This window comes from Salmo salar, chromosome ssa04 (genome assembly GCF_905237065.1).
Source record: "Salmo salar chromosome ssa04, Ssal_v3.1, whole genome shotgun sequence".
Taxonomy (NCBI): Eukaryota; Metazoa; Chordata; class Actinopteri; order Salmoniformes; family Salmonidae; genus Salmo; species Salmo salar.
In genome coordinates, this window is record NC_059445.1 from 80669701 (window position 1) to 80725524 (window position 55824).

The window sequence follows — 55824 nt, forward strand, 5'->3', positions numbered from 1 at the left end:
CTCTCTCTCTCTCTCTCTCTCTCTCATTCCCTGCCCACAGTATCTCTCTCTCTCTCTCTCTCTCTCTCTCTCTCTCTCTCTCTCTCTCTCTTTCTCATTCCCTGCCCACAGTATCTCTCTCTCTCTCTCTCTCTCTCTCTCTCTCTCTCTCTCTCTCTCTCTCTCTCTCTCTTTCTCTCTCCCTGCCCACAGTATCTCTCTCTCTCTCTCTCTCTCTCTCTCTCTCTCTCTCTCTCTCTCTCTCGCTCTCTCTCTCTCTCATTCCCTGCACACAGTATCTCTCTCTCTCTCTCTCTCTCTCTCTCTCTCTCTCTCTCTCTCTCTCTCTCTCTCTTTCTCATTCCCTGCACACAGTATCTCTTTCTCTCTCTCTCTTTCTCATTCCCTGCCCACAGTCTCTCTCTCTCTCTCTCTCTCTCTCTCTCTCTCTCTCTCTCTCTCTCTCTCTCTCTCTCTCTCTCTCTCCGCTCTCTCTCTCTCTCATCAGAAAACAAACGTCTCTGGTTAATGCTATCTTCCATTTAAATAGACTACTTTGAAAAAGCACCTAACCCTTACTACACCGAACAAAAATATAAACGGGAACATGTAAAGTGTTGGTCCCATGTTTCATGAGCTGAAATAAAATATACTAGAAATGTTCCATATGCACAGAAAAGCTTATTTCTCTCAAATGTTGAGCACAGATAGCGAGAATTTATCTTATGCCAAGATAATCCATCCACCTGACAGGTGTGGAATATCAAGAAGCTGATTCAACAGCATGATCATTACACAGTTTTGTCACACAACACAATGCCACAGATGTCTCAAGTTTTGAGGGAGCGTGTAATTGGCATGCTGACTGCTGGAATGTCCACTAGAGATGTTGGCCATAAGTTGCCTCCAACGTAGTTTTAGAGAATTTGGCAGTGCATCCAACCGGCCTTACAACCACATACCATGTGTATGGCGTCGTGTGGGCGAGCGGTTTGTTGTTGTCAACGTTGTGAACAGAGCGCCCCATGCTGAAGGTGGGTTTATGGTATGGGCAGGCATAAGCTACGGACAACAAACACAATTGCATTTTATCGATTGCAATTTGAGTGCACAGAGATACCGTGACGAGATCCTGAGGCACATTGTCGTGCCATTTATCCGCCACCATCACCTCATGTTTTAGTATGATAATGCACAGCCCCAAGTTGCAAGGATCTGTACACAATTCCTGGAAGCTGAAAATGTCCCAGTTCCCGCCAATATGCAGAACCTTCTCACAGCCATTGAAGAGGAGTGGGACAACGTTCCACAGGCCACAATCAACAGCCTGATCAACTCTATGTGAAGGAGATGTGTCGCGCTGCATGAGGCAAATGGTGGTCACACCAGACACTGACTGGTTTTCTGATCCACACCCCTACTGTTTTTAAGATATCTGTGACCAACAGATGAATTTCTGTGTTCCCTGTCATGTGAAATCCATAGATTAGGACCTAATGAATTTATTTCAATTGATTGATTTCCTTATATTAATCTTTGAAATAGTTGCATGGTGCATTAATATTTTTGTTAATTATACATCATGTGACTCAGAGATATAAGGCAGTTCAGGACAACAACAATGAAATCTATTTCTCTCATGCCTACATGATAAACCTAATGTCACCCATTCGGAAGCTCTGAAAGCCATGAATTATCATTCATTTTCACCCTTAATTCCGAGTATCGCAGAGTGTCTGGATACAGCCCTTAGCCGTGGTATATTGGCCATATAACATAAACCTCAGAGGTGCCTTATTGCTATTAATAAACAGGTTACCAAAGTAAATAGAAGTGTAAACAAGTAATTTTGCGTCATACACCTGGTACGTTGTCTGATATACAACGGCTTTCAGCCAATCAGCAACCAGGAGCCAAACTAGCAGGTTTATAATATGTCTACCAGCTGTAAACAGCCCTCCTCTCAACAGGTATATTAAAGCTGACCTTTACCCCTCTTTTTCACCAAGTCCTCTACAGAGACATTGAAACTGCTTTCTTGACCCAGTTTTCATTGTTTATGTCCTGTACTTCTGAACTAAGTAAATTCTCACATCATTTATTTTTCTCTAATTTACAACTGTCCCCTGTCGCCAACTGTTGATGATGCCTCTCATTCCATCCCCATGAATCCAGGAGCAGGGAGCTTAGCCACATGATGTACGCTAAGTGGAACCATTCCATCTAGGAAAGCCTCTCCTCGCCACACAGAATAGACCTTCATGCTGAGATGGCTTTAATGACTTTTTAATGGGTCTATTATGCTTTGGCTTTTAACGATGTACTTACAACGGCTCTAATCATTTTATTGGAATGATGAATGATTGAGAAAAGGGTAACATTAATTTAATTTACAGTTCAGTCTTCCGTTGTCTTTAGAGGCCTGCCTAGAGAAGAGGAGTGACAGAAGAGAGGAGAACAGGCAACAGCGGACAGAGTTACACACTGGAAAGTAGACTTGCGTAATTTATGATGACTGCATTGTTGTTTTCCCTCATCACTAATTAGACCCTTTTGTGTAGTCTACTGATTTCTGTGTCCAAGAGACAACGCTGGATTAACAAGACAAGACACTGTCTGCATCCACTCCATATCATTCATCTCTCACAAAATGATTACTTGTGGGAACTGGCTGCTCTCAGGCAAGGGAGGGATGGATGCTACAGCTCCACTGCAGTAGTTCTGCTGTTGACCCATACACATATACATAAATGCATACAACACACCCATACATAACTATTTGGTGTCATTTTGAATGATGGCAGTCAGTTTTATTATTTGCACTAAGTACACACACACACACACACTTACACTGAGTGTACAAAACATTAGGAACACCTTCCTAATATTGAGTTGCATCCCTCTTTTGCCCTCAGAACAGCCTCAATTCATCGGGGCATGGACTCTACAAGGTGTCGAAAGTGTTCCACAGGGATGCTGGTCCATGTTGACTCCAATGTTTCCCACAGTTGTGTCAAATTGGCTGGATGTCCTTTGGGTGGTGGACCATTCTTGATACACACAGGAAACTGTTGAGCGTGAAAAACCCAGCGGCGTTGTAGTTCTCGATACACTCTAACTGGTACATCTGGCACCTACTACCATACCCCGTTCAAAGGCACTTAAATCTTTAGTCTTGCCCATTCACCCTCTGAATGGCACACATACACAATCCATGTCTCAATCGTCTCAAGGCTTAAAAATCCTTCTTTAACCTGTCTCCTCCCCTTCATCTACACTGATTGAAGTGGATTTAACAAGTGACATCAATAAGGGATCATAGCTTTCACCTGGATTCACCTGGTCAGTCTACGTCATGGAAAGAGCAGCTGTTCCTAATGTTCTGTATACTCAGTGTGCTCACATGCAGATGCTCTCTGCAACAGCAAATTAGGTTGTTGTCTCATCATTAATGCAAAATGTATGACTTCTGCATTTGTAAAGATCATAGTTGAATACAAATAATATTTGATGTGGTCATAAGAAGTATGAGGTACGCCTACATTGACGAGTGTTTGTTTATGTACACAGACACCTGCTGTAAAGATAAAACGTGGCTATTGCCTTGGTGGTGTTTGCGAATGTTCAGTATAAATCAGTTATTAACCAGTCTGTCCTCTTCATGCTGCTCCATCCCATTCCTTCGCCTCAGGACAGCTGAACTAGCAAATCTCTTTAAATTGTACATGTTCTCATTTTCAGAGTTTCTGCTACTGTTTGTTTTCATGAACTACTATCCAATATCAAAGTATTTTTTCTATGCTGTCCACACAGAAAGAAAATACATTCCTGTGAGCTGATGAGCAAGGTAAGATAGGCACTGCATGAACAGTATAGCCTGTATGGGGGGGACGGAGGAAAGGGGAAGGAGGGAGGAAGGGAGGGAGTAAGGGAGAGGGGGGAGGGAGGGACGGAGGGGGAAAGGGGGAGAGGGGGAGGGATGGAGGAAAGGGGAAGGAGGGAGGGAGTAAGGGAGATGGGGAGGGAGGGAGGGATGGAGCGGGGAGAGGGGAGAGGGACGGAGGAAAGGGGAAGGAGGGAGGGAGGGAGAGAGAAAGGGGAGGAAGGGGGAGGGAGGAAGGAAGGGGGGAGGATGTTAATCTCAGAGGAACAGCATGATGCTGCAGTACCTAATTGCCCGACAGAAAAAGCAACCCTGTCTATTATGGAAGGGGCTGAAATAATGCAAATAGGTAGAAAGGCTAGGAGATAAGACAAACGCCAGCTGTTCCCACCCTGCCTGCAGCACAGAGATATCTCTGAGAGGAGCATGGGAGGCCTGTTAACGCCTGGCTGCTGGACCTTCGTGGAGAAGCAGTCATCTTCTGCCCACTGCTTGGCTCTGGGAATCACTAGGTTATTACCCTCCAGGCGTTCAGCACTATGGGGGAATTGGTCCAGTGTTATAGTTATAACCGCATTAAGGTAATATTTATCAGCACATTAAAGAGAAGGTATGTCATGAGTAATCGGAGATTGACAGCCAATGAGGGTTTGGGATGATTTAGCAGGCAAGGGTATTAAATGAATGTCACGCCACCATCTACCACAGAGACGGTCTTTGCCAAGTTAGATATAGATTTCTGTAGAGTGCACCAGACTCTCAGCAAGTCCCTCAGGCAATGGACATGGACAGGCAGAGCTACAGTAGTAGCAGCTTACTTCAGCACTTACAACACAAGCTGTGAAATTATATATATAATGTTGAAGATGTAACAGCATCGAGGAGTCCAGTCAATATCTAACCTATGGAAACAATACAACGGTTTTCGTAGAGAATTCACCTCAAGTGCCTCTGTAAAAAAAGACACAGACACAGACACAGACACAGACACAGACACAGACACAGAAACAGACACAGAAACAGACACAGACACAGACACAGAAACAGACACAGACACAGAAACAGACACAGACACAGACACAGGAACAGACACTTGCTCGTTGCCCTCTGGTGGAGAAAGGCTTCTGTTGTGTTAACACAGTCAGAATACAAGTAGTGTCAGAGCACACAAGTCTGGTGTGTACCGGGTCTGTTTCATGTGGCCAAGGTCACAGTGTCTAAACTGCAAGGACAATAGACTGACCTTTTCCAGTGGTATAAGCGTTGCAGTGTAGGTAAACTGTTTAGAATTTAAAAATTATAATCTAGGACCAAATACCTGATTGTGACTAACATTTTAAATGTTCCAAATTATTTTGTGGCAAGTATTACTTTGTAGACTAACTGCATGTGACTGCCAACTCACAATGTAAACTAGAAATCCTTTAGAAAACACTTGTCATGCAAACGGACAGATTTCCTGCCATTCTTGGTGCGAATAAAACGTAGAGAGTTGACCTTTTTTGGAAGGTAACACTGTCACAAACCTTCCAAGTTGTGAAATTGGACAGTTGGTAAACATCAGTCAATCAAATGTATTCTTTTTTATTTTTTTATTTTTTACATCAGCCGATGTCACAATCTGATGTACAGAAACCAAGCCTAAAACCCCCAAAACAGCAAGCAATGCTTTTTGCCCTTTCTATTGGATCCATGTTGGAACAGAGATGTTGAACGCAAAGCACCTAGACACTTTCCAAAGTCTTTTACCTGTACAGTAACGCTTACATCAACGTAATGTTCTTCTAATGCTCTCCTGTCTGGGTTCTGACCTCTACGTATCACAGACTGGGTTCTGACTTCAGTGAGAGATCCACAAGACGTCTAACCCAGAGGACCACTCTTGTTCTCTATATTGACAAAGTCTGCAGTGACGGACCTGGATTGAAGCACAACTTGTTCTCAATGTCGCTTCATTTTAAAATTAAATGTATGTTAAGAGACTGATTAAAGTAGTCAAGCTACACAACATCGATCTCCAGAGATGGGGAGATGGGAAAGAAGAGATGCAAATGAAAAGGACAGAGAGAAGAGGAGGAGACCGAGAGGTAAGGAAGAGAGTGAAAGAAGAGGAAGAGAGCGGGAGAAGAGGAAAAGAGACGGAGAAGATGAAGAGAGCTGTAGGAAAGGAGGAGAGCAAGAGAAGAGGAGAGCGAGAGAAGACGAAGAGAGACGGAGAAGCGGAAGAGAGTGAGAGAAGAGGAGGAGAGCAAGAGAAGAGGAGGAGAGCGAGAGAAGAGGAAGAGAGACGGAGAAGAGGAAGAGAGCTGTAGGAAAGGAGGAGAGCAAGAGAAGAGGAGGAGAGCGAGAGAAGAGGAGGAAAGCGAGAGAAGAGGAAGAGAGTGAGAGAAGAGGAAGAGAGTGAGAGAAGAGGAAGAGAGCGAGAGAAGAGGAAGAGAGTGAGAGAAGAGGAAGAGAGACGGAGAGGGTGGGTGTGTGTAAAAATTATCATTTGATGTGCTGAAAATCATTGATGACAGGCCCCTTGAAGTCTACTCAATTCCCTGACACTTAAGAGAGATGGCCAACAGCAGAATGCCAAGTGAGAGCGAAGATCATCATGAAAAGCTGAATCGCACTGATGGCCTCATTTGCATTGCCAGTTTATATATACAGTGAGGGAAAAAAGTATTTGATCCCCTGCTGATTTTGTACGTTTGCCCACTGACAAAGAAATGATCAGTCTATAATATTAATGGTAGGTTTATTTGAACAGTGAGAGACAGAATAACAACAAAAAAATTCAGAAAAACACATGTCAAAAATGTTATAAAATGGTTTGCATTTTAATGAGGGAAATAAGTATTTGACCCCTCTGCAAAACATGACTTAGTACTTGGTGGCAAAACCCTTGTTGGCAATCACAGAGGTCAGACGTTTCTTGTAGTTGGCCACCAGGTTTGCACACATCTCAGGAGGGATTTTGTCCCACTCCTCTTTGCAGATCTTCTCCAAGTCATTAAGGTTTCGAGGCTGACGTTTGGCAACTCAAACCTTCAGCTCCCTCCACAGATTTTCTATGGGATTAAGGTCTGGAGATTGGCTAGGCCACTCCAGGACCTTAATGTGCTTCTTCTTGAGCCACTCCTTTGTTACCTTGGCCGTGTGTTTTGAGTCATTGTCATGGTGGAATACCGATCCACGACCCATTTTCAATGCCCTGGCTGAGGGAAGGAGGTTCTCACCCAAGATTTGATGGTACATGGCCCCGTCCATCGTCCCTTTGATGCGGTGAAGTTGTCCTGTCCCCTTAGCAGAAAAACACCCCCAAAGCATAATGTTTCCACCTCCATGTTTGACGGTGGGGATGGTGTTCTTGGGGTCATAGGCAGCATTCCTCCTCCTCCAAACACGGCGAGTTGAGTTGATGCCAAATAGCTCCATTTTGGTCTCATCTGACCACAACACCTTCACCCAGTTGTCCTCTGAGTCATTCAGATGTTCATTGGCAAACTTCAGACGGGCATGTACATGTGCTTTCTTGAGCAGGGGGACCTTGCGGGCGCTGCAGGAATTCAGTCCTTCACGACGTAGTGTGTTACCAATTGTTTTCTTGGTGACTATGGTCCCAGCTGCCTTGAGATCATTGACAAGATCCTCCCATGTAGTTCTGGGCTGATTCCTCACCGTTCTCATGATTATTGCAACTCCACGAGGTGAGATCTTGCATGGAGCCCCAGGCCGAGAGAGATTGACAGTTCTTTTGTGTTTCTTCCATTTGCGAATAATCCCACCAACTGTTGTCACCTTCTCACCAAGCTGCTTGGCGATGGTCTTGTAGCTCATTCCAGCCTTGTGTAGGTCTACAATCTTGTCCCTGACATCCTTGGAGAGCTCTTTGGTCTTGGCCATGGTGGAGAGTTTGGAATCTGATTGATTGATTGCTTCTGTGGACAGGTGTCTTTTATACAGGTAACAAACTGAGATTAGGAGCACTCCCTTTAAGAGTGTGCTCCTAAATCTCAGCTCGTTGCCTGTATAAAAGACACCTGGGAGCCAGAAATCTTACTTATTTCACTCATTAAAATGCAAATCAATTCATAACATTTTTGACATGCGTTTTTCTGGATTTTTTTGTTGTTATTCTGTCTCTCACTGTTCAAATAAACCTACCATTAAAGTTATAGACTGATCATTTCTTTGTCAGTGGACAAACGTACAAAATCAGCAGGGGATCAAGTACTTTTTTCCCCTCACTGTAGTTGTAGTCGGAAGTTACATCCACCTTAGCCAAATACATTTAAACTCAGTTTTTCACAATTCCTGACATTTAATCCTAGTAAAAATTCCCTGTATTAGATCAGTTAGGATCACCACTTAAATTTAAGAATGTGAAATGTCAGAATAATAGTAGAGAGTGACTTATTTCAGCTTTTATTTCTTTCAACACATTCCCAGTGGGTCAGAGGTTTACATACACTCAATTAGTATTTGGTAGCATTGCCTTTAAATTTTTTAACTTGGGTCAAATGTTTTGGGTAGCCTTCCACAAGCTTCCCACAATAAGTTGGGTGAATTTTGGCCCATTCCTCCTGACAGAGCTGGTGTAACTGAGTCAGGTTTGTAGGCCTCCTTGCTCACACACTATTTTTCAGTTCTGCCCACACATTTTCTATGGGATTGAGGTCAGGGCTTTGTGATGGCCATTCCAAAATCTTTACTTTCTTGTCCATAAGTATGCTTGGGGTCATTGTCCATTTGGAAGACCCATTTGCGACCAAGCTTTAACTTCCTGACTGATGTCTTGAGATGTTGCTTCAATATATCCACATCATTTTCCTCCTCATGATGCCATCTATTTTGTGAAGTGCACCAGTCCCTCCTGCAGCAAAGCACACCCACAACATGATGCTGCCACCCCCGTGCTTCACGGTTGGGATGGTATTCTTCGGCTTGCAAGCCTCCCCCTTTTTCCTCCAAACATAACGATGGTCATTATGCCCAAACAGTTCTATTGTTATTTCATCAGACCAGAGGACATTTCTCCAAAAATGATGACCTTTGTCCCCATGTGCAGTTGCAAACTGTAGTCTGGCTTTTTAATGGCGGTTTTGGAGCAGTGGCTTCTTCCTTGCTGGGCGGCCTTTCAGGTTATGTTGATATAGGACTCGTTTTACTGTGGATATAGATACTTTGTACCTGTTTCCTCCAGCATCTTCACAAGGTCCTTTGCTGTTGTTCTGGGATTGATTTACACTTTTCGCACCAAAGTACGTTCATCTCTAGGGGACAGAACGTGTCTCCTTCCTGAGCGGTATGATGGCTGCGTGGTCCCATGGTGTTACACTTGTGTACTATTGTTTGTACAGAGGAACGTGGTACCTTCAGGAGTTTGGAAATTGCTCTCAAGGATGAACCAGACTTGTGGAGGTCTACAATTTTTTTCTGTGGTCTTGGCTGATTTCTTTTGATTTGAAGAGGAACTGAGTTTGAAGGTAGGCCTTGAAATACATCCACAGGTACACCTCCAATTGACTCAAATGATGTCAATTAGCCTATCAGAAGCTTCTAAAGCCATGAAATCATATTCTTTAATTTTCCAAGCTGTTTAAAGGCACAGTCAACTTAGTGTATGTAAACTTCTGACCCACTGGAATTGTGGTACAGTGAATTATAAGTGAAATAATCTGTCTGTAAACAATTGTTGGAAAAATTACTTGTGTCATGCACAAAGTAGATGTCCTAACCGACTTGCCAAAACTATAGTTTGTTAACAAGAAATTTGTGGAGTGGTTGAAAAACGAGTTCTAATGACTCCAACCTAAGTGTATGTAAACTTCCGACTTCAAATATACACTTCACAATAGAAGAACGAACATCAATTAGCTTTCTTGAAATATAAAAATGTATAGCAAACAATTAAAATAGTATTACAGCAGTATATCGTAAGCACCAATTATTCTAAGAGTTGCAGCTAACAATCTCCCTTACTGTTGTAGTCTTACAGGGTAACTTGGACCGAAAACAACCTTACCATATTTCCTCCCCCAACTGAGACATCTGAAAATATAATCAAGCCGTGTCGCAATAACATCAGGTAAAAAACGCTCGTTAAATGGCTACGTTTAAGAGCTTTAATGTCCCGTAAATGTGCCATCTATATGCAAATCATAAAGTGACACAGATCATTCGCTTAGATAGGCTGCTTTGGGTATACTGCTAAAGCCGCTGACTTGGATACACTGCTAAAGACGCTGACTTGGGTATACTGCTAAAGCCGCTGACTTCCTGTCTCAATCTGAAGAACTGAAATGGTAGCTAGAGATCCTGTAGCGTAACGTTCAACCTTGAAGCTGTCAAAACAACGTCTCTGTTACTTAGTCACATCTCGACAAGCAAGTTTGAGCAGAACTCTAATCACTGTGGAAGTTGTGGACTGATGGCTAATTAATAATTAGTGCATATTGCATAATCAAGCAGCATTGACAAAGACATGTTGGTAATTATGAGTCAACGGTGACTAATTACAGTGCTATTAGCTTCACAAGACTGACAAAAGCCTCAGATAGATATACACTTAATCATTTAACGTGAAACTCGAGAATTCAAACATGGCCAAACACAGACTGCCACTTTCAAGGTTGCAAAGGACTGAGAACGGATTCAATGAAACCAAGAAAACACATGTCCAGTTTGGGCTTACAGAGAAAACAACCCAGTGACATCTAATGGCAGTAGTGATATCATGTACTTTTGGCTTAGCTAAGGTCATTGAGTGACCTTATAAATTGAGACAGTTCAACTTTTGAGTCATTTTTTTGTTTTATACATTTCAATTTATTTTTAAACCTTCAATCGCAACTGCAGCAGATCCTGAAAAAGAGGAAATGTTGACAGGAACCTATCACTCATATACTGTACGAGTGAGCCATCATCACAAGTTCCTGGTATTGATGAAATGCCAATCACAGTCTCCTCGCCCACAGGGTTAAGATTATTGTGTAGAATAACATGATCAACAACATCTCTACAAGTCATTTCCTGAAGTAATATGGTGGTAAAAGCAATTTCATATGAATCCCCTTCCTGGCGGAATAACACTAACGGAAGAGCACCTCACACCATCTACAATAGCGCTTACCCCCATCTCTCTATTCTAGTCTTTATGCTCTAGGCATACTAACGTTTTATTATTGGTTAAACCCCTGTGCAGAATTCAGTGATAATTATTGTGTATGAAAATGCCACTCCTTTAAATAGAGAGATCCAATGATATGAGATCTAACAATTTAAAAGATCTTAGTTTGTGTGTGTGATGTGCGAGTGATCATTTAGTTAATATGTAGACTGCTTATTAGATGCCCTGCTGTTTCAATGGGCTTTCTCTGACCTGGCACTGTAACATGACTTATCCTCCATCAAACTTCTATTATCATCTTGAGCTTGTTTTTTGTTAGAAACTACGTTATCTTTCGCTAAAGTTCAAAATTAATATTTCATTATTTAACCTTTACAGTTCAAAGCACTGACTGTTGAGTTCTCTCAAAACCAATTAAACCTTTTGATATTTTCTTCTAACGCAGAAACGGTCAACTACAAAATGGATGAAAGAAACCACTTCAATGGAGTAGTCATCTGTAATTACTTGTGACACAGAACACTCTAAAAGCAAGGTCACTTTGTCCATATCTGCTGCTATCAATGGTAAAATATTCAGATTGTTTCATTTTATCAATAGAACTGGGGGGGGGAGCCTGTCAGCATGTTTGGACCACCAGTATGATGTGTAAATTACATAGGAATATCTGGGCCTCTATCATAATATGTAAGGTAGGTCTACAAGTGAACTCACTTAATGCTTCCTACTTTCCAAATACAGATAGCCTATAGTCCATTTAACTGAACATACAGTAACTGACACTTAACGGACACTTATCTTGTTTATATTTAACAAAGTGTAAAGGAATAATAACGTGGTCTAATGACATGCCATCCCGGTGTTTGGTAAAAACATGCCATAGCTGACTGGGTAGGCCATCAATCACTGCATCCTGGCTGTGTACACAGAGGCGTGGAGAACACCTCTTTCTCTATCTCAAATAGTGCTGCCATTTTAAATGTCTATATGTTCTCATGATCACAGAAGGTAATCTAGAGCCACATACCATGCTGGATCATTATAGTAATTCAGGGGCAAATTGGAAATGACATAATGACTGGGCAATAAAGCCATAGGATATAATTTGGATAACTTACAGTAGACTAGTTTACAGTAGACTAGTTCACAGTAGACTAGTTCACAGTAGACTAGTTCACAGTAGAATAGTTTACAGTAGAATAGTTTACAGTAGACTAGTTCACAGTAGACTAGTTCAGAGTGGACTAGTTCCCAGTAGAATAGTTCAGAGTAGACTAGTTCACAGTAGACTAGTTCACAGTAGACTAGTTCACAGTAGACTAGTTCACAGTAGACTAGTTCAGAGTGGACTAGTTTACAGTAGACTAGTTTACAGTAGACTAGTTCAGAGTGGACTAGGTCCCAGTAGACTAGTTCACAGTAGACTAGTTCAGAGTGGACTAGGTCCCAGTAGACTAGTTCACAGTAGACTAGTTCACAGTAGACTAGTTCACAGTAGACTAGTTCAGAGTGGACTAGTTTACAGTAGACTAGTTTACAGTAGACTAGTTCACAGTAGAAAATAGCATAATGGAGTTTCAGTTTCCTTGGGCCAAGTCGTGTCTTATTACAATGAATCTACCCAACTATACAATCAGAGATGATTTCAGCCCACCTCCTTTCTCTCATTTCAGGACGTATTTCTCTGAAGTGGTATATAAAGACCAGATATCTGTCTCCACCTGCTTAAAAAGCCACTGTCCATTTCAATAAGTAATAACATGTAACCTTATTCAATCTGCCCTGGAATGAATTCATCAAGATGCATTCAAGTCCCTCTTTTGTCCCAAAAGGTTAGTAGGAGCTTCCTCTTGCTTTATGCCAAGCATTAAATTAATTAAATTGTATTTAAAAAAATCTTAAATCCATATCAAATGAATCTAAATCAACATGTAGCCCATAAATATTAAAGAGTTGGTTCTGGATATTGAGTTGAGCTGTCTCTCAACCCTTTCCACCACTAGCTACTCGGCAGTAATCTTTGGGATACAAAAAAACAGAACAGATATTCTTGGAATTGACGTCAGCTGCCATGGGCTGAACTCACATCCACATTAGTGTGGACACTCCATACTGTAAATTGATGCACCACTGTAAGTAACAAGACCGGAGGGTTGAGTGTATTCACCATCTCATTATTTCATCACAGAGATCCAAGTAAAGGCCATTATATTTCCCTCCAACAGTGATGGAGAAGGTAATATCCCAGATAGCATCTCTCAGGATTGCATGTTCTCTATATGTAAATGTTGTTCCGTGCACAGCTGAAGAACCTTGCACATTAGCTCCATAACCGTATGTTCCCAGAATGCCTCAAAGTGCAACTAGGCAAACATTCAGCGATACATTCAGTATAGCATTAGTGGAAAAAACGTGATGAAGCAAGTCTCACATAGACTGTACTGTATTTTAACTACAGAACAACTAGTAAGATCAAAACACATATTCTCTCTCACATGACTATGATTGTTTTTTATATATTTTCTGTTCTTTATTGTTTGTTTGCTGTTTTAAAGTTACAAATGAGAGTTGTAAGTGAGGACTTGGGTGGACTGTATATTCTTTAAGTTAAGTTTTACTTTATGTGTTCTCTCCTGGTAAGGGCACTGATAGAGACAGGTAGGATACCAGTTGAGGCGGTGTGATAATGCTGAAGATGCACAGGTGTGGAACAGCACCGAACAGTAGAATGTAGAATGGATGGGCTAACGCACATAGGGGTCTGGCAACTTGAATTATTCAAAGTTTGTGTGTGTGTGTGTGTGTGTGTGTGTGTGTGTGTGTGTGTGTGTGTGTGTGTGTGTGCTGTGTGTGTGTGTGTGTGTGTGTGTGTGTGTGTGTGTGTGTGTCAAATCAAATCAAAAGTTATTGGTCACGTACACATGGTTAGCAGATGTTATTGCGAGTGTATCAAAATGCTTGTGCTTCTAGTTCCGACAGTGCAGTAGTATCTAACAAGTAATATAACAATTCCACAACAACGACCTAATACACACACATCTAAGTAAAGGAATGGAATAAGAATATATACATATAAATATATGGATGAGCAATGACAGAGCAGCATAGGTAAGATGCAATAGACAATATAAAATATAGTATATACATATGAGATGAGTAGTGCAAGATATGTAAACATTATTAAAGTTGCATTATTAAAGTGACTAGTGATCCATTTATTAAAGTGGCCAATGATTTCAAGTCTGTATGTAGGCAGCAGCCTCTCTGAGTTAGTGACGGCTGTTTAACAGTCTGATGACCTTGAGATAGAAGATATTTTTCAGTCTCTCGGTCCCAGCTTTGATGCACCTGTACTGACCTCGCCTTCTGGATGGTAGCGGGGTGAACAGGCAGTGTGTGTGTGTGTGTGTGTGTGTGTGTGTGTGTGTGTGTGTGTGTGTGTGTGTGTGTGTGTGTGTGTGTGTGTGTGTGTGTGGTCTGCAAATAAAGAAATACATAAACATACACTAGTGAATGACAGAATACAATCTCCAATTTCCATCTGTTATAAACAATATGCATGGCTATAACATGACTATGATTACTTAATGCTATACAGGACCATGCAGAGCAATACAACGTGACTGTGACTGCACTCATTTGAAATCAAAGGGGTGCCACTGCAAGTGTACTACAAAGCAGAGCACCATCATCTCCAGTACAGGGCTACAACTGCACAATGAACTTTTCACCTCTAAACAGTGAAATTCAATGTAATACCCATATAATGATGTACCATACACCTATGCAGTTACAGGGTTATATAAACGATGCAGTGGGGGACATTATCCTATATCCTACATACTCAACTGGCGGATAGGTCAGGCTTCGACCCCTGGTATCATATAAACACACACAAGAAGTGGAAGAATGCATAGAATTACAGGAAATGAACTTTAAATACAGGAGGAAAAAAAATCACTGCCCCATTCAAAATGTGTAGAATTGCAGGAAATTAGCTTTAAAACTGCAAATTTGAGGGGTGTGAACAGTTTGAGGGTGCATGGGTTGCTTGCTGGCAGTAGAAACGATCAATTAGCATCACTATACATATGACATCATCATAGCAGAGTGCATCTTCAGTCATAAACTATCAACAAGGACGCACACTGGCAATGGCTAACACAGTGAAAGCTAACTGGAGGGAAAACACAACGATGATTGGAACTTTCTGTCATTTGACTACTGATCTCGAGATGATTTTCTTCTCTGAGCTCGAGATCGACCAGCATGCTTTGCGCCACTACACCGATGGGCGGGGCTACAGCTCTGATGCAAATGATTAACTATAAATACTTCACAGCCTTTTGTACAAGAGTATTTAAATGTTTTATTTCTTGTTCTTTAAAAAAAAATGTATACCTAGTGTATTGTAGGGACAGGTTTATGAGCGCGGATATCGACACTGCTACTTGAGCATTCTTTTGTGGCACAGTTGATGGCTGGCAGGTATGAAACGTCATTTGGGTCTTTGAGTGTCAGAAAAATCTACACATCAAATACGCACACACACCGGCCACGATGTGTTTACAATACCCCGTTGGTAATAAGACATTGTCTGTTCGATCTAATGGAAAAACGTCTGTGTGAGCATTTAAAATAAGATCAGGATAAAACGAGTAGGATCAAAAATGTTTCCAAATATCTTAGATACAGATGATATTAGCAACTTCTGCGGTAGCTGGCTAGCTTTAGCTTGGTACCTAGCTAGCACCAATGCAACCAGCCTGAAAACAATGACCAGTAAAACTGCTGTCATTTTCAAAATTCTTAGCAATGATTAAGGAATCCATGTGAGTAAGTATTAGCTAGGTAGCGACTTGTTGTTCTCCTATTTAAATTAAACTTCAGTTCATGAAAATAACTAGCTAGCCAGCTACTTAACTATTTCGACCAAAGCTAACGTTAAGCAGCCAGCTAGCTTCATCTGGCTAGTGATACTTGACCGGGTTATGTGTTTTGAAGCTAGCCACAATTATGATTAGCCACAATATTGGAATTTTCAGGGCGTCTTTAATAAAGGTCCCTTGTTGAAAGTGATACAAATGTTTAATATTGATGGAATCATGGCATATTTAGACTAGATAATGTTAAAGAAGGTTAGAGTGTTGGAATGTGGAGCAATGAAATGGGGTATCAGTCTACTCAGTGACACCCACTGAACACAACTGTGAAGAGTTTATTCAAAAATTAGCTTCGTAGCTCTTATTGCGGGACTTTGACTGTGTGAAATCACCTCTCCAGTCAGCCTATTGTGCATATTGACATTCATATTGCACTGTACAGCCTTACCTAAGGATTGGAGATCAATGAAATGGGGTATCAGTCTACTCAGTACCGAAGTGCTTTTTTCCCCAAAGTCCTCAGTTATCAGATTTTTGTCAAATTAACAGATTATTGTCTTTTGTTGAATTCATATAACAACATTCCAACCTTGTTAAGCATGAAATATTCCATTATGGAATGATTCCAGTATTTGTATTAATTTGCATCACTTTCAATTAGATACTTTTATTTTGAACGTGAACTACACGTTCCACTACTGTGGCTAATCCTTATTCTGGTTAGCTTCACATAGGTAGGTCAGAACATTATTAACCAAATAAGACCTGTCTTATAAAGTAGGGGTATTTTAGATGATGACACCTAGCTAGATAGTTTGCTAGCTAACTACAGCAACTGAAACAGATGTTGTTTTGCTATGTTTATGGGGAAGAACATTGTTTGCATCCCTCAGCTAGCTAGCTTTTTATATGACCAGCACTGTCCCAGACTAGAGCATGGGGGAAGCGTGTCTGCGTCAGCGGCAGGTACGCGAGACAAAACTTTACCAGCATCATAGTATACGTATCAGCGAATCACTGTGAAATACGAGTGATCAACGTGTAATAACTAAGTTAAAAAAATGTATGAACGTGTTAAATTATTATGTGACACGCAGTCGTATTCAGGTCCTGATTGGTCAACAAGCTTATTTGACTTGTCAAATAGTGTTATTTGACGTGTTTCTTTTGTGACGTGCAAAGAACCAAACGGCGTTCCATAGGAACGGCTACGGGCCAGAAGGTTGAGGGTTTAAGCTACACTGCCTGCCTGTTTCATTACAGTATAATAGGCATGCTCCCAATTGATCTCCACTCTTCTATTTTATTTTACATGACATCATGCCCACACACTGAATCAGCCACATATTACAGGAGTGGTGCTAAATTACAGGCACTGCACAGTTTGACCTTTCAAGATAAAAAGAAACATTAAGGATGAGCCTCTGTACTTAATCAACCCTGTGATTATCAAGCACATTTTTCTTGCAGAAGAACATTTATGGTTATGTCCTCTTTCCAGTATGCTGTTCATAAGACTGCCAGCACTTTAAAGAGCAAATTATATGAATCATGCCCATTGGCATGTCAGACATCACTTTTGAAACTTATAGCAAAAGTCTACTTTTTGTTCTCTGTTAACGGCTTCTGTAAAGTCTGAGCCCTTTGGAAAGCTGAAAGAGACAACCTAATGGACTTTATTGGCCTTTAATTCACATAGGTGTCTGTCCGGAAATAAGTGAGCACAAGCCTGACTATGATGGTTTATGCATCATTTGTAGCTACTGACAGCAGACTTGAAAGAGGAGGAAAGTAGAGCCCATAATCCTGGCATGTCAGGCTCAAAGAGGACATTTCCTAAATCTTAAGAGATGATAGGGGGGAAGTCAAAGGTTGTGTTATGTGAGACAAGTGTTAAACCCTACTGGTGCTATTCATCAGTACTACTGGAGGGGGTCCGGATACAGCAGTACTACTGGAGGGGATCTGGATACAGCAGTACTACTGGAGGGGATCTGGATACAGCAGTACTACTGGAGGGGATCTGGATACAGCAGTACTACTGGAGGGGATCTGGATACAGCAGTACTACTGGAGGGGATCCGGATACAGCAGTACTACTGGAGGGGGTCCGGATACAGCAGTACTACTGGAGGGGATTCCGGATACAGCAGTACTACTGGAGGGGATCTGGATACAGCAGTACTACTGGAGGGGGTCCGGATACAGCAGTACTACTGGAGGGGATCCGGATACAGCAGTACTACTGGAGGGGATTCATATATAGCACATGCATCATGCACACTTGCAGTAGTTTTACCTCTGTTAGAACAAGACTGTCACATTTGGGGATAACATTGTGCAATCTAGAGTTTTCTTTAGAGGGGAGGAGACCGGAGAATACAGAATAAATAATTATGCACTTCACAAACACCTTTTCATCAGAATACTGGAGGTTGTGGGGTCAGTATTGCTGTTGCTTCATTAATACTAACAAAATGTAGTTATGTAACGTTAATCTCACATCACAGTAACTGATCCATGAGCATTTCTATAACATTGAAAACGCATGGTCACGACACATGAGTGCGTCATGGAAGAAGTTGTCACAAAAAGATGACTCTTTCCATCGAAGGTCTGCTAATGGCTAATGTGTCAAAAATGAAACATCCCACTAACATCACAACAGGAAGTACCTTCAACACCAAAAACTGTTGCTTAGGACACTCATTGAGCCACAAGCCATCTCTCACTAGCTAACTTCTTTAAACAAACAGCTACTTTGCTCTTTAGTGTGGCTGAAGCAGGAACAGGTGGGTCAAATGCAAGCCAACAATCCTTGGAATCCTCTGTACATCTCAGACACAGGGTCACATCAGTTACGTCCGATTCACTGGCCCTCCGCTTGGACCACTAATGTCACTTAGTAAAACAAACATGCCTAACGAGGCGAACAATTGGATTGCCACTTACCATTTGATTTTATTTAGTGACTTCTCTTTTCCGCTGACGCTGGCAAAGACCACAGACCCTTGTTCCCGAGGCCTGCCTGCTCCAGGGGTATAAAATGGGGGGAGAATCTGTTCTGCCTCAACCAACTTTTCCTTCAGCATTTCTGCTACTCTTCTACAGAGCTTCTTCACCACCACCTCCACAGGTAAGAGCCGGGGGTCTCTGTGTTTCACTGGAGGGTTGGAAACGACAGCGGGGTTAGGGTGGCAGATCTTGGTGATGTAGATGTCACTAGAATCTGAAAACAACCTCTGAACTTTTACTGTTTTTGTTGAACAAATGTATTTCGGTCAGTAACAACTGTATTTTACTTCATCTAGGGAGCTATTCCTTTGTGAGTGCTTATGGAAATAGTCGTTTTGTTGATGTAAGGCTATGGTTTCTTTAAGAACATGCTGAATGACAACAGAATATGTGTCGTGTCGTCAGCATTACACAGAAGGAGTAATGTCACTCCTAGAAGAAGAATAGAGATGTTTCTCATACACTGCATGAAGTGTTAACATACCTGTTTCATTTTCATTCCCTCCTCCAGCCCATCATCAACATGGCCCTCTGGCTCCAAGCTGTGTCCCTGCTGGTGCTGCTGGCCCTCTACCCTGGGGCAGACGCTGCAGCTGCCCAACACCTGTGTGGCTCTCACCTGGTGGACGCCCTCTATCTGGTGTGTGGAGAGAAAGGATTCTTTTACAATCCAAAGAGAGATGTGGATCCCCTAACAGGTAAGACATCTCTAGCACTGTCTGAATTCAAAGACTTCATATCTGCTCAACAACTCAACTTGATCTAAGACCACAGTCTACTTTCCTGTATTTGTGTGTGTGTGTGTTACCTTGAGGTAGCAGTGTGTGTGTGTGTGTGTGTGTGTGTGTGTCGAAATGACATTTAGAAAACGCATGGTCACTTAGAAGAAGAAACTACAAATATGAAACTGAATGTGAAGGCAATGATGAAACACAGAAAAGGACAGTAGTCCATACAATATACTGCTTGATGTTATGAGGACTAGTACTCACTCAATGTGTTTTTCTCCTCTTGCAGGGTTTCTCTTTCCAAAATCGGCCCAGGAAGTTGCCGAGTACCCCTTCAAAGACCAGATGGACATGATGGTAAAGAGAGGCATCGTAGAGCAGTGCTGTCACAAGCCCTGCAACATCTTCGACCTGCAGAACTACTGTAACTGAGGCCTGTCGCACCGTTTATCCTGCTCTTCTCTCTGCCACTCTCCAATGCTCAGAGGCATCACCCCCGTCTAAAAGATCTGCTTCAAGTGCAGACAAGAAATGGCATAGACATGTTTTATTTTTCCTAGAAAATAAAGTTATATGAAATGAGCAAGGACTTTGTTTTCAGTTTGTAAATGGGCCTTGTAAATGTTCAGAGTAGTCTACTATGACTTCTGTTTAATTTGTGGTTCTGATTTTCCCATTATCCTGGGTTGAAACCAAACTATTGTAAGTGTATATTGTAATGCAGACATAATGGTCACGAGAAACACTCTTTTCACAACACTTCGAAAGAGCTACGCCTGGAAGTGACTTTTTTTGTAGCAGGTTTGGAGAATTTACACAGCAGGTTACGAGAATTAGGTAACCCTTTCACCCCGCTCCTCTGCACACTCCACTAGCTTCCAGTCGAAGCTACCATCCACTACAAGACCGTGATACTTGCCTATGGAGCAGCAAGCCCCTCCCTACCTTCAGGCTATGCTCAAACCCTAAACCCCAACTCGAGGTCTCCATTCAAGGCCACCTCTGGTCTTTTGGCCCTTCCACCCCTTTTGGAGGGCAGCTCCCGATCAGCCCAGTCCAAGCTCTTCTCTGTCCTGGCACCCCAAGGGAGGAACCAGTCTCTCTCTAAAGCTGGGACAGCAGAGTCCCTGCCCACCTCCTGAAAACATCTGAAACCCTACCTCTTCAAAGAGTATCTTAAATAATCCCACAGCACCTATGTCCATTAGATTGGGGAAAAAAACGAATTGTTGGGTTTTAGGAGGATAATATAATGTCTTTCTTGTATACATTGTGTTGAGTGATGAGAGCTGCGCTTCTCGAAGTGGACACTGGGGGTCACTCTTCCCTCTGATTTACAGAGACATAAGACAGAGATCATGATCACATCAAAAATGAACGGAATGAATCGAGAGGTTTTAGTTTTAGTATAGTTTAGATTATAGGATGCCCATTAGCTGTTGCACATACAGCAGGTACTCTTCCTGGGGTCCACATCAAACACGGGACAAAATACACAACAGTTATAGACGAGAACAAAATAAGATAATAGTACATTAAATTAAAAATGTGAGTAAGATAAGAATCATATATTGTCAAGACACCGAGAGACGACAACAATACTTTTTTAAACACGTCATGTATACATATTAATATACTTATATACAGTACAGTTAATTTAGATCAATATGATTCAATTAGATTAACAACCTAAAATGTTGTAAATATAACTAATTTGATAAAGAAGCCTTTTCTTGCGAAGTATTGGGCCGTTCTCCAATGCATTTAACCAATGGTTGTGTTACGTCACCGACTGTGCAGTCGGGCACCAGAGGTGCGTTCAGTTCGCCTGAACGTTTGGTACATTGCGATAACATCTGTAAATGTTATCGCAATGTAAACATCCAAAACTTTCTTGTACGTTCTTGAACAGACTTTGAGGTACGTTTGCTCTCGTTTGGTGGGTGTGGTGAGGTGTGGCTTGACGCAGTAAGTGACATATTTAAAGGGTGGCTTCCATGCAGACAGCGTCCCCAAATCCCTCTCAGGTTTTTTCGACTGGGCCTTCAATATAGCACCGTTTCAGTTCAGTTGAATGTTCCAGATTGTAAAAACGTACTGAAAGCAGCCCAGATTGCTTTAACATTCTCCCCTGCTCATTCGACGGACACGTCAACCACTGGTTAGCTAGCGGATAGGTAAATGACCTATCCAGACGTTGTAAGATCTGGTAGGCGTCAGCAACGTCTGAGCAGAGGGACGTGTCTTGATCAGTAGTGAAAGCGTAGCGTCGTCGCCTGCTCTTTTCGAGCCAATGAGAGAGCTGCTGACGAAGGTAATGGGAGGGCCAGACGTACACCTGAGCAGGTCAGGGTGACTTGATTTGTGTGCCCACGCCCCCTGTGAATTATCTGGCGGATCGATTCGTTTCGTGAAACGTTTTTTTTTGGTGCGTGGAATTAAGAACGATCACATTGGGAACGGATACTTTTACCGGTCTCTTTTTTTTTATCCTACTGCTACTTTTTCGGCTACTTCGAGATTTGTTGGTTAATAGCCTTAATCAACACAATGCAATATTTAAATTTATCTCAGGATTCATGCCGAAACGGTACGTTTATAGACTAATACTTCAATGTCATCATATTACTGTAGGCTACGCTATTTAATGGGAAATGGGGGCCTACAATATTTTTGAATGTTTGTGATATAGCAACAACATTAGGCTTATTCATTAAGTATTGGCAGAATTTACAGACAAGAATATCCCATGGGTTGGCATCCGTGAATACACTTAATAGCCAAAAAGGATATTGTCAGAAATTATTTTCTCCATCTGGAGCAGAACACAAAGCCAGTTTAAATTTAGGATTTTAAAAGCAATTGTTTGAGAATATTTTAGAATGTCAAGTGGGGCTGTTCATGTCTTTGAAGTACTTTTAATGGGCTAATTTCTAAAGCCAGTTTTTCAGGTCATTCCACTTGAAATGTTCATATAATTGATGATTTCTAAACTCATGAGAATAGTAATCTCTGTTGTGTGTGAATAGAACACCTTTGTTGACAGAGAGAACATGTCATTGCACCATGCCAATGCGGGGGCATTGTTCAAATGGTGAGGTAATGTATTGAATTACAAAATCTGTCAGTCTCACTAAACACGAAATGTCATATGGATTTCTAAAGTAGGCTATCTTCTTACATTTTTATCCCAATGAAATCCAAAGAAATTGAGCCTCATTTTATTTGACCATTCCAATCTTTAATTGGGCTTTGTGTAGATAGGTTAGTGTTGATAACAAACAACATGAATACACTGGTATCATTCTGATAACTGCCATGGATATTACTATTGTGACATAACAATAATCAGTCAACACATGACCTGGTTAAGCAATCTGCTATGTAGGCCATTACCGCTGTGTGTTTTGGATTGGTTTCTCTTCACCAGATGTTCTAATAGTGTTCTACTTTATTGTACATAAATGTCCAGGTATTTACTTAGAAATAACATGGTAATCACACAATAAGAGCATAATAGCTTTCATAAAGCTATAAGGCCCGAGCAGGTGTAGTGTAGGTGTGGCCATGCAGAGTGCCTGGATACAGCCGTTAGCCGTGGTATATTGGCCATATACCACAAACCCCCGAGGTGTCATTGCTATTATAAACTGGTTACCAACGTAATTAGAGCAGTAAAAATACATGTTTTGTGATTCCCGTGGTATACGGTCTGATATACCACGGCTGTCAGCCAATCAGCATTCAGGGCTCCAACCACCCAGTTTACATGAAGCTATAATGTTAAAAGTGATTTCACTCTGCTTGTTTTTACAGGTTCCATAATAAGGCTACTGTGTCCATCTCAGACTGCTGTGTGTATAGTCAACGGGGAGGCAAGCCTCCTCAACACCTCCTTCACTGACAATCACAATGCCACTGAGACAGGGCTGTATGCTGTCGGGAACAACTGGACCAACTATAACTTCTGGACTGGTTTGACCTTGGCGGTGCTGTCGGCCTTCCTGATTGGAGGAAGTGTGATGCTGAAGAAGAAGGCCCTGCTTCGCCTAGCCAATAATGGACAGACCAGAGCAGGTGGGGTTCTTCACTGTTTAAGGATGTGGAAAAAAACAAAGACATCACATTACACCGCATTGTCCTTATTTTGATCAAAGTTTATGTAGAATCAAGTTCTGATGGGTATCTACTGACAGTCGTTTTTTTTAAAGTCATCACTAGCCGGACTGCGCCCAGTACCACGCCCTGAATCTTACACACTGTTCTAGCCGGCTACCACCCAGTACTCTACCCTGCTACTTCGATACTGCTGCCCTATTTACATAGTCATTGAACACTGGTCGCGTTAATACTGTTTACATACTGTTTTACCACTTTATATGTACATTGAGTGTACAAAACATTAAGAACACCTTCCTAATATTGCGTTGCAGTCTATGTCATGGAAAGAACATGTTCATAATGTTTTGTACACTCAGTGTATGTACTGTATTCTAATCATAACTACTGCTATACACACCTTTTTTATTCAGATACTGTCTATACATACCATTCACATACATATATATTTATTTATGACTGATATTTCTCATTCTGTTATGTCTTCATTTCTTTTTCTTAAAAAAAACAAACTTTTAGGTTATGTGTGCATTGTTATTGTATTGCTAGATATTCCTGCATTGTTGGAACTAGAAACATAATCATTTCGCTGTATCTGTGATAACATCCTGTAAAACTGTGTAGGCGATCAACAAACTTGGATTTAATTTGACTATGACCTAACGGTATGATATTTCAGCTCTCCATATCGATAGAGAATAGTACATCCAGTTCCTGTTTAAAGGTTGTTCTAGTAACTAAAAACTGGACATGAACCCTGCCCGAAACAGTGAAACGCAGTCTAATAAACGACTCGCTCCCTGAAGTTATATAACGTTTGATTAAACAAACTGTACTGGCATCAGGGTTTCCTGAGGACAAGAAACAACTGTATTGCCTTCACAGGAGGGTGTTAAGCAATCGATCAACTTAATTTGTTATTGATTGATGTTATTGATTTGTTTGTCTTCTATTCTAATGAATGCCTTGTTTGCTGTGTTCTGTGCAGGTGAAGGTGGTCATGGATATTTAAAGGACTGGCTATGGTGGAGTGGCCTTCTAACCAGTGAGTTTTCTTTGGTCAAATCTATCCTCAATGTTTGTCACAAGCACTATAATGTAATGTGGGAATACGAGTAGTTTTATCATAGTTCTGTTGGGTAGCTAGTAGAACGATAAGGCTTAACCTTATTGAACTCATTTTGCCCTGGGGCCCGCAATGATTTTTTATTGTTTTATTTCCTTGCTGTCAAAATCAGTAAAAATTAGTCCTCTAGCCATTGTTTTGGGAATTTTCGATGATCCCTGACTGTTTAGTGATCATTAGCGAGCTGGACAGTCAAGAAACCGTCTTAATCTCTGCTCCCCAAAGAACAAAAAGGATTAGGACTACATAAATGTTTTTGTATTATTTCCTGCTTCTCACAGTGGGTGCCGGGGAGGTTGCCAACTTTGCAGCATACATGTTTGCCCCAGCTACTGTAGTGACTCCTCTGGGTGCTCTGAGTGTCCTTATCAGGTACCATTACTTCTCTGTTGTCTATTAACACACAGCTAGCCTTCACATACAGGTACTTCTGTTCTCGCTGGTTCCTCATTTTCCATGACTGTGTAAAATCTCACACCATTGTTATCATTTTTGTACCCTTCTTTTGGTGTATGTGGAAACTTATTTTAACTTTCAGGAGCTGTTGTGTGTTTTTGTGTTAGTGTTGATACTGTGTATCCTCACATCGAGTCATTGTTCTACAGGTTTGCATTAATATTCAAATGACTGTAGTTGTGGCTTCTCTCTGGACACAGTGCAGTGCTGTCCTCTTACCTGTTGGGGGAGACACTGAATCTGTTGGGGAAGCTGGGCTGTGTGCTCAGCATACTGGGCAGCACTCTCATGGTGATCCATGCACCTGAAGAAGAGGAAGTCACTACCCTGCAGCAGATGACTGACAAACTGCTCGACCCTGGTACATCATTTATATTAATTGACATAGGAATTATTCACACAGCAATTATTTTATTAAGGGCAGTGCAACAATGAGGTAATGAACATGTCATTTAGAGTAGAGAACTTTAAATATAACAAAAATGCTATCGTCATTATTGAGCAAATATGTAGACAGAAGGACAGATGGTACTTCTGCACCAGGGAATAACACCTGTCTGCTCCCTAACTACCATCCACCACACCCTAGAGAAATACTTATATCTCTCTTTCCTCTGTGTCAAGCTGTGTATCCGCTTTGTATCTCTAGGCTTCCTTGTGTTTGCCAGTATCCTGCTGGTGGCCTGCCTGCTGCTTATCTTCTACTTCTCCCCCCGTGTGGGCCAGACCAACATCCTGGTCTACATCGCCATCTGTTCCCTGCTGGGAGCCTTCACCGTCTCCTCCGTCAAGGGCCTGGGCATCGCCATCCGCACAGTGTTCTCTGACCCGGCCGTGGTGCGTCACCCGCTCACCTGGATCCTGCTGGCGTCACTGGTCTGTTCCATCGTGGTCCAGGTCAACTACCTGAACAAGTCCCTGGACACCTTCAACACGCTGCTGGTCTACCCAATCTACTATGTGTGCTTCACCACCGTGGTGCTCACCACCTCCATCATCCTGTTTAAAGAGTGGGGGACCATGTCTGGTGTGGACGTGGTGGGCACCGTGGGGGGCTTCCTGGTTATCATCTTGGGGGTAGCCATGCTGCACCTGTTCAAAGACATCCACGTCACACTGGAGGGCCTGGCCAGCAGAATGTGTCAGCCGCTGGAGGTGAAACGGGAGGACAAACACATCCTCATTGAGAATATGGAGAGCCTGCCTCCCATGAGAGAAGACGCACCCAGAGTCTTCATCATCAGCTGAGAGACTGGCACCCAGAGTCTTCATCAGCTGAGAGACTGGCACCCAGAGTCGTCATCAGCTGAGAGACTGGCACCCAGAGTCGTCATCAGCTGAGAGACTGGCACCCAGAGTCTTCATCAGCTGAGAGACTGGCACCCAGGATCTTCATCAGCTGAGAGACTGGCACCCAGAGTCTTCATCATCAGCTGAGAGACTGGCACCTGAGAGGACTCTTAGCACTTTCACTTATGTAAATATGTATTTGTTAGTCTTTTTATTGGTAGTTTTATGTAGATTTGTGACAAAAGCGGTTGTTGACTATGTCTGTGATGCTCCAGGATGCTAAATAGCCTGCTACTGAGGACCTTTGTCTATGAAGGTACCAGAGGAGAGAATACATTTTATATAGTTGTTTATACTTGTGGGCGTTTTTTTAACCTCAGTTAATGGTAATACGGGTTGCTGATGATGCTGCAGGCTATGTAGACTGCTGCTGAAGACCATTGTTTGTGATTCATCAAGGTATTTTAAAAAGGGCTCTTTTTTTTTTTTTTTGTATACTTTGCATTTTAAGATGTTGACTACATTTCATATATTCCTGTTGCCTGTCACTCATTTCAATAAATATTTTCTATTTTGTGCCAGCCATTACAGTGGAGAGATGAGGAAGTATTGTTGCTGAAGCTCTTACAGTTCAGGCCAGGTCAGGGATTGAGATGTTTACATCAATACTCAGTAAGAACCATAGCACCTTACATGATAACAGAGAGATTAAGATCCAAGCTAAAGTCTCAACCCAAACAATGGCAGCTTTTGCAGGAGTACACATTTACTTAACTGCCACACCCCAAAAAAACGCCATGCTCCCTTCAATAGGCCCATTGTAGCCTAGTACCAGCGTGTAGAGACACGCTGTGTGGCCACATAGTACACAGATTTGCTTGAAGCAATCTGCTACATGATGTGAATAAGATTGTTCGTGTCCCGTGACCGTTGGCGTATTTGGAAATTACTCTGGAAAAAATGTGACACACCCAAACAAACCGCAATCGTGCTGCAGTTTTAAGACAGTTACTTTTACATAATTTAAAAAATATATAATAATTATGACATTCATAATTATGAATAGCTTTACAAATTGTAAACTTTGAACTTGGGAACGTCAATCTTGATATTTGATATAGTATACTGTATATTCCCTTCCCTATTGGTCATGGCCTGGGAATCATGCTAAGGTTGGTTTCACCAGTTGACGGATGGGAAGGCTGAGAGATGACTAACTGTGAGGAGTGGAGTTTCACTGTTGTGGAGGCATTTTATTGCCTGAGTCACCTCATTTTGTGTGTGTGTATGTGTACGTGTTTTATGAACTGGGGTGTAATAGATCCACAGTATGTGGGATCTAATCATTTTGTTATGTTATGAACACTATGATATTCCTCTATACCTACAGGATCCAGTACAACTTAACAGTCAAATAATTACTGGAATAGGAAGTCATTATCCTATAGCAGCAAGGCTCATTATTACAGGCCCATTGATTGAACGCTAACACAGAACCCCTGAAACAGTAACAGTGCAGTTATGAATTAGTACTCAGTAAATTATTCAGTGTGCTTGTTCTGGCTTCCCAACTATATCCTCTGAGACAAACAGGTTCCCCTGCTTTTTTTTTCTAGGGAAGATGTGTGTTCACTGGTCTCAGTCAACAAAGATGTGTCAGGTGTCTGCACCACTGAGCTTTGTCAGGAGCAGAGCAGACTAATTATGTGGGTTGGCTATTAACTACTGAACTGAGAGAGAGAGAGAGAGAGAGAAAGAGAGGGACTATGCTGTCTCAGACAGAGCCCAGGGATAGGTTGCTATAGAGCCCTCAGAAAGGTAACAGACTAAAGTAATTATCAACGGATGAAGGTTTTAGTGTGTCTACACCCTACCTAATTTAGTTATCACGCCAAATAGTTGTATTCTGTAGTTGATTTGAAAATACCAACTTTTCAAATACTCGAGGTAGTCATATATACTTTTCATAGAGTTTCAACTAAAAGGCAACTATTTTCTTTGATATTCAAATACTGGTCCCAGAACACCAAATAATATTTGGAGGTATTTCAATGTATTTCAATGGCTGACAAATATCTTATGAAGATCCAAAAACTACAGCAGTTATTTTAGCTCATCTAAATATATTAATATAAGTACATGGTTCAGAGGGCTCTTAGATATGAATATTAATATAGCCTATAATATAATGCATGAGGGACATGGAATCCCCTCAACATTAGAGTAGACCACTTTTGCAGCTTCTAACAAATATATTTCTATAATTAGTGACATGAGGTAATACAGTCACACTTTACATCAAGTTCTTACGTGTAGTAACTTTGTGATTATTACAATAGCAACATTGTTACATAGGACTTTTTTTTTTAAATAGCTTTATAATTGCATAATAATGGAGTTATTACATAAGTGGAATAAGGAAGTAACTTTTCCTCATGTACAGTAGTTACAAAACCTCTCAGCTCATTGCTATGCAATTAAAATGCAATTACCAATGTATTATGTAAAAACATGAAAATAAAATGTTGCTCCAAAAGTAATTGCAGTTTTATTACACAGGCAAAAGAACAGTTTTAACCTCTTAAATGTAATGGCGAAATGTAGATTTCTGCCCAATAGACATACCCCAAACTAACTGCTATTCATGTGTAATTACATGATTCTGACATGCCAAAACGTGGTATATTTGGAGTGAAGACATCTGGGAGATTATGAGGAAATGATCAGAAGATAGATAGGAGTTACATAGTTCAGAATACACAAGATCAAGCACACACAACAATAACCGTTATTTACAAGCTATAAGTGAATTATTGATGGCTAGAGCTGGAAACATGAAATTAAGGGAGAGCCGCACACTCTAGGAGCTCAGATGCAAAAATGTAATATCCAACGTTTGGACAGCCAAGCTGTCTTCATCAGGGTATGATCACAAACACTGAGAGATGACTCGTTTATATAGTAGTATCAAAAGACACACAGGTGTCTGTAATCATGGCCAAGTGTGGCCTAATATCATTGGTTATAACTCAAATATAAAAATGGCATACAAAGAACAGCATACAAAAAAACCAAATGGATAGCATACGATCATAGATTCATTTTAGACTACACAAGCTTACAAACAATTACAATGGCAAAGTCACAATAATCACAAGAATGGCTTCAGATCAAAGTCTATGTTGAGACCGAAGGGAGCAAGGGTCTTTAAATTAAAGATCCAGGCAGCCTCTCGTTTAACAATAAATTATCAAGGTCACCCCCTCTCCTAGGGAGGGTGACATGTTCGATGCCAATATAACGCAGAGACGAAATCGAGTGGTTTGCTTCCAAAAAGTGGGCCGCAACTGGGTAAGTCAAGTTTTTGCACCTAATGGTGCTATGATGCTCTGAGATACGTACTTTTAATTCATGCTTTGTTTTACCCACATCATTTTTACCACAAGGACAAGTTATAAGATAAATAACTGCCTTAGTGGAACACGTAATAACACCTTTGATTGGGATCTGTTTCCCTGTTTGTGGGTGTTTGAAGGATCTACATTTATAAGTGCCATTGCATTGAGTACAGTCATTACACTTGTAATTTCCATCCAGTAGGGGCGCAAATAGACGTTGTTCAGGAATATCTTGGGGTGGTAAATCAGAGTTTACCAACTGATCTCTAAGATTTCTGCCCCGCGAGAATACGACCAAGGGAAGAGCTGGAAACACATCAGATGGCTTCCACAACATGTGAACAATATCAGAAAAAAATGGGATTGATAGACCGAACAGCTAGAAATGGTATTGATAGACCTAACAGCTAGAAATGGTATTGATAGACCTAAGAACTAGAAATGGTATTGATAGACCTAACAGCTAGAAATGGTATTGATAGACCTAAGAACTAGAAATGGTATTGATAGTCCTAACAACTAGAAATGGTATTGATAGACCTAAGAACTAGAAATGGTATTGATAGACCTAACAACTAGAAATGGTATTGATAGACCTAACAACTAGAAATGGTATTGATAAACCTAACAACTAGAAATGGTATTGATAGACCTAACAACTAGAAATGGTATTGATAGACCTAACAACTAGAAATGGTATTGATAGTCCTAACAACTAGAAATGGTATTGATAGACCTAACAACTAGAAATGGTATTGATAGACCTAACAACTAGAAATGGTATTGATAGTCCTAACAACTATAAATGGTATTGATAGTCCTAACAACTATAAATGGTATTGATAGTCCTAACAACTAGAAATGGTATTGACAGACCTAACAACTAGAAATGGTATTGATAGACCTAACAACTAGAAATGGTATTGATAGACCTAACAACTAGAAATGGTATCGATAGACCTAACAACTAGAAATGGTATTGATAGTCCTAACAACTATAAATGGTATTGATAGTCCTAACAACTATAAATGGTATTGATAGTCCTAACAACTATAAATGGTATTGACAGACCTAACAACTAGAAATGGTATTGATACACCTAACAGCTAGAAATGGTATTGATAGACCTAACAACTAGAAATGGTATTGATAGTCCTAACAACTAGAAATGGTATTGATAGACCTAACAACTAGAAATGGTATTGATAGACCTAACAACTAGAAATGGTATTGATAGACCTAACAACTAGAAATGGTATTGATAGACCTAACAACTAGAAATGGTATTGATAGACCTAACAACTAGAAATGGTATTGATAGACCTAACAACTAGAAATGGGAAGATGTTTTAGTAAGTGGTGTCAGGTGTGGTCACGGGACATTTCCAACTCTCTGAGCCAGGTAGTAATAGTTTCCATTACACATAAAAGGTTCTAGGCCTTGCTTTGTCCCACCCAGGTCAACTGCATATCCCTGGAAAGCTTATCTCTTTGGCTACAATGCTGTCAAGGTGTCAAAGTAGCCAATCCCCTGTGTAATGGATGCCTACAGCACGTAAGCAGGCAACATCATATTTTTGATGTGCAAAGATATAGTCACTCGGTGGACATTGGATGTTTCCATTAAGTCATACATCATTAGATAACATTGTCAACATGCTAGATTTGTTCCCACCAACCTAAGGATTCATTTCATACCCCTCGTGTAGCTACAGCTTAAACACAGACCAAATGGAAGCTTACCTTGTTAAACATTTGCTGCTGGCCTCCTCAGTGTCTCAGTGGTCTAAGGCACTGCATCGCAATGCTAGCTGTGCCACCTGGGTTCGAGTCCAGCTCTGTTGCAGCTTGCCATGACTGGGAGACCCATGGTGTGGTGATGAATTGGCCCAGTGTTGTCTGGGTTAGGGGAGGGTTTGGCTGGCAGGGATGTTCCTGTCCCATCGCGCACTAGCAACTCCTGTGGTGGGCCGGGCACAGTGCATGCTGACATGGTCGCCAGGTGTTTCTGCCAACACTTTGGTGCGGCTGGCTTCCGGGTTAAGCGGGTGTTGTGTCAGGAAGCAGTGCGGCTTGGCTGGGTTGTGTTTCGGAGGACGCACGGCTCTTGACCTTCGTCTCTCCCAAGTCAGTACGGGAGTTGCAGCGATGGGACAGGACTGTAACTACCAATTGGATACCACGAAATTGGGGAGAAAAAGGGGTAAAATTTAACAAATATATATGTTTGCTGGTTGGTGAAAACATTGTGTAAAATTAACATTTTGACTCTCGGGGCTGGTGATCAATAACGGTAGGTCACAGCCAGACAAATAAGATATCCTCATGATCTGTGGAGTCCTGGCTTTTGGTGTGAATCAACGTATTCCGTGTTTATTTTGTTTATGCTTCACAACGCTAACCGGAACGTAGGTAGCAGCCATCTTGAAATGAGGTCATCGGCTCGACCTGCCCTTATACACTCGTATGCCCATACATGGTAGTATGTCACACAAAAGATTTGAAGGCACAGATCAATAGCCAAGATAGTCAGCTTTCTGCAGACACTCTGCTTTTGCAGATAGGGGCTACCGTTCTCATACTGAATTGAATAAGGACTGAATTGAATAAAAAATATGAGGACTTTACATTTAAGAGGTTAAGTGTTCTATTCATTCTGTTTCTATCTTTAACACGCAATTCCAGATAAACTCAGCCAAAAAAAGAAACGTCCTCTCACTGTCAACTGCGTTTATTTTCAGCAAACTTAATAACGTGTAAATATTTGTATGAACATAACAAGATTCATCAACTGAGACATAAACTGAACAAGTTCCACAGACATGTGACTAACATAAATTGAATAATGTGTCCCTGAACAATGGGGGGGTCAAAATCCAAAGTAACAGTCAGTATCTGGTGTGGCCACCAGCTGCATTAAGTACTGCAGTGCATCTCCTCCTCATTGACTGCACCAGATTTCCAAGTTCTTGCTGTGAGATGTTACCCCACTCTTCCACCAAGGCACCTGCAAGTTCCCGGATATTTCTGGGGGGAATGGCCCTAGCCCTCACCCTCCGATCCAACAGGTCCCAGACGGGCTCAATGGGATTGAGATCTGGGCTCTTCGCTGGTCATGGCAGAACACTGACATTCCTGTCTTGCAGGAAATCACACACAGAACGAGCAGTATGGCTGGTGGCATTGTCATGCTGGAGGGTCATGTGAGGATGAGCCTGCACAAAGGGTTCCACATGAGGGAGGAGGATGTCTTCTCTGTAACGCACAGCGTTGAGATTGCCTGCAATGACAACAAGCTCAGTCCGATGATGCTGTGACACACCGCCCCAGACCATGACGGACCCTCCACCTCCAAATCGATCCCGCACCAGAGTACAGGCCTCGGTGTAACGCTCATTCCAACGACGATAAACCTGAATCCGACCATCAACCCTGGTGAGACAAAACCGCGACTCGTCATTGAAGAGCACTTTTTGCCAGTCCTGTCTGGTCCAGCGATGGTGGGTTTGTGCCCATAAGCGACGTTGTGGCCGGCGATGTCTGGTGAGGACCTGCCTGACAACAGGCCTACAAGCCCTCAGTCCAGCCTCTCTCAGCCTATTGTGAACAGTCTGAGCACTGATGGAGGGATTGTGCATTCCTGGTGCAACTCGGGCAGTTGTTGTTGCCATCCTGTACCTGTCCCGTAGGTGTGATGTTCGGATGTACTGATCCTATGCAGGTGTTGTTACATGTGGTCTGCCACTGCGAGGACAATCAGCTGTCCGTCCTCTCTCACTGTAGCGCTGTCTTAGGCGTTTCACAGTATGGACATTGTAATTTATTGCCCTGGCCACATCTGCAGTCCTCATGCCTTCTTGCAGCATGAATAAGGCCCATTCACGCAGATGAGCAGGGACCCTGGGCATCTTTCTTTTGGTGTTTTTCAGAGTCAGTAGAAAGGCCTCTTTAGTGTCCTAAGTTTTCATAACTGTGACCTTAGGGTCCTGAAAAAGGGGCGTTTCTTTTTTTGCTGAGTTTACAACCCTGGCATTGTTGAAGGCAGCCAATCCAATAACAGTCACTTCCTGAGATCTGTATTCAAATAGTTTGTCACCTCCGAAGTAACTATTTGTTCCCCCTCGAAAATAGTTACTTTCCACAAAGCATAGTTAAAATTACAGTTATCCCAGTTCTGGTGGCGATAACCTACAGGTCATGTTAGGGTTAATAGGCAGGCTGGTGTTACTAAGGGCTTTATCCTATATGTGAAACGAAGAGAGGGTGTGGTTTCTTTGTTTAGCCTGTCACTAACCCAGTCTCAACAAGGTGTAACATGGAGAGGAGAGCGCCTTTCTCCAGCCCTCGCCCTACAATCCCTGTTCCCTTAGAAAAATCCTCATCATGATTAAAAATAATACCACCAATAATTTGCTAAAACACTTGTGGTTATGTTCTGTTTTTCACATGTATTGTATGTCATTATAATGACAACATTTAAAAGATAATCTATGAAATTCCTTGGAGGTGTGCAACAATTATGGTTAATGTTCATATTGTGTATTTAATGTAAAGCACACAAGTAGGAAATTCAGCTTGATTGATAGCTGAGCTATCATAGGTCCAGACACAATGAGACATAATAATGACACAAGCAGTACACAAGATGTCCACTAGATGGAGATATGCACCCATTCATAGAGCAGTCCAACCATTACTCCTCTGGTTTTAGGCTACTTATCATCCATACTACCATAGACGACAGGAACACAATAGCAGTATGCAGAATAACAGATATGTTAGCTAGATTAGTAGATATCATACAAAAATGTTGTAGACTCTGGGGGTTAAGAGAAATGTCTACATAGGGTGTATTAGGGACTATTGTACATACTATTGTACCATCATACTTAGATACATTAGTAGTCTACACATTAGTGACATTGTGAACCAATCAATATCAGTGAAAGGTCAGGGTTCTGGGGATGCATGAGTCAAAGGTCAGGGTTCTGGGGATGCATGAGTCAAAGGTCAGGGTTCTGGGGATGCGTCAGTCAAAGGTCAGGGTTCTGGGGATGCATCAGTCAAAGGTCAGGGTTCTGGGGATGCATCAGTCAAAGGTCAGGGTTCTGGGGATGCATCGGTCAAAGGTCAGGGTTCTGGGGATGCATGAGTCAAAGGTCAGGGTTCTGGGGATGCGTCAGTCAAAGGTCAGGGTTCTGGGGATGCATCAGTCAAAGGTCAGGGTTCTGGGGATGCATCAGTCAAAGGTCAGGGTTCTGGGGATGCATCAGTCAAAGGTCAGGGTTCTGGGGATGCATCGGTCAAAGGTCAGGGTTGTGGGGATGCATCAGTCAAAGGTCAGGGTTCTGGGGATGCGTCAGTCAAAGGTCAGGGTTCTGGGGATGCATGAGTCAAAGGTCAGGGTTCTGGGGTTGCATCAGTTTCGGGCTCCTGAGTGGTGCAGTGGTCTAAGGTGCTGCATCTCAGTGCTAGAGGCATCACTACAGACCCTGGTTCAATTCCAGGCTGTATCACAACCGGATGTGATTGGGAGTCCCGTAGGGTGGTGCATAATTGGCCTAGCGTCGTCCGGGTTTGGGTTTGGCTGGGGCAAGCCTTCATTGTAAATAAGAATTTGTTCTTAACTGACTTGCCTAATTAAATAAAGGTTAAATTACTTCTTTTTTTTTTACTCAGTTAAAGGGCTGAGGATGAGAATGGCTTCCTCTGTTCTGTTATAGAGAATTGAGATATAGTTGTTGTTGCAGCAGTGTTTGCTTCATTGGCCATAATGTAGTGTTGATGAAGTTGATTAGTCTCAGTCATTCATCTGCCAGTGCGTTGGTGGGCTCATCATATCCTGTTCCTCCTAGTGTTTATCAACCAGTTGGATTCTGCCTTTGATGGTCATTTAAATCCCTAATCTTGTCACAGGGATTTGTCTTGCTGCCACTCAACTTGAAACAACATTTTGGTCACAGTAATATAGTATATTGTGCCTCCCTCCCTTCCTGATCTTTCTATTTGTACAGATGTAGGATCTTATTTTGTGCCAGTTTGCTACAGCAAGAAAATAATCCTGCAGCAACAGAAAATGTTAATTTTAATATCAAACTTCAGAAGCCTTTTTATACCTCAAATGCACTACAAGTTTTACATTTCCTGCATTGCATTAAAGTTCTCCTAATAGAGGGTGATCAAATTAAGATCCTACACCTGTATGTAGTGACGAAAACATGTTATTAACGTGAAGTGGCAAAGGATTAAATGCATAGGCCTTCATAAGTCTGTGCCCATTTCCTATTTGTTCATTGCTCATTGTGTGTTGTGTTAATTACTGTGATCACTCAACATTGAGTCCTGCTCTGGGTTTCAGCTGCCTTCCACGCAAATGAAGGATGCAGAGAAACTAAATGTTCAACTAAACCAGTTGTCTGCCTCTAGCTAGATGTGGACAACCAAGTGGAGAAATCTATGCAATATACTCATAAAGCGTACATGTAGCTACTATATAATGATATGAGGCAGCAATGTTTGTTTTAATGCATGTTATATTAAGCCTATGTGGATGTTATAAAATGTATATATGACCTATGCTAGAAAGGCTTGGCAAGTTTCGGAACTCACAACTCAATTATATGTTGACAAAAGGCTTACTTTCAAGCATCTCCAGATGCAAGTGGACTTCCAATGCCACTATAATCTAATTCCCTCACTCTTCGCTTCCTGCATTTCCCTCTCCAAATACATCGAAAAGGTATTAGCCGTTGTGTAGCTGTCATCCTAAGTACACAAAGAAGGGGCATTATAGAGACTTCGGTTTGCTTATGTGTGATAAGGTCAATGTGCACACATGTCCATGTCTAGGCTGCCAACGGGAGGCAACAGTTTGAAATGATTTAGTTTATGCACACTTTATGGACAACACAACCTGTCCATGGAACAACTTTAGGCTACCTGCTGTTAGGAAGTCTGCTGACTATGTGAAATATAATGTCACCTCATCTTTGTGCAAGATTCAATCTGATGGAGAGGAGAAATGCCTTATGGCACGTTTGCTACCATACAGTTTAACACTCAGTTTGAATACATTTCATAATATTACCATCTTAGCACATTGGGCTGAAGTGTACCATTGTGCAACACTGTCAGCCTTGATAAGAACCAGAGAAACACTACTGCGTCTGCAGCAAACAGGCACATTCAAAGACTCAAGTCATGTCGGTAGAATTGAAAGGTTGGCATGGCAACATTTTTGGGGGACTGAAAACGGAGAGGCAGAGCTTTTACACTTTGAACAATGACGTTCTCCTTTAGTGTGTAAAGATACTGCAGTGCTGACGTGGCCCTTTGACATTGTAGTCTTAAGGCGTCAGCATGCATCAGTTCGGCTGGCGCCTAAGAACTCGGCTAGCCGAACAGAACGTGTTCTCCATACTCACATAAAAGACCTTCGCTTAAAAAATGAGAAAAAAAAGAGGCAATAGTACTGTTTGTCCACTTCCCTGTGGCTCAGTTGGTAGAGCATGGTGTTTGCAACGCCAGCATGGTGTGTGCAACGCCAGGGTTGTGGGTCCGATTCCCACGGGGGGCCACTACAAAAAAATATATATATATAAAATGCATGAAATGAAATGTATTAATCAAATTAATCAAAGATAGCTCTAGAAATCTGTCATTCATTTTTACGTTTTTTTACCGAAGAGACCTTAGTCGCACAGTTTTACATCTATCTATGATGTTCGGTGCAGTATTGTTCTACCAGCTACAGACAGTTGACTTGATACTAGAAGGTTTCTCTCTCTAGTCCTACAACACTTTGGCCTCTGGGAGATCAACTGCTTTAGCTTCATTTAGCCCTGGGCCCCAGGCAGGGCTCAGTCCACTCTGAAGGCACAAGCTTTTGTTAATTTGTTGTGAGCACTGTCATCGCCAGATGTTGACAACACATTTAGAGTCATTGTTTTATGGTGAGAAAGCCAAGTGCAGATGCTCTGGTTTAGAAGGCGGGTGTACCTTAAGCATTGCATATGGCACAAGAGAGAAAACATTTGTGTGAAGTCAACAACAACAGATCTCTCAGTTCCTTCTCCTCCAATCAGATTCCCCTTATCAGCTGTAACAATGCTCCCTATAAAGTTTTCCACTCAGGGACTTATTCAACTGGAAGTGTGATGGAGAGAGTGAGGAAAAATAAAGTGATTGTTCTGTTATTATTGGATGGTATATCACGAATGGCATCATTCTTATTTGATAAATACCTGCACATATTCCTGATAGGCACCTTTTCATATGAGATTATGGTGTCAAGAATCAGCCAGCTCTCTCTGCAAATAGTGAATATGGGATTGCAGCTACAAACCTTTTCAGACGCAAAGGTGGGTGGAAGAGATAAGAGTGGGACAAAATTATTCCAGTGTTATTATAGCCCCATAGAGTATTCACAAACTTATTTTCCTCACAAAGTGCCCTCATTTCAAGTCACTTTACTACCTATGTGAAGATTTATAACTCAATAGGCGGTCGGTCCGTGTAAAAGCCAGTTCATTCATATTCAGAGGTTGGCAGTGAGGGTGACTGGAGATAAGGTTTGCTTTGGAGGGTGATGGAGATCAATTTCGCTCTCTAAAGCTGAACATTTTAAGTGCTTTAAAATATCTCTATTGCTTGAAACTGGGAGATTACTGTCAGTTAGTAAAATTCTATATTGTGATCAATAGGGAAGAAGGGGGTAAATTGAGCCATTTTTTACATTCAGCATCACTACGTCAAGGGAAATATAGTATTCATACTAACAAAGATGTGTATCCATGGAGATAATCAGAATTCATGTAAACATAAGATTTTTGAAAACATAGCTTGTCCAAACAAAGTGGTCTCTTGGAAGCTTCCTTGGGGTAAGTATGTGTTATTGTCCTGCGGGTGTGAAAAATTCAGCAGACCACTGGCATTACACATCTGGCTAAAATACTACTGTAGCTCTGCTGGAGTCACTTTTATTGATAACTATGACAACTTCTGGAAACAGAAGATACTCTACATGAATGACGGAGTCCATCCAAATCATCTTGGCTCCTGGACATCTTGGCTCCACGCATTTCAAGGCTGCGTTAAAACAATGACTGGTAAATGATCCAAGACCAGCTCAGTTAATCCCTACCATTGTGACAATGAGTCGTCATAATGCTGCATCAAATGTACATGATTTTAGGGGCATTGGCAAACATAGTGTAAGTAATTGAATTTATGTACCACTAATTGCACCGTATACATCTGTTTATCCTACAGCTATTGTATGCTGTAATCATGAGCCTATTAACCAGAGTTACACTGTTAGCACTGAGGCTGTGTGCAATAGTAGGAAGGCCACTTTATGCGGCTCACCCTGCACTATCAGCTCCAATGTAATAACATGAGTAAGTCTACCTCTGATAAACTTCCCAGTAAAGCATTAAAAACAATCAAGCAACCCAGAAAAGTGCTGAAAATAGCCCATATTAACATATGTAGCCTAAGAAACCACGTCCATGAAGTCAATAACTTGCTTGTAACAGATTCATATTCTGACTATCTCTGAAACTCACTTAGATAATACCTTTGATGATACAGTGGTAGCAATACATGGTTATAACATCTACCGAAAAGACAGAAATGCCAACGGAGGCGGTGTTGCTGTCTATATTCAGAACCACATTCCTGTAAAGCTTAGAGATGATCTAATGTTAAATACTGTTGAAGTACTTTGGCTACAGGTTCATCTGCCTCACCTAAAGCCCATTCTGGTGGGAAGCTGCTATAGACCACCAAGTGCTAACAGTTAGTATCTGGATAATATGTGTGAAATGCTTGATAATGTATGTGATATCAACAGAGTGCCTATTGCCACTTGTTAGTACTTGTATAAGTGTGCCCTTTGGTTTCCGTTGTCTGTTGATTTTTGTTACAATACCCGTGGGTGCGGGTACAATACCCGTGGGTGCGTGTGAGTACCTGTGCTGTGTGTTCTGGGCATTCATGCCCTTGTGGATTGCACAGATGATTACGGGTCTCGTCCCGTGTGTTAATCATTGTGCGCGTGTGTATTTATTTGAGGTAATCCTCACTCTTTTGTTTGGGTTTCAACCCTGTGTTTTGTATAGTGTTTGTTTGGTCTTCGCCACGTCGTAATTTGAGGTATAATAAAACAACTATTACGCATTCCTGTGCCTGTTTCCCGAATCACTGTTAGCAACGTGACAGAAGAATCGACCATTAACCTGTTGAGGTGTAGGGGGCAGTAATTTCACGGCCTGATGAAAAACGTACCCAAATTAAACTGGTTACTACTCTGGCCCAGAAACTAGAATATGCATATTATTAGTAGATTTGGATAGAAAACACTCTTAGGTTTCTAAAACTGTTTGAATGGTGTCTGTGAGTATAACAGAACTCATATGACAGGCAAAAACGTGAGAAAAATCCAACCAGGAAGTGGAAAGTCTGAGAATTGTAGTTCTTCTTTTGAATCTCTATCGAAACTACAGTATCTGTGGGGTCACGTTGCACTTCCTAAGGCTTCCATTGGCTGTCAACAGCCTTCAGAAAGTTCTTTCAGCATTCTCCTGTCACTGGGCAGAGTATAGTAGCTCAGTCAATCAGTGGACTGCCTGGGGACAAAGGGATTGGATATGCGCGATCCCACGAGCGCGCCGTTCCTTCTTTTTCTTCTTGAATGAATATGCTATTGTCCGGTTGGAATATTATCGCATTTTTACATTAAAAATACCATAAAGATTCATTTTTAACAGCGTTTGACATGCTTCTAAGAACGATAATGGAACATTTAGACTTTTCGTCTCTGGTACCACGCTCGCGCGTTATGCCTTTGGATAGTGCTCTGTACGCACATAAATATGGATTATTTGGAACAAAAACAACATTTCTTGTGGAAGTAGCAGTCCTGGGAGTGCATTCTGACGAAGATCAGCAAAGGTAAGAGAATATTTCTTATACTAATTCTGAGTTTAGGTGACCCCGAACTTGGTGAGTGTCTGTATAGCTTACTGTGATGGCGAGCTATGTACTCAGAATATTGAAAAATGTGCTTTCTCCGTAAAGCTATTTAAAATCTGACACAGCGGTTGCATCCAGGAGAAGTCTATCTATAATTCTTTAAATAATTGTTATATATTTTGTCAACGTTTATGATGAGTATTTTTGTAAATTGATGTGCACATTCACCGGGAGTTTTGGTGGGAATACATTTTCTGAACATCACGTGCCAATGTAAAAGGCTGTTTTTGGATATAAATATGAACTTTATCGAACAAAACATACATGTATTGTGTAACATAATGTCCTAGGAGTGTCATCTGATGAAGATCGTCAAAGGTTAGTGCTTCATTTAGCTGTGTTTTGGGTTTTTGTGACACATGTCCTTGCTTGGAAAATGGCTGTGTGCTTATCTTTGTCTATGCACTCTCCTAACATAATCTAATGTTTTGCTTTCGCTGTAAAGCCTTTTTGAAATCAGACAATGTGGTTACATTAAGGAGAAGTGTATCTTTAAAATGGTGTAAAATAGTTGTATGTTTGAGAAATTTGAATTATGACATTTTGTTGTTTTGAATTTGCCACCCTGACATTTCACTGGCTGTGTCCCGCAGGTGGGACGCTAGCGTCCCACGTAGCCCATAGAAGTTAAAGGAGACAGTGGGAATGGCCCGTCCGGCGCCGCCACAACTTCGGCAGCTGCAACTGGGCCATCTGACGTCGCCACAACGGGTCCGTCTGACGACGCCACTTCAGCAGCCACAACTGGCCCGTCCCACGCCGCCACTACCGGTCAGAGGAATTGAATCATCAACATGTATTGATCACATTTTTACTAACGCTGCAGATATGTTCTTTAAAGCAGTATCCAAATCCATAGGATGTAGTGATCACAATATAATAGCCATATCTAGGAAAACCAAAGTTCCAAAGGCTGGGCCTAATATAGTGTATAAGAGGTCATACAATAAGTTTTGTAGTTTATGTTGATGATGTAAAGAATATTTGCCGGTCTATCGTGTGTAATGAGGAGCAACCAGACGCTGCACTTGACACATTTAACAAACTATTTATTCCAATTATTAACAAGCATGCACCCATTAACAAAATTACTGTAACAACTGTTAAATCCCCTTGGATTGATGAGGAATTGAACAATTGTATGGTTGAGAGGGATGAGGCAAAATGTATGGCAATTAAGTCTGGCAGCCCAACTGATTGGCAAATGTACTGCAAATTTAAAAATCATGTGACTAAACTAAAGAAAAAGAAAAAGAAACTACACTATGAAACAAAGATAAATTACATAAAGAATGATAGTAAAAAGCTTAGGGGCACCTTAAATGACATTTTGGGGGAAAAAAGCAACTTGGCTCCTTCATTCATTGAATCAGATGGCTCATTCATCACAAACCCCACTGATATTGCAAACTACATTAATGACTTTTTCATTGTCAAGATAAGCAAACTTAGGGATGGCATGCCAGCAACAAACGCTGACACTACACATCCAAGTATATCGGACCAAATTTGAAAGACAAGAATTGTACTTTTGAATTCCGTAAAGTCAGTGTGGAAGAGGTGAAACAATTATTGTTGTCTATCAACAATGACAAGCCCCCGGGGTCTGACAATCTAGATGGAAAATTACTGAGGATAATAGCAGATGATATTGCCACTCCTATTTGCAACATATTCAATTTAAGCCTACTAGAGAACATGTGCCCTCAGGCCTGGAAGGAAGCTAAAGTCATTCTTCTACACAAGAATAGTAAAGCCCCCTTTACTGGCTCAAATAGCCAACCAATCAGCCAGTTACCAACCCTTAGTAAACTTCTAGAAAAAATGGTGTTTGACCAGATACAATGCTATTTTACAGTAAACTAATTGACAACAGAATGTCAGCAGGCTTATAGGGAAGGACACTCAACAAGCACAGCGCTTACACAAATGACTGATGATTGGCTGAGATAAATTTATGATAAAATGATTGTGGGTGCTGTCTTGTTAGACTTCAGTGCAGCTTTTGACATTATTGATCATAGTCTGCTGATGGAAAAACGTATGTGTTATGGCGTTACACCCCCTGCTTTAATGTGGATAAAGAGTTACTTGTCTAACAGAACACAGAGGGTGTTCTTTAATGGAAGCCTATCAAATATAATCCAGTTAGAATCAGGAATTCCCCAGGGTAGCTGTTTAGGCCCCTTGCTTTTTAAATATTTTACTAACGACATGCCACTGACTTTGAGTAGAGCCAGAGTTTCTATGTATGCGGATGACTCAACACTATACACGTCAGCTACTACAGTGACTGAAATGACTGCAACACTCCACAAAGAGCTGCAGTTAGTTTCAGAGTGGGTGGCAAGGAATAAGTTAGCCCTAAATATTTATAAAACTAAAAGCATTGTAGTTGTAACAAAACTCTCACTAAACCCTAAACCTCAACTAAATCGTGTAATAAATAATGTGGAAATTGAGCAAGTTGAGATGACTAAACTGCTTGGAGTAACACTAGATTGTAAACTGTCATGGTCAAAACATATTGATGCAGTAGTAGCTAAGATGAGGAGAAGTATGTCTATAATAAAGCGATGTTCTGCCTTCTTAACAACACTATCAACAAGGCGGTCCTACAGGCCCTAGTTTTGTTGCACCTTGACTACTATTCAGTCATGTGGTCAGGTGCCACAAAAAAATTGCAAATTGCTCAGAACAGGGCAGCACGGCTGGCCCTTGGATGTACACAGAGAGCTAATATTAATAATACGCCTGGCTGAAAGTGGAGGAGAGATTAACTTCATCACTACTTTTATTTCTGAGAGGTATTGACAAGTTGAATAAACCGAGCTGTCTGTCTAAACTACTCGCACACAGCTCGGATACCCATGCATATCCCACAAGACATGCCACAAGAGGTCTCTTCACAGTCCCCAACAGACTATGGGAGGCGCACAGTACTACATAGAGCCATGACTACATGGAACTCTATTCCACATCAAGTAACTGATGCAAGCAGTAAAATTTGATTTAAAAAAACAGATTAACAAAACACCTTATGGAACAGCGGGGACTGTGAAGCAACACAAACATTGGCACAGACACATTATGTGGTAGTGGTGGAATAGGGGCCTGAGGGCACACAATGTGTTGAGAAATCTGTGAATGTATTGTAATGTTTTAAAATTGTATAAACTGCCTTAATTTTGATGGACTCCAGGAAAAGTAGATGCTGCTTTGGCAGCAGCTAATGGGGATCCATAATAAATACAAATACAAATACGGTGGGGGATGGTGCTGCTAGGTCAAATTTTAATTTTTGGAATGGGGGTGTGCTATATTGTATATCTTAAATGTATTTTTACATTCAGTGTGGATCTCTCTGTTCAATATCACTTACCCTTCCATTTCTCTACCAGTTATCTGGGAAAGGGAGGTTGTTTGGTAGGCAGTTCTCTATATTAAAGGCTACTAAGCCCATGAAACTGGTCTGTGAGATTCTTGATATGTTTATCAAGCTGAGACTCCATGTCATCATATAAGACCTGGTGTGCCTCTGCTACTCTATCATAGCCTCTCTTTATCAAACTGAGACTCCATGTCATCATTATAAGACCTGGTGTGCCTCTGCTACTCTATCATAGCCTCTCTTTCACACAGGTACATGTTAATAGTATTTTTTATTAATGTACCTCTTCAGTGTCATTCAGTCTATTTGTTCATCCCTTGCTGCTGTTCAAATGGACTTCTTCGCTTCTCTCACTTCCTTGGCTGCTCTATCAAGAACCTCAAGGGGGACCATACCCTTGCTTGTTTTATGTTTGTATACACGGGGCATGATGATGTCTGCTCTGTTACAATGAAAATACACTATATTGAGGTTATGTGCATGACACATTGCAAAAATACTATGTATATTATGCATACAACTGACCAAGTGTAATCATCATTTGTATGTGGCAATTGGCTCAACTTACCCCATGGCCATTGGCAAACCTTTTGACTATATTAGCCCACACAGCTACAAGGATGCACTTTCATGTAAAACTTGTAATGTATTTGAGGTTTAAAAAGGCTTCTGAAGTTTGTAATTTCCACTTTGAAATTTCAGACTTTTCCCTTACGAAAAATGTATCAACCCCTACAAAAATGTAAATGTATTATAATCCACAAAATAATTAAAATGTCCTGTTGCTGCAGGATCATTTTTTAAACTGCCTCAAATTAAGATCCTACATCTGTACAAGTAGAATGATGAGGGAGGGACAACATACTATATTACTGTGACCATATTGTAGCTTATAGAGACTCCAACTGATGTATAAAACAATCTTAAAATGATCTACTTTGGTTTAAGTAAAAGCATCATGAAACCAATGACAATAAATTAATTTGACTTTGTGAAAATCCGTTTTTTGGACCTAACTTACTTACCACTTTTTTCCATGTGGTTTCTTCCTTTAGCTTCCATTAAATGATTACTTTTTCCTAAATATTTGCTCACATGATTAAGTTTGTGTATGGTTTCCTAGAAACAAGGGGTGGCTCAACTAACCCTTTGTTTCAACTTACCCCCACACTCCCTTATGGTTTTGGAAACATTTGGAACTTAACTTACACTGCATACACTAACTGCAGTTAGTTTTAGCACAGTTGCACACGGCTATGTTTTGAATAAAAACATCTTTCTCCCCAGTTGTGCTCCGATGGAAATGTGTGTGGTGGGAGGTGGGAGGTGGGAGGAATTGTGGTACTGTATGTTGCCTACTGAAGGCATGAGTTATTCCAAACACAGTCGGGTGGAACTATGCCAAATCTGCATACAGTAAGGATATCTTTTGTATTTGAAAAAGTATTTATCGCTGATGTGAAAGTTGAGTTCCTATTGTTTCCAAAACTGTACCACAAGTGATGATTATTAAATGTCAAAACAGAGTGTTGGGATTGTAGTTCACATTGAGCTAGCTGGGGTCCATACTTTCAAATCAAAATCAAATCAAATCAAATTGTATTGGTCACATAGTCATGGTTAGCAGATGTTATTGTGAGGGTAGCAAAATGCTTATACTTCTAGATCCGACAGTGCAGCAGTATCTAACAGGTAATATCTAACAATTCCACAACTAAACCTAATACACACAATCTAGTAAAGGAATGGGATGAGAATATATAAGTATAAAATATATGGATGAGCAGTGACAGAGCGGCTAAGATGCAATAGATAGTAAAGAATAGATAGTGAAGGATACAGTATACAGTATATATATACACTGCTCAAAAAAATAAAGGGAACACTTAAACAACACAATGTAACTCCAAGTCAATCACACTTCTGTGAAATCAAACTGTCCACTTAGGAAGCAACACTGATTGACAATACATTTCACATGCTGTTGTGCAAATGGAATAGACAACAGGTGGAAATTATAGGCAATTAGCAAGACACCCCCAATAAAGGAGTGGTTCTGCAGGTGGGGACCACAGACCACTTCTCAGTTCCTATGCTTCCTGGCTGATGTTTTGGTCACTTTTGAATGCTGGCGGTGCTTTCACTCTAGAGGTAGCATGAGACGGAGTCTACAACCCACACAAGTGGCTCAGGTAGCGCAGCTCATCCAGGATGGCACATCAATGCGAGCTGTGGCAAGAAGGTTTGCTGTGTCTGTCAGCGTAGTGTCCAGAGCATGGAGGCGCTACCAGGAGACAGGCCAGTACATCAGGAGACGTGGAGGAGGCCATAGGAGGGCAACAACCCAGCAGTAGGACCGCTACCTCCGCCTTTGTGCAAGGAGGAGCAGGAGAAGCACTGCCAGAGCCCTGCAAAATGACCTCCAGCAGGCCACAAATGTGCATGTGTCTGCTCAAACGGTCAGAAACAGACTCCATGAGGGTGGTATGAGGGCCCGACATCCACAGGTGGGGGTTGTGCTTACAGCCCAACACCGTGCAGGACGTTTGGCATTTGCCAGAGAACACCAAGATTGGCAAATTCGCCACTGGCGCCCTGTGCTCTTCACAGATGAAAGCAGGTTCACACTGAGCACATGTGACAGACGTGACAGAGTCTGGAGACGCCGTGGAGAACGTTCTGCTGCCTGCAACATCCTCCAGCATGACTGGTTTGGCGGTGGGTCAGTCATGGTGTGGGGTGGCATTTATTTGGGGGGCCGCACAGCCCTCCATGTGCTCGCCAGAGGTAGCCTGACTGCCATTAGGTACCGAGATGAGATCCTCAGACCCCTTGTGAGACCATATGCTGGTGCGGTTGGCCCTGGGTTCCTCCTAATGCAAGACAATGCTAGACCTCATGTGGCTGGAGTGTGTCAGCAGTTCCTGCAAGAGGAAGGCATTGATGCTATGGACTGGCCCGCCCGTTCCCCAGACCTGAATCCAATTGAGCACATCTGGGACATCATGTCTCGCTCCATCCACCAACGCCACGTTGCACCACAGACTGTCCAGGAGTTGGCGGATGCTTTAGTCCAGGTCTGGGAGGAGATCCCTCAGGAGACCATCCGCCACCTCATCAGGAGCATTCCCAGGCGTTGTAGGGAGGTCATACAGGCACGTGGAGGCCACACACACTACTGAGCCTCATTTTGACTTGTTTTAAGGACAGTACATCAAAGTTGAATCAGCCTGTAGTGTGGTTTTCCACTTTAATTTCGAGTGTGACTCCAAATCCAGACCTCCATGGGTTGATAAATTGGATTTCCATTGATTATTTTTGTGTGATTTTGTTGTCAGCACATTCAACTATGTAAAGAAAAAAAGTATTTAATAAGATTATTTATTTCATTCAGATCTAGGATGTGTTGTTTAAGTGTTCCCTTTATTTTTTTGAGCAATATATATACACTGCGTGCACAATTATTAGGCAAGTGAGTATTCTGATGTTATCATTGTTTGTATTCACATTTTCGAACTCAAAACCATATAAACTTGAATGCTTATTGGATTTAATCATTTTCAGGTGATATGTATTTGTATAATGAGGGAGGGTGTGGCGAAAGTGAATAACACCTTATATCAAGGTGTGCATAATTATTAGGCAGCCTCATTACCTCAGGTAAAATGGGCCAAAAAAGAGATTTAACTGACACTGAAAAGCCAAAAATGTAAATTGCCTTTCAGACGGATGCGACGCTCTTTAAATAGCTAAACTATTGAGGTGTGCCCACCGGACATTCAAACGTTTTGTTGCGAATAGTCAACTGGGGCGCAAAAAACGCATGGGATAGAAAAGGCGCAAATTAACTGCAAAAGACTTAAATGTCAAACTACCAGGAACCCATTATCCTCCAGTGCCACCGTATTCCAGAACTGCAACCTACCTGGAGTGTTCAGAAGTACAAGGTGTCAAGTGCTCAGAGACATGGCCAAGGTCAAGAAGACTGAAACAAGACCAGCACTGAATAAGATTCACAAGTTGAAGCGTCAAGATTGGGCAAAGAAATACCTGAAGAAAGATTTTTCAAAGGTTTTATGAACAGATGAAATGAAAGTGACTCTTGATGGACCAAATGGATGAGCCGTGGCTGGATCAGTAATGGACACAGGGCACCACTTTGAGTCAGGTGCCAGCAAGGTGAAGGAGGGGTACTGGTATGGGCTGCTATCATTGAGGATGAGGTAGTTGGACCTTTTCGGGTTGAAGATGGACTGAAACTCAACTCCCAAACCTACTGCCAGTTTCTGGAAGATTATTTTGTCAAACAGTAGTACAGGAAGAAGTCCTCAGCATTCCAGAAGGCCATGGTCTTTATGCAGGACAATGCTCCATCACATGCATCCAAGTACTCCACTGCTTGGCTAGCCAGCAAGGGCCTCAAAGATGCCTGAATAATGACCTGGCCCCCTTCCTCACCTGACTTAAATCCTATTGAGAACTTGTGGGCCCTTCTCAAACGTGAGGTTTACAGTGATGGAAGACAATACACCTTTTGAATAGCATTTGGGAGGATGTGGTTGCTGCTTCAGCGAAAATTGATCATGAACAGATCAAGAAACTGCCAGACTCCATGGATGGAAGGCTCATGGCAGTTATTGAAAATAAGGGTGGCTATATTGGTCACTGAATATTTTTGAAAGGCCAAAAATGTTCTATAATTGTCATTTTGTGTTACTTATCTGTTACACTTACTCTAAAAATTGAGAATAAACAAGTGAGTTGAGAGAAATTATTTTTGTAATTTAGTTGCCTAATAATTCAGCACACTAATAGTTGCCTAATAATTGTGCACACTTATATATTTCCCTGAGAAAGACAAAACTCACTTTTCCTTTGTTAAACATTCAGGTTTGAGGTTCAATAACATTTTGGATTGACTGAGAGCATTGTGTTTGTTCAACAATAAAATTAATCCCGAGGAATACAATTTGCCTAATAATTGTGCACGCAGTGTATATGTATATATATATGAGATGAGTAACGTGAGATATGTAAACCCTCTTAAAGTGGCATTATTGAAGTGACTAGTGTTCCATTTATTAAAGTGGCCAATGATATCAAGTCTATAGGTAAGCAGCTGCCTCTCTGTGCTAGTGGTGGCTGTATAACAATCTGATGGCCTTGAGATTGAAGCTGTTTTTTAATCTCTCTGTCCCAGCTTTGATGCACCTGTACTGACCTCGCCTTCTGGATGGAACTGGGGTGACAGGCAGTGGCTCGGGTGGTTACTGTCCTTGATGATCTTTTTGGCCTTCTTTTTTGCCGGGTGTTGTAGGTGTCCTGGGGGGCAGGTAGATTGCCCCCGGTGATGCGTTGTACAGACCGCACCACCCTCTGGAGAGCCTTGCGGTTGTGGGCGGTGCAGTGTCCGTACCAGGTGGTGAAACCACCTTGCAGGATGCTCTCAATTGTGCACCTGTAAAAGTTAGTGAGGGTGAGGGTTTTCGTTGACAAGCCACATTTTTTCAGCCTCCTTCTTCACCACACTGTTTGTGTGCGTGGACCATTTGTTTGTCAGTGATATTTACACTGAAGAACTTAAAACGTTCCACCTTCTCCACTGCTGTCCCTTTAATGTGGACGGGGGGGGTGCTCCCTTTGCTGTTTCCTGAAGTCCACGATCATCTCTTTTCTTTTGCTGACATTGAGTGAGAGGTTATTTTCCTGACACCACACTCCGAGGGCCCTCACCTCCTCCCTGTCTCATTGTTGTTGGTAATCAAGCCTACCACTGTTGTGTCGTCTGCAAACTTGATGACTGAGTTGGAGGCGTGCATGGCCACGCAGTCGTGGGTGAACAGGGAGTACAGGAGGGGGCTGAGAACGCACCCTTGTGGGGCCCCAGTGTTGAGGATCAGCCAGAGTGGAGATGTTGTTTCCTACCTTCACCACCTGGGGGCGGCCCGTCAGGAAGTCCTGGACCCAGTTGCACAGGATGGGGTCGAGACCTAGTGTCTCAAGCTTAATGATGAGTTTGGAGGGTACTATGGTGTTGAATTCTGAGTTGTAGTCAATGAACAGCATTCTTACATAGGTATTCCTCTTGTCCAGATGGGTTAGGGCAGTGTGCATTGTGATGGCAATTGCATCATCTGTGGACCTATTGGGGTGGTAAGCAATTTGGAGTGGGTCTAGGGTGACAGGTAGGGTGGAGGTGATATGATCCTTGACTAGTCTCTCAAAGCACTTCATGGTGACAGAAGTGAGTGCCACGGGATGATAGTCATTTAGTTCAGTTACCTTAGCTTTCTTGGGAACAGGAACAATGGTGGCCATCTTGAAGCATGTGGGAACAGCAGACTGGGATAGGGATTGATTGAATATGTCCGTAAACACACCAGCCAGCTGGTCTGTGCATGCTCTGAGGACGCGGCTAGGGATGCCGTCTGGGCCGGCAGCCTTGCGAGGGTAAACACATTTAAATGTTTTACTCACGTCGGCCACGGAGAAAGAGAGCCCACAGTCTTTGGTAGCAGGCCGCGTCGGTGGCACTGTGTTGTCCTCAAAGCGAGCAAAGAAGTGGTTTAATTTGTCTGGAAGCAAGACGTTGATGTCCACGACGGGAACTCAAGAGTGATGGCTGTATGCCCCATTGGGTTCTGGAGAGCTACACTGGAGCCAACCCCGCCAATAGAAATACAGCGCTCAAACATCCTGTAACCAATGTCACAAATAAATCACACCTCATAACAGTATGGGATCACAATGCTAAATAAAGTATCTGCTTTAGTCAGCCATCCATGTCTTTGTCCTTCAGTGAAAGTAAATGTTCAGTTCAGTTCCATAATGCCAAAATTCAATTGATACAGATGGGAGAAATTAAACAAGGATTGATTTTACCTGTTCAGTGTAATAATCCAAAGGAATTAGTCCACAGAGCAGAACCCCAAAATATATAAGTAGGCTGTAGAGATAGCCTTCCAAAACGGTGATACTCAGAAGTCAGAAGAATTCCACAAAAGGAAGCTTCTCTTGATGCTCAATAAAATTCAGAGAAAAATTCTAACTTGTATGGCAGGAGAACATCTAGGCCTTCAAACAAACAAGTTGCCTAGTCACAAACATTTCTTAACTATCCATGCAGTCAAAATGGCCATTACCTAATGTGCTACTGCACTTCCAATATCACAGGGCTGTTCCAGTCCTGGAGGGCCAAATCACTTCTGATTTTCATCCTCTCCTTCTAATCAGGTATTGATTCAGACATGAGTACACCAGGAGAGTGCAATTAACTACCAGATAGAAACTAGTAACAGAAGTGTTTCTGTCCGAGGCCACCCAAGTGGCGTAGCGGTCTAAGGCACTGCCGGCCGTGACCGGGAGTCCCATAGGGCTGCGCACAATTGGCCCAGCGGGCTAGGAGAGGGTTTGGCCGGGGGCTTTCCTTGGCTCATCGCGCTCTAGCGACTCCTTGTGGCGGGCCGGGCGCCTGCAAGCTGACTTCAGTCATCAGTTGAACGGTGTTTTTTCCGACACATTGGTGCGGCTGGCTTCCAGGGTTAAGCAAGCAGGTGTTAAAGAAGCAGCGCGGCTTGGCGGGTCTTGTTTCGGGGAGGATGCATGCCTTGACCTTCGCCTCTCCCGTTGGGGAGTTGCAGTGATGAGACAAGATCGTTACTACCAATTGGATATTACGAAATTAGGGAGAAAAAGGGGGTAAAATTATTTATTTCTTTATATAAAAAAATAAGAAGTGTTTCTGCCCTCCAGGACCAGAATTGAACGACCCTACTATATCACCTCAAACCTGGGATGCATTCAGTTCGCTTCCACATTTGCTACGTTGCCATCATGGTTTGTACTGAACGACACGTTCCCCAAAATGTTCTTCTGCGTTTTTGAAAAGACTTTGAAGTACCTTTGCTCCATTTGGTGGGTGTGGCGGAGTGTGGCTTAAAACTATGAGAGACTTATTTAAAGGGCAGTGGTGCACAAACCAGACCCACTACATCTCCCTCAATGGCCACACCTCAGCTGCAGTTATACAGGGTGTCTCCCAGGGCTCTGTTCTGGGTCCCTTCCTCTTCATCATCTACATCCTCCCCCTTGGTCAGATCCTCCGTCACTTCAACCTTGACTTCCACTGCTATGCCGATGACACACAGATCTACCTCGGCACCAAATCCCTCCTCAACCCACCTCTGACCCACATTGAATCTTGCCTCTCTACAATATAAACATGGATGCAATACAACTTCCTCAAGCTCAACAGTGATAAAACGGAACTCCTCCTCATAGGCACCAAATACACCCTCATCAAAGCTGGCAACCCCACCCTCACCATTGACGACACCACTGTCTCTCTCTTTCTCCATGCACACAACTCGCTACTCTACAGGACTTTTAGTTCATGGTTGATGGCAGCTTGTTGGCCAAAGCATGTGAATGAATCCAACTGGTATTTATGACTTTACATTTGGTAATTACCACTTTCCCACTTGGTTACGAAAGCAGCATAAGAAGTGACTATGGGCCACATTCCCACTTGGTTATGAATGCAGCATAAGAAGTGACTATGGGCCACCTTCCCACTTGGTTATGAATGCAGCATAAGAAGTGACTATGGGCGTGGCTTCGGAGTGACCGGGGCGGAGCCCAATGACTATATACACTCAAGGAACAATGGAACCTTGTAGGTTACAGTGTGTATTAAGGCCACCTGGGTTTCAAAACAGCTGCTACTATATACCATAATGGGGTCAGCAGGTAGCCTAGTGGTTGAAGCATTGGGCCAGTAACTGAAAGGTTCCTGGATCGAATCCACAAGCTGACAAAACAGAATCTGTCGTTCTGCCCCTTGAACAAGGCAGTTAACCCACTGTTCCTAGGCCATCATTGTAAATAAGAATTTGTTCTTAACTGACTTGACTAGTTATTAAAAAAATTTAATGTAGGAATCGTGACATGCTGTGTATCCAACGTGAGGTGTTCTGACTCGAGGTCGATGAAATTATTTCATGTTAGACCTAGTGCATTAGATGACACCAGTCTATCTTTAATGCACATTGGTTGATCCCGTAGCCATGGATACAGGTGCTTCTTCACACAGGCAGGTAGATTTGAATCTGGGTGAATCTACAGTACTGATGATGAAGTGCCTTATCAGCGTTCATCTTCTGACACATCCTGGAGGGTCAATATATCTCCTATGGTTTCATTAGAAACTCTTAAATTTTCTCTATTTTGCTCTCAGATGTGGTGAGGCTATTTTAGAAAAACATTTCATAATGTAGTGCAGCAATACAGACAGTGTAGCCGATACGTATGTTATCTGTGTGCAGAGATACTGCAGGCTCATTGAATTACATTTGGTAGCATTTTTTTCCCCCTCCACAGAGTGGAGTAGATCTACAATACCCTATGTAGTAGGCCCAGGAAACACTGACCTGCAGGAAACTAAACTATTTAGAGTAAAGCGGTTGTATTTGATTATTATTATTATTTTTTTTTTTTAAATGTAACCTTTATTTTACTAGGCAAGTCAGTTAAGAACAACTTCTTATTTACAATGACGGCCTACCGGGGAACAGTGGGTTAACTGCCTTGTTCAGGGGCAGAACGACAGATTCTTTACCTTGTCAGTTCAGGGATTCAATCCAGCAACCTTTTGGTTACTGGCCCAACGCTCTAACCACTAGGCTATCTGCCCCCCCCCCTACACTCTAACCACTAGACTACCTGCCCCCCCTACACTCTAACCACTAGACTACCTGCCCCCCCCAATGCTCTAACCACTAGGCTACCTGCCCCCCCTACACTCTAACCACTAGGCTACCTGCCCCCTACACTCTAACCACTAGACAATCTGCCCCCCTACACTCTAACCACTAGACTACCTGCCCCCCCTACACTCTAACCACTAGACTACCTGCCCCCCCTACACTCTAACCACTAGACTACCTACCACCCCTACACTAACCACTAGACTACCTACCACCCCTACACTCTAACCACTAGGCTACCTGCCACCCCTACACTCTAACCACTAGGCTACCTGCCCCCCCCTACACTCTAACCACTAGGCTACCTACCACCCCTACACTCTAACCACTAGGCTCCCTGCCGCCCCAGAGAGACTACTTTTTAGATACTATAAATGGTGATGATTTCGCTAATGAACCAAGGAATGAATCAACATCCTCACTCAATAGAGAACTCGTGATGATAATACAATCTAAATCAGCAGACAATCTAATTAAAATATTTAAGTACCAAGAGCAGATTGAACCAGTGACTTAGCCCTGTGACACTACAAGACTTTTAATGAGGTAACTATGTAATGTAATGAGCCGATAACTCATAATTAGGGGCTTCTCAACTAATTGCCAGCTCCTTTTTAGTGTCTCTCCTACTGTTGCCAGTGCAGTGATTAATGGTGTGTTTCGCTCTATGATGCCCACAGTTCACAAAACAAAGAACAAAGGTCATCGATTTTTGAGGCATATGGCAATTTTGTTTATTTATTTTGTTTCAAGAATAAAAACTCTCACACAGAAAACAGAACAGAAAGAAACGAACACTGAGAGAGAAATTCTAAAACATCCTGCCTGTCACGGATTTTTCCCCAACTTTCATCACGCACACCTGTCCCCTATTCCCACGGATTAGTATGTGTACTGTATATATGTGACCTTTGATTTCCGTGGTCTTGTCGATTATTGTTACAATGTCCATTGGTGTGTGTGAGTACCTGTGCTGTGTGTTTTGGGCTTTCGTGCCCTTGTGGATTGCGCAGATGATTACGGGTCTCGTCCCGTGTGTTAATCATTGGGCACGTGTGTATTTATTCGAGGTACTCCTCGCTCTTTTGATTGGGTTTCAACCCTGTGTTTTTGTATACGTGTCTGTTTGGTCTTCGTCCCCGTCCCTTTACACGGCACGCCGTAATTTGGGCTGAATAAAAAAAGCATTCCTGCACCTGTCTCCCGAATCATTCATACCAGCGTGACACTGACAAAGGGGCTCTTCGGCTATCCACATAGCAGAATCCCTTTTGGTTCCAGGGAGAACCCTTTTTGGTTCAATGTAGAACCCTCTGTGGAAAGGGTCCTACATGGAACCCAAAAGGGTTCTACCTGGAACCAAAACAGGTTCCTCAACGGGTTCTCCTATGGGGACAGCTGAAGAACCCGTCTAGGTTCTAGGTAGCCCTAAGATTGCATTGTGACTCTGAACCCTTTTCTCTCCTTTTAAACGCATAAGAATCCCTCAGGATATTTCCTGTGTTTGGTATTTATTGTGATCAATGGGGAAGAAGAATCCCTCAGGATATTTCCTGTGTTTGGTATTTATTGTGATCAATGGGGAAGAAGAATCCCTCAGGATATTTCCTGTGTTTGGTATTTATTGTGATCAATGGGGA

The 55824-nt window shown here is 42.0% G+C and overlaps 2 protein-coding genes across 3 annotated transcripts; both read left to right on the forward strand.

Moving 5' to 3' along the window:
- Positions 1–18903: 18903 nt before the first annotated feature.
- Positions 18904–20187, forward strand: LOC106603941 (insulin). Its single transcript, XM_014198195.2, has 3 exons — positions 18904–18998; positions 19389–19575; positions 19895–20187. The coding sequence occupies exons 1-3, from the start codon at positions 18909–18911 to the stop codon at positions 20035–20037; spliced, it is 420 nt and encodes a 139-aa protein (XP_014053670.1). The 5' UTR covers positions 18904–18908; the 3' UTR covers positions 20038–20187.
- Positions 20188–21720: 1533 nt separating this feature from the next.
- On the forward strand, positions 21721–27181 carry nipal4 (NIPA like domain containing 4). 2 transcript variants are annotated; one of them, XM_045717390.1, is made up of 7 exons: positions 21721–22195; positions 22635–22699; positions 23422–23682; positions 24713–24769; positions 25132–25222; positions 25507–25667; positions 25956–27181. In XM_045717390.1, exons 1-7 carry the CDS (start codon positions 22185–22187, stop codon positions 26552–26554), a joined length of 1245 nt encoding a protein of 414 aa, XP_045573346.1. In that variant the 5' UTR covers positions 21721–22184; the 3' UTR covers positions 26555–27181. The 2 variants fall into 2 exon arrangements, with proteins under 2 accessions (XP_045573346.1, XP_014053647.1); XM_014198172.2 differs by lacking the exon at positions 22635–22699 and having other exon boundaries at positions 21793–22195.
- Positions 27182–55824: the final 28643 nt, after the last annotated feature.

Bases quoted from the DNA above. Each gene is read 5' to 3' on its own strand.
- nipal4 (XM_045717390.1), top strand. The intron at 23,683-24,712 runs GTGGGGTTCTTC...TGTTCTGTGCAG, and splicing joins TAATGGACAGACCAGAGCAG to GTGAAGGTGGTCATGGATAT. The intron at 25,223-25,506 runs GTACCATTACTT...CTCTGGACACAG, and splicing joins GCTCTGAGTGTCCTTATCAG to TGCAGTGCTGTCCTCTTACC.
- LOC106603941 (XM_014198195.2), top strand. From the start codon at position 18,909: ATGGGGGGAGAATCTGTTCTGCCTCAACCAACTTTTCCTTCAGCATTT. The intron at 18,999-19,388 runs GTAAGAGCCGGG...TCCCTCCTCCAG, and splicing joins CTTCACCACCACCTCCACAG to CCCATCATCAACATGGCCCT. The intron at 19,576-19,894 runs GTAAGACATCTC...CTCCTCTTGCAG, and splicing joins AGATGTGGATCCCCTAACAG to GGTTTCTCTTTCCAAAATCG.